We start from the raw sequence: 72,089 nt of genomic DNA on the forward strand, positions 1-72,089 counted from the left end.
TATATATATGTTATATATATATGTTATATATATATATGTTATATATATATATGTTATATATATATATATATATAAATATATAAAAACACAGATGTAGATTTTTAGAATATAGAGACACAAAGAAAGGGCACTCACAATTTGTTATTTTACGTTTCGACAGCACGGCTGTCGTCTTCAGAATCATATATATATATATATATATATATATATATATATATATATATATATATATATATATATAGTGCTATATATATATATATATATATAGCACTAGTGGACACAGACAAAAACACACAAAAAAGAGACTCACTATTTTTCGAATTTTCGGTGGTCGTGACCACCTTTATCAAGGAAGAGAGATACAGAACAATGTCTCTCTCTTCCTTGCTGAGAACTCTGTTCTGTCCCTCTCTTCCTTGATAAAGGTGGTCACGACCACCGAAAATTCGAAAAATAGTGAGTCTCTTTTTTGTGTGTTTCTGTATGTTTTTGTCTGTGTCCACTAGTGCTAAGTATTATACATTATTATTCACGTCCGTGAGACTTTCAAAAAGTGTTATATAAATATATATATATATATATATATATATATATATATATATATATATATATATATATTACATCAATTGCAATCATTCAGGTATTAAACTCACTGATCCGACGAAATGACACAAAGGAAAATGTTTTACATGTTATCACGGGGTAGGAAATTTCACTCCATGCAGACGTAAAACACGTTAATAAAGAATGAGACTGGTACAACAGAGAAGTTAGTGTCCTTAGGGAGAAAAAGAAACTTATTTCAAAAGTATTGACGAAATTTAGATGAAAACCTTCTTTTAGAATGTCGATGAAAGACTAAAAAGAAAACGAGCCGTGCAAAAAAATTAGCCAAAGGACCCGAAAATATTTAATTGAAACCCGAAAGCTGCAGATATCAAACCGAAGGTCGGATTCATAGCTCACTAAGTAGGAAGCCCAACGGTTTGTGAAGCCCATAGAAGGTAATGGAGCCAGTTCATTTCTGTCTACTACTTATGGATTCTCAAAAAGCTCTGGTATGCCCTAAAATAATCACACGGCTGGGATGATACTGCGGGTGCCCAGAGGCGTCCCCAGAAAATGAACCCAAGCCCTCCAGTCAGTAGTCCAACACTCTAACCACTGGACTACCACGTCCCACTAGCTTTAAAACAAACATTTAACTATCGCCATCAGCTCAATCCAAGCTGTGTGATTTTTCGGGTACCAGATGTTCCTATGAAACCATAACCGGCACAGGGAAAGGAAATTGACACCCCTACCCTGATTTGTGCATTTTCACACGCTGTCGGGCGTAGCACTGGGTGAACTCTAACATTACCTACATAACCGACCTTCAGGTTGATTACTGTGTTTATGGTTTATACATGCATGTATGGCTGTTGCCCTAACACCCCCCACCACACGCCCTTGCGAGGGCTCGCGTGTTACGGTGGTCATGTGGGTGTAGACATTGCTGTGTCGTTTGTAAATAAGCTTATTTTACGTTTATGAGGGAATAAAAGTGGTCGGATGACCACTCCTGGGGTTGCACCACTTCGACTGCATTAGTGCGAGCATTGTCCATGGCTGCTCTTAGTACGTGACCATTTATTAAGTCTTTAATCCAATCTAAAATATTTTAATCTATATAAAAGGGTTCTAGGTATCTGATCATGCTGCTTAGAGAATTTTCATCAGGAGCTTTATATTCAAATTCTAGAAAATGGCGTCATATGGGACATTATTTTCTCACGAAACCAAAATAGAATGAACACAGTATTTCTCATTACATATATTCACATTGAAGCGATATAATTTAATGCCACAGACGTGTACATGCGCAAAATATATGCCTTCACTTTTTACTGAAAATGACTTCATTTAGATATTGCTTGAATGTTCCCTTTAAGTCTTTCGACAAATCATCAATTGGAATTGTAAAACATTTTAATTCCAGTTCATCTGACAGAAATGCTTCGTCATTCAAACATTTATGGCTAAATTTATTATCTACTTGCATTTGTTTACCGAATAATTTTCGTCCAACTGTCAAAAATATTTAGCTAAGGTTTAAAAATAAAAACTGATGATATAAATACCCACTTTGCGTGACCTACTTAAAAGTTACTCGCGATCGATCGCTTTCATATCTGGCGTAGACGATTTTCTTCAAATCTCACTTCACCTCAAGAAAGCGTGCGAAGTAAAAGTCGTCGCAAAAGCGCGATATCCCTTATTTTATGTGCCAAAATGCCGACGGTAAAATGACCTCCATTTGCCTCTCTTAACCCTGAATACGTAAGGATGTGAAGGCCGTGTTGTGATTATTTCGCAATAACCTTGAAAGCTTTGGAAGGCAATTAATTGTAGTTTGGAAAATATAAAATATGCTAAATAGATTTTTAAAATATATATCTTGCCATCAGTCGCCTTAAGGGCTGATGTATATATTTTTGATTACGTATAGGAGTTTAGAAGAAACACATTTGGAAGCATAAAAACCAGGTTTAAAAGCCAGTCCGTGAAACTCAGAAAATCCTATCACTGTGTAGGATTCGCAAGATAATTTCTTACTGATAGTAAAACTATAAACTCAGTAATCGGCCCTGAGGTCGGTTTGATAGGTAATGTTAGAGTTCACCTAGTACTAAGCCCGTCGGCGTGTGAAATTCACACCACAGGGTAATAAGGAGGCCAGTTCCCTTCCCTGTGCTGGTTATGGTTTCCCAGGAAGAACTGGTACCCGAAAAATCACACACGCTCAACCCCTGGACTACCGCGACCCGATTACTGATAGTATTCAGTGCAAAATATTTATTTTTTAAATTATATATATATATATATATATATATATATATATATATATATATATATATATACCCTGCAAGCCACCGCTAGGGTGTGTGGTAGGGGGTGAACACACACCAGAATAATTTTACCCGAGCATGGACCTCCCGCGGTCGAACAATATTATTCTGATCCCCTATCTTGGAAAAAATTAAATCTTAATATATATCTGTTCTACACTTAATCTCTCTAATTTTATTAGCATGATCTCTCCCACCGAAGTACGGTGGGGGTAATCCTAGATTTTCAATATCACTGCTAAAGAGACGTTCTTCCAATTGATACAAGAGCTTCAGTCTGTATTTTAATCTTCGCTCCATTGAGTGATTTCCAGCCTAGCTGCTCTAATATTTTGAAACGCTACTAAGTTTATTATAACAATGTTTAACATATCCAGCTCCTCTACGCTGCACGCGATCCGATTCGGCAATTAATCCAACTTTGTGAGGATCCCATACACTCGCAGAATATTCTAAATGAGGCCTAACCAACGACAGATAACATTTCTCTTTGACCTTTTCATCACATTTAACAAATAATCTTCCAATAAATCCGAATTTTTCGTTAGCTTGCCCACATATTCCCCGTGCGCGTTTCACCCAGGAGAGGTCGAGAGTGAGTGTAACGCCTAGGTATTTCATTGAGTCTACACATTCCATTTCGGTGTTCCCAAATGCCGTAGCCGTTCGGGGTGGAATTGCTCTTTTTCCAAAAATTTATAAATACGCACTTTTTTAAGTTTAATACCAATTGCCAAGTGTTGCACCAGCGTTGTATAGCATTAAGGTCATCTGATAAAGCTGCTGTATCCTCAGGATCACGGAAATCACGGTAAATCATTGCATCGACGGCAAATAAACGTATCTTACTTATGACTACGGAGTCAATATCGTTAACGTAAATAAGGAATAAAAGAGGCCCGATGATACTTCCCAGGGGAACACCTAAAGTAAATTCTACTGCATTTGAGCTAACTTCATCTATCACCACTTTTTGTACCCGACCATTCATAAAGTCTTTAATCCAACCCCGAATATATTTATCAATGCCATATTCTTCTAGCTTTGCGAGTAGTTTACTCGCAAATTTCTCATCTTCACCCAATGCACCGGAAGCCGCCGCAAGGGCGTGTGGCTGGTGGTTCAAAGACGCTCCTTGAGTCGATCAGGAATCTACCATGACCGTTAGACTACTATTTGACTATACTGTATGGCTACAATTGACTTCTTCAACTCAATCTTACCACATTCTGAATAAGTAATAATTATAACCGAATAAGTTAGTTCAAGTGACTGAGGGGTTGGTTTTCATGTGGAAGGGTGGCCATGTGAGTTTGGAATCCCGGCTGCTCAACTAAACTCAATCATTAAATTAACCAAAAAAGCAGTAAAGATCGTCAAATTTAAACATGTTTAAGTACTGAACAAATTTTGTTATATAAAACTAAGTGGCCTATAAGGTATTGATTGGTTAATGATTGTCTTGTGACTATCCCAGATATTGTAGAGCATTCGGGAATTTTCAGGGACAGAAGTGATGAAAGGATTCTTTTGTATTGGATATTAACGCATGATTTTGATTTGATTGTTGATTAAATACGGTGTATCCTTGAGAAGTGTTCGTGGCTAGCGAGATGTGGTGAGATATCTGTAAGTTCAAAAAGAATATTGATTCAAGTGTAACATTAATTGACAAGTACAAGAGATGACTGCCACGCTGCTCTGGTCATCCGAAGAGGCTGGATGACAACCAACAAAGCGATATTTGAGGGGAGAGTAAATGGCTCGAGAAGAAGTGGTAGGCTAAGAAAGACATAAACGGGTGTGGCCGAAATGACATATTATATGTATCTAACCCTGCACACCTCCATGAGGTCGTGTTGTAGGGGATGTTAGGTCATCCCAACTCAAGTCAATGTATTTTTTATATCTCTGGAGTAGGGTAAGTAAGAAAGAATGTATGAATGTGACAGAGGTAAAGTAAATATGTAACGTTAGGATAATAATACGAAAGTTCTGATTAAAATTGAGTGATTTTTCGGCTTCAACCTAAAATCAGACTTTTTTTTAACTCTTGCCCAACCCCGTAACGGTACAGCTTGAGGGATACTTACGAACGACTCTCTCTAAAATCTCCGTCTGCTTCGGAAATTCGCTTGCGTCAAATGTTACCATAACATCCGAAACCGGTACTGTTAACTGTGTTCCGTTTATTATTAAACTCTTGCGAAGCACAAGTTTGAGTTGCGGGTAAAAATATCGTCCTGTTCCCTCCTTTTTTTTAAATATCACGCGGTTGTCGCTGAACAACCACTCGTGGGGTCGAAGCAAAAACAAATCTTTTCACATGTACCTGAAATTGATTGTGCTTGGGTTGATCCCACCCACCCGGGCCCGGTTGAGGCCCGAAGCGTTATTTCTGAAGCCTTCCCCTCCGCTCTGGGACAGTTAAGGAGAAATTGGGGCAGCGGACACTTGTTGCGCGTGCACCGCTTGAAACGGTGATGCGGACTTCCGCCAGAGTTACGGTACAGCGCCAAACGGGTGCGTCCTCCTCCACCCTCGCCACCTCCCCCCACCCCAATCCTTCGGGATGCCTCTCCCGAGCAATCCTCCCGCCCCCCCTCAACACTTCCCCATTCTTCCCGTAAGGGAGAGAAAAGAAAGGGTTTCCACCCTATCCCCCAACCCAATGGATACACTTCGGGCACCCTGACAGGTTCCCATTCAGCATCATCCTCTGCGAACCCTTTCATATTTGCGGAATGGAGTCCGGAATGAGGGGGGGGGTCTGGAAGGGGGGGCGTGGGGATTTGAGGAAGGAAGGTACGGTCAAGGGGCCGGGTGGGAGGATTGACGAGAATGAGGGTTTGAGTCCCCCATTCCCTTTTTGCCCCTACCCCCACCCCCTGCCTCCCGCACACACGTATTTGTTTACGCCCTTCAGAGAGAGAGGGAGTTGAGATGTGCTGGTGGCGATGGGCTGCTCTGCCGACGCAGCCTCCCCGGTCCCCCTCCCCCCGTGGCGTGGGTGGGACTAGTGCGGGAAGAGGCCCGCGGACGGCAGCTGCTCGCCGATATTCCAGTTTCCTCCATCGGCACTGCCTCCTCACGGGAGGGCGAGGCGAAAGCGACTCTCGAACCAAAGGGTGGGTTGGAGTGGGGGAGGGAGGGGTTGTCAGCTCGCGGGCAGGGGGTTTTGCCCGGGGAGGGGGGTAGGGAGGGGGGACCCGGTGCGGCTGCGGTGACATCGATGGAAATGCCAAAAACATCAAACTCCGCCCAGCCCAGTTCTCCCTTCCCACGTCGCCCCCCGGAGGGTTGACGGACGGTGAGCGGTCTTGCACGACCGCGGCACCGTTCAGGACAGAGTTCGCCCTTTCGGCGAGTGGTAGTTGCGCTCTCTTTAAGTTTTGCGCAAGTGGGAATCGGAAATTTCCCATTGCTCCATCAGTCCGTTCCCAGGACCCGTTTCCTAGGGATGAATTGGGACTTCGACATGCGACTTCAACTTGGGGCGTAATGTGATCATCCGTCGCTCGAGTGCTACACCTACATGATTCACCGCAAGCCGCTTAAAAGGCCTGTGGCGGGGGGTGTTAGGTCACCACCCGTTAAAGATAAAAAAAACCACATGCAATAGCAACGCATCGATACAAACCTACGCCCAGAGTAGCGTATACATTCATTCAAAAATCAACTTTCAACTTACAAGCTTTCACTCAGTAATCAACCCTAAGGTGGTTTATTAGGTGTTGGCAGAGTTAACCCAGTACTAAGCCCGACGGGGGGCCAGTTCCCTGTGCCAATTGTGGTTTCTGAGATCTGGTAACCGAGAAATCACATAGCCTGGATGGAGCTGCAAATGCCTAGAGAGGCTTGCCCGGGAATCAAATCCGGGCCCTCCGGTCAGTATTCTGACGCTCTATCACTGGACTACCGCGACCCACAATATACTAACATAGGGCTACTACATAATCCTACAAGCACTCTTAAGCGGAAAAGAATATTTTATTGAAGAAATCGTTCGTAATAGGGGAGGAAGGAAATTTTGTTTCAAGATAAATTATGTGTTATTAAAGTCTCTAAGTCTTGAGTTCAACAAAGACGCAAAAGGAATTACTATGACCCCACTCTATTCATGTAAGTTAGACCACAAAGATAAGATAAGAGGGTGATAGACTCCAGTACAGACGAATACAAATAATCGTTCCTTCCCCGGAAAATCAGGAATCATATTATTAATAAATAAAAGTCATAATAGAATTACCGAAGGCATTCGATTTACAACAGAGGACAAGGATAAACTCTGCGTAGACATTAGGTATATTCATAGGTGCATGGGTATGTCAGTTGCTAGTATATGTTTTGCATGCGTGTATTTTAAAAAGGTTTTAAAATGACTAAATACGAGTATATACGTCTCTGTGGGTGTGAATTTGCATGACTTTGTTAGTTTTGCATGTGGTTTTATTCTGTTTTACGGTTGGTGACCTAACAACCCCCCGCCACACGCCCTTCCGGCGGCTTGCGGGGTAATAGGTAGATGTAGATTCAGAGTACGCTTCAGAGAATCGTTGATAATGGGCAGGCTAGAGTGAACCTCAATTATTTCTTCGACAGATATTATATCAAGGGTGCGCGATAGTTGTGGTACAAAACAGACAGAGCCTTTATGGAAGCGATGTAGACGAATAGACACACAAAGATGAATAAATATTAACATTTGAGGGATTGCTTTTGCATGCTTTATCCACACTATTTCCAGGGTTATTAAGTACGCGTTAGGGTCAGTATTACATTAATTTTCATTAATTGATAATGACAACCTCTGTTTATGTTCAGAAAGTCAATCATGCCTGCATTGTCTTCCGACGTTTGATGATGAAAAAAGTAAAGTAAAAAGTAAGCGAGTTGTCCATGTGTTGGTCAAAATTCTAATAAAATTAATAGTATATTAATTTCTATGAGCCTTATCTAACCCATTATTTTACCGATGTAATATTTATTAATTGTGAAAAAATTTATGAGGCATTTTCCATTAATATAAAATCATTTGATGAAGCAATGCTTAAAAAAACCCGGCCCAAGCTATGTCACGTTATTTTCAGTTTGAAATCACTTTGCCTTTATTAAAATTACTTTGAATTTAACCATTTTTCAATTCCTGAAATATATCAGATTTTCTTATTTTTGTATTGAACAACTGAAGAGGTTTCTGAGGAACTCCTCAGTTGCTTTTTTTCCCAGATGAAGTGGTTTTGCGGCAGAAAATTTGGAATACGTGTGTCTTTTTTGTTTTTCTATATTTTTGTGCCTTCCCCACCTCTACTGTGTTCGTCCTTTATATGTGTTCCTATCCCTTTTCCTTATATGTATTTCCATGCGAATGAGTATTTGTTCGCCATTTGGCGGGATTTGATATATATATATATATATATATATATATATATATATATATATATATATATATATAGATGTATATACATATATATACATATATATAGCATATACATACACGTGGGTATTTATGTATATATATATATGTACATATATATATATATATATATATATATATATATATATTTATATTTATATATAAATACCCACATATATTTATATGCTCTAACTTTTTTTTCGACGTTTAAGCTGTAAATATTTTTGCAGCAAATGTGTTTCACAAAAAGATTTCCCCGCATATGGCAGGCGTGTCTCAAATGATCTCCGATTTAATTGTTTTTATCCATAATTAATTCTAGGCGTACTCATAAAATATACTCAAACTGACAGATCACTTTAATAAGTTTTATCGACGTTGGTGCACATAGCGCTTACACGGTGCGCTTTATTCGCCAGAATAGAAAATTGGCCACCCCAGACGAGCGAAATTATTCCGTGAACTAAGAGTTCCATGCAATTAGCTTTATGTACTCGGGAGATTTGCAAATGCCATTGAAATGCACTATAGCGTTTGGCATTTCATCACAGTTTCCAAATTATCCAGGCACTCTTGAAGGAAAAGTATTATATCCATATGAATACACATTTTAAATTTAGAGTTGCTGTTCAAACCCTCACGTTTCAACGATATTCATTTTTAGGTTCAACTTTTTGGAGAGAAAATGTTGCCTCTTTAGCCAGCATGCACGTAAACGCTTTATTTAAGAGACCATTAGCCTCATTTTTACTACAATGCTACTTTTCAACTCCTATTGCCATTCAAAAAAAGGAACCATACAATCAACGAATAACGAAAATCCGAGGAGGATGTTATTCTTTCCAATAACTTAAGGAGTATACTCGGATTCAACGGAGCAGTTCAATATTAATTCTGAAACTAAGGGAAATGGAAGATTAAAATAATATTTCTTCCCACGAAAATTTCGCGATCACCACAAAAATAGTTAGATGCTCTATAAAATGGAATATTATACCATATTCTCCTCATCTGTAATTGTTAAAAAAATTCACCATCTTAAACGGTAACTGCACAAGGAGGCCCCTGATACCCCTTGCCACACACCTCAATGACGCTTTGCAGAGTTCGATGTAAATATACATTTCAGATTCTTGGGAACAACTTGATTTAAAAAGCGTGAGCCCCCTACGGATTTCCTATTTGCCAACCGTTTCTCATCCTGGACCGATTTCTGTGACCCTTTTCTTCATTCTTCCCACTTCAACCTCGTCTCTTCTCGCAACCATCTCTCCTTTTGTCGCCATAACAGCGGTCCGCTATAACACTTCTTCTCACGCCTGGCCATTCTGCGTATCCCGTTGCTGTTGCACCACCCCTCTCCTCCCTCCTTCCCCTCCCAATCCTCCGTCTCAATCTTGGCAGAATACGCCCATTCTGGAGCGCTTCCCTCCCCACCGACCACCTCAGTGAGAGTCATCCATTTCTTTTCCTTTCATGCGATCCGCCACCTCTTCTCCACGCCAGTAACTCCTCGCATCTTCACCATATCCTCCCCTGCATTCGTCGGCCTTGCCCTTTTCCCTGCCCCCCCCCCCGGCCATCCCCTCCCCAGTACCTTAAACACCACACTCCAACGCACACCTTTCTTGCCTTCCCCACCCTCGTCCCTTGCGAATCGCCCCTTCCTTCCACCTCCGCCCTGTCCGTTCCTCTTAAAAGGCCCCGCCGATATACGCCTCTATTTGCCCCTCTCCCGCCCTTTTCGTCGTCGGCGGCGCATGGACCCGCTCCGTCTCGATTTACCTCTTCCTCCCGCCCTCCGCCAAGGATGCTGGAAGCGATCCCTCCCGACTGGACTGGAGGCAGAAATGCTTCCGCGAGCAACCACTCGACTGTGGTCGCTTTTATTTCGACACAATGGGCGGGCGAGGGATATGGTGGAGGGATATCATGAGCCATTTAACGGAATTAACGTTTGCGGGAGGAGATTAAGTCGAGGGGATGAATGGGGAGAGACCGGGTGAGATGGTGGGAGTCGGGCGGAGGGAGGAAAGCATGGAAGAGCACTTCATTTTCCTTTCGAATAATAGTCTTAAGACGCGAGCGGTTTTTTTTGCGACTCCTCTGCCATTTATCGTCTTAAAAGGGTGTTGTTCGTGAACGATTCGCTTCTTTTCCCGGCGGGGATAACGCCGGTGCAAGGGAGCTTAGCGAGAGCATCGGGGAACGGCGTCTCTATTAGGTTTAAGGGATGGGAATAACGCGGCTTTCTTTAGCGCATCGGCTCACCATATTTTTTTCCTTCTTGGTTCGAATACGTCCGACTGAACGTCGAGGTTTTCGCGGAGAGAATCAGGCAGAGTCGGCGATGGGATTTGGAAAGGCATGGCTTAGTTTAGACTTACGAAATGAACTGGGCACTTGAAATGCTATCGGATCCATAAATTCCATGCAGGATATTGCAAGCTTTTCAACAAACCATCTCGGAAATTTGCCATTAACCCAAGCTTTAAATCCAAATGCATGAGACTTCAATTTGCTGCAACCGACCTGTTGAAATTATCTTCAAGACTTACATGAAAAGTCATAGATATAGTATGCCACAATTTCAATGTACATGAGTGGAATATGCGAGTTTTTTTTGGTAGAAAATCTATGGTGAATTCTAGCAGGCTGGGCACGTGAAATACTTTACATACACATTTATATAAAACCCTGCAAGCCGCCGCGGGGCGTGTGGCGGGGGATGTTAGGTCACCACCCGTTAAATAGAATAAAACCACATGCAAAACCAAATCATGTGACCTCTAAAAAAATATTAGTTTGATCATACACTCGATAAAATTAAATCACACGAAAGAAAGTACTTACATGCAACGATATTCAATAACAGGATACGTATATTCAAATACTGCGGTAGAAATGCGAAAAATATGGGTTTATTAAATAAAAAGAATAACATGCAGGATAGCGAAAAATGTATATACTACCTATTCCAATTATACTCTACGCGATTACTGCATTCATTCGAGGATACTACGCGATTGCCACATGTTGCTACACACGAGGTGTTTCCAAAAAGTAAGGTGACTTTTCAAATTTTGCGGGCAACATACATTCACCTTTAGATTTTTTTGTTGTGTTGGTACACAGGCCAAATATTTTTTTTACAGTTTCAACGATATAGCACATTTAGTTTGTTATTGACAGATACTAATGTTAGACGTGTTTTGGTGTGCTCGGCGATTTTCTGTTATCAAAAAAATGGATCAAAGAATTTGCGTCAAATTTTGTGTAAAAAATGAAATAAAGTGCTTCAAATCCCTCTAAATGTTTACAGTGGCATATTGTGAGCAAAAAAAATGTTTAAAACAGGTAAAATTTCTTAAAAGATAGCCGAGAAGATGGCAATAACGAACCTCTCTCTGGACGCCCCAGTACGTCAACCACAGATGAAAACTTCGAAGTAGTGAAGAAAATAGTTTTTTTTAATCGTCAAATTACTATAATAGAATTTTCTAAGGATGTTTGAATATCGGTTGGCTCCTGCCATGCAATTTTTTCGAATTCCTTTGGGCATGAGACGTGTCAGTGAAGTTCGATCCGAAACTGCTTCATTTTGACCAGAAAAACCGTCGCATGAGCATCGCTCAGGAGTGGTTGAATGACGTCAATCATGATCTTGATTTACTTAAATTGATCATAACTAGTGATAAATCATGGGTATATGGTTATCACGTCGAAACCAAAGCCCAATTGGCCCAATAGAAGAACGCAGGAGAACCGAGACCAAAAAAGGCTCGCCAAGTTCGATCAAATGTCAAGGTTTTGCTCACTGTTTTCTTCCATTACCGGGGCGTAGTGCATCAGGAGTTCTTAACATAAGGTTGTACGGTCAATATTTACCTTAAAGTTATGCGCCATTGGCGAGATGCAATAATGAAAAAACGTCCGAAATTGTGGAAAAACAACTCATGGCTTTTGTATCACGATAATTCACCTGCTCCCTTCATCGTTGCTTGGGAGAGATTCTTTGGCCAAAAACAACGCCCCAATCATGCCTCGGCCAACATATTTTGCCCCCTGCGACTTTTTCCTGTTCCCAAAACTGAAGAGACCAATGAAAGGACGGAGATTTTCAACGATTGAGGAGATAAAGATTGCATCGTTGTTAGAGCTCAAGGCCATGCCAAAAAGTGCTCATCAGAATTGGTTCGAGGTTTGGGAAAAGCGTTGGCGCAAGTGTATTATGTCTGGCGGGGATTACTTCGAAGGGAAGAACTTGAATATAGGAGAATAAATATTTTTTCATAATAATATTACGTTTTGATCAAATCTTGTATTTGTGAACTTCTAAAACAACATACGATTCAAGCTCTGTTTGCCATACATTTTATATCCTAAATTTAAATTTCACTTGGGGAAACACAACGCCTTTTAAATAGCCTTAATCCAAATATTTATTATTATATATATCTCGATGCAATGAGGCAATTGTCTTGGTGGCAACGGTGAAGTCTGTTCAACGATCACTCTTACAATGCACATGCATACACACACAAGAAGCATAAGACGGATCCGATCTAGCACTGGCTCGAATACATAAGGCACTGGAAACTGATATAGCATAAAACATCTTTATTTAAAAACGATGGCGGGGACAAATGGGGGAGTAATTGCATGCCCATCTCCCTAACGTCCATATTGTGCAAGGTCGTGGAACTCATCATTGCTATTTTCATAATGGGACATCTCGATAGACAAGGATTATTAATGTAAATTCAGCACGGTTGCCGAGTGGTTGGATCCTACGAGAAACAATTTTCCCTTTTTTTCATGATATTTTGGTTTCCAGGGAAAGTAATGTTCACGTCGAGACGGCTTTTCTAGACTTAGAAAAATCTTTTCCAATAAATGTCACGTAGCGAGCTACTCAAAAAAATAGAAGACTATTGCATTGATTGAATATGAGAGGCTGGATTAAAGACTTTTTAAGGTAGATTAAGAGGTATGTTCAAAAACTTTTAAACTTTTTTATTGCAAAAAAAACTTCACTGGCAAATTACTGATCATGCTCCCCTTCGAAGTGATTTCCTCCCCAACGTGTACACTCATCCCAACGGTGTTTACACTTTTTGAAAGAGTCCTGGAACGCTTCTTCCGGAATGCTCCTAAACTCCGTCGATTTTTTTCTCTATCCCTGGAATGGTGGCAAATCTTTTTCCTTAGAGCGGAGTTTTTAGCTTGGGGAACAGGAAAACGTCACATATGGCCAGGTCTGGTGGGTTGGGTGGTTGAAGAAGCACAGCGGTCCTCTTTTTGGCTAAAAGCTCACGAGTTCTGAAAGACGAAAAAACCAGCGCTTCGTTTCGGGACGTTTTCGCATGATTATCTCTCTTAAGAGTTTCATAACTCCCAGGTAGTACTCCGTGTTGGCTGTCTGGCCCTTACATGTGTATGTGTGTGTCTATATATATGTATATACTTTTTTCTTTTCGATGTGCAAATCTGTGTTAATGAATTGATGTCTGTCTATATGTATTTATGTGTACATATTAATGTAACTATAAGTTTTATGGCTAAAATAATATGTATACGACGATGGGTTAAATGGAAGAAGGGACCATTTGGTCTCAATTTCGCCCAAATAAAGACCACTATCTACGAGGGTCATCCGGAAAGTAGTACCCGTTCGTGCCGCATGAAGTGCTGACGACGCGAGTAGCCGCTGGACGAGGTCAGATAGCTTCAGTGGCTTGTCTGCCTTCTCTGAGCCAAGTTGCGTGACGCTAGCATTGCCTGTGTTGTTTCTGTGATTGTTTACAATGTTTAAAAAAATTGAGAACGCCGCCAGTTGTGAAGTGAGGGCAGTGATTAAATTCCTCAATGCAAGAAACGTTCGCCCATGTGATATTCATCGCCAATTAAAGGAGGTGTATGGAGACAATGTAATGGACGAGTCGTCTGTTCGGCGGTGGTGTCGCAACTTCAACATGGGGAGGGGGAACACACACGACGATGAGCGTTCGGAGAGACCGTCTGTCATTACAGACCAACTGGTGAGCTCAGTTGACGAATTCGTGAGGAACGATCGGCGCGTCACAATTGATGACATCTGTGAGCATTTTCCCAATGTTTCTCGAACAATTGTTCATGAAATTTTTAAACACCATCTGCATTATGCAAAAATTTGTGCAAGATGGGTCCCTCGCGTATCTCAATGAGCTGGCGGCGAAGGACTATGCAGCAGGAATACAGAAACTTGTCACACGTTATGACAAATGCCTTAATTTGCTTGGAGATTATGTTGAGAAGTAGTTTAAAGTATCCTCTTTCAAATAAAATTTTTTATGTTTGTTAATATTTACTTTTGTGTCTTTATTTCACGAACGGGTACTACTTTCCGGATGACCCTCGTATCTATCTATCCATCTACATAAGCATTCGAGACCTTCGAGCAAACTTGTCACGCTTTTTTGCGGCGGAGGGGATGTTTTACCAATCCATTGTGAAGATTGCACTTTTGTATAGACGTCATATCCATAAGCCCATTAATGATCACCTGTTATAGTCCTAGAAAAGAAGGTTTCATCCTCTTCATCTCGATCAAACAGTTCCTGATAGACTTGAACTCGATGTTGTTTCTGGCCTGCTGCCATCAGGCAAGGAACGAATCTGGCGGCTACTCGATGCATCTTAAATTTTTCAGTCAGGATTTTATATCACGGTCCAATCGAGAAACTACACTCTTCTGCAAGTTCCCTGATAGTCAAGCGTTGATTTGCACGACGTTGATGGTCTTCCGGAACGCTCGTCATCTTCCACTGAATGCCGCCACTTTTTGGCCCGGATAAACCACCCATACATCTACACCTACTTAATACCCCGCAAGCCGCCACAAGGGAGTGTAGCAGGGCAAGTTAGGACACCACCCGTAATTAAGAAAAGAAAACCGCATGCAAAAGCCACAAATTTATACCAACCACAAAAAAAACATGGCATACATTCATGCAAGAACACTTACACCCCGCACACATGCAACCTCTCAAATTACGAACTAACATACACATGCACCTGCAAGTATACCTAATATTTTGTCAATGTTTAATTTTGTTCCGACTGGTAAATTCAATTTTTTTAATATTTCTGAAGTGACTTCTGTTTCTTACTATTGTGATTTCTGATTGTTCAGGGAAAGAATGAGTATTTGCATCTACTATATCTGTACTGAAATCTATCTCCCTTATTTTATCTTTGTGGTCTGATCTACCCAAGTAGTGTGGGGCCATTATAATTACTTTAGTGATGATTGTTAAATTCGTTTGTTCTGAACTTTTCTAAAAGTCTAAGCCTCGCTTGTTCTCTCCGCACTTCAAGTGGTTCCCAGCCTATATCCCCTAAGAGATCTGTCACACTTGTGTTTTCATCATAACAATTTTTAACGAATCTGGCAGATTTTCTCTGGACTTTATCTAATTCTTTTTGCCAAATTTTCACCCAAGGAATCCAAATACTTGCGGCATGTTCCAATTGAGGTCTAACTAGACCAAAATAACACCTCACTTTTAACTTTTTCATTATATATCACGGGGTACGTTTCATAAAATCCTCACCGTAAGCCTTAAGCCTTTGGTGATCAACCCAAAAGATTTCAGGTGGGATTTTTTCCGTGGACACAACGCCTTCAAGCGGATTAAAATAATGACCAACAGAATAAAAAAATTCGGGAACCTTTGAGCAGACCTCGTACAATTGGTAGTCATAGATGGTGTTGAAGGTGATATCAGAAACTCAAGATACAGAGCACCTGAATTTCCTTACAACGTAGAAGGAATTATTGCGTCCCCTAATATCATTTGCTGATTATACCAATGAGATTAAATAAGAGGGATGACTGACAAAATTATTCTTAATTCCCTCGAAGGATACGTATTCACAACCAGATGAAACCCAAGCACGCGAATATATTTACTTTAAGGCCAGCCTTTAATGTTTTCGTCAAACTCACCAAATGTTGCATAATGCATTTAGGCGTGCATTTTTATTAATTTATCACAATGCAATTTGGCAATAAGCCAGTACCCATTACACAAATCGAAGTACAGTATCAGTCCTACAGCAAACGCCTACAAACAAAGTGAACAATAAATAGTAAAGTAGATGGGATGGAGTTAAGCATTTCATAGCTGGTGAAATACTTGAGCATTGGACTCAAATGAAACCTTTCATCGGGAACACCTATCAGAAATCATCACATCCTTAAAGATGCTAGCTTTCATTAGACGGGATGTTGGAAAATACAATTAGAGAAATGTGTTTTGAAGTATTAGTATGGCCCCACTTGGAATACGAGGCAAGTGTTTGCGATCCATAGGAGAAAACTTTATGTTCGTTTAAATGAAAATACTTTGTAACTTCCACACAATTTTTATTCGTACTACCAGTTTCAACGATTCGTCGTCATCATCAGGTACCTGTAAGGTACCTGATGATGCAATCGGTAAAGAAACCGGTTGTACGAATAAAAATTGTGTGGAAGTTACAAAGTATTTTCATTCAAACGAACATGAACCTCCACAAAGTTGAGCCCGAGACCATAGAATTCATCGAGAAAACTTTATTTCAGGAATTGTAGGGTTTTGAAGAAGATCATTCAGATTGGTAGAAAATTGCTACAATAAGATATTAAACTTCTTGGTCATGTTGGAGAAATTAGGTTACATACGTACATAAATGGTACCCAACAAGCTACCGCTAGGATTTGTGGCAGGGGGTGATTACACACCAGATTAATTTTTACACGAATGTTTTTAACCCGTAACGCGAGCGGACGTTATTCTGATCTCTTATCATTCGGGGAAAAAAGGACACCAGTCTACAAGTATCTTGTATCTCTCTGTTCTACACGTATAATCTCTCTAATTTTATTTACATGAACTCGCCTGCCGTGTGACCTCCTTGGTTCACGAAGACAGCCGACAAGACTTTAAGAAAGGCGCACGGCACCTGAGTTTTCGTGCTAAACCGAGGAAATTATAATGGCACCAAATTGTACTGGTGAAGTTCAATTACACCTACTTAGTTCCCGCAAGCTGCCATAAGGATGCATGGAGGGGGTACAGTAGAGCACCAGCTATATTAATATATTTAACGAATTGACTGGGGCGAGTTTGAGATTTCGTAGTCCCTTATTCCACCTAACTCCTACATATTACATTGAAGACAATTACGAACACCTAATTCCTAGGTGGAGGAAAACACACCTAGATTGGAATCGAACCCGCTAGCTCTGTGTGGACAGAAGAGGACATTACCCCACCGCCACCATGACCGCATAAATGCTATGCATACGCTCATGTATTTGAAATCATGTAGCCGCTCATGTATTTGAAATCATTAGTGCTACATTTAAGCACCGAGATAAAATAAGAAAGATGGACACTGTCTCCCACAGATTCAAATTTAATTCCTTCCCTTACACGATACGCAATCAAAACAAAATCGAGCCCAGTTACTCTAGTCAATTTACTGGAATGCAAACATTCATTGAGTTACACAATTATTCTTCCTTCTCTGCCTTGAGAAAGGTGGCTTGGACCACCGAAAATTCGAAAACTAGTGAGTTTCTTTTCTCTTTTGGTGTTTTTAATTTTGTCCTTGTCCGCCAGTGCTAACTTCATGTGTGTGTGTGTGTATATATATATATATATATATATATAATTATATATATAATTATATATATATAATTATATATATAATTATATATATATAATTATATATATATATATATATAAGAAAAGAAACTCAATAAGTTTCGAATTTTCCGTGGCCACAGACACCTTTCTCAAGGAAGAGAGGGACAGAACTGAGGAAAATAGGGAAATACGAGGGCTGGAACGATGGATGGAAGGGAAAGGTGGGGAGAGATTTCCGAGGGAAGAGCTGGGAGGGGGATTGTTAGAAGGGTGGGGGAAATATGGAAGGTGATTGGGGTGGAGGGAGGATGAAAGCATGTGCGGGTCAGAATAATTAATGCATAATATTAATACCTGGGCAATTCCAGGAATCCAAGAGCCAGATGAAGGCTTGCTCTATTCTTTTGAGTTTCAGTGGAGGATCAGAGGGTGGGAGAGATCCTCAGACGGATACACTATAGCATTTATCAAAGGGAGTGTTGTGTTCGGAGGAGTGTTTGGGGATTGGGAGCATACCAATCAGGGAAGAATTCTTGCATGAGGTCCGGTGGTTATTGATTCTAATATTAAGGGGTGTTAGACACCGTCCAATATAAAAGGCAGGGCAAATGGGAGAGAGTTAAAAAGCGGATCGGAGAGGGATGGGATTATGGTTTTGAAAATAGGATATTATCCTCAATAGGTATTTCCCTCAGTTCTGTCCCTCTCTTCCTTGAAAAAGGTGTCTGTGACCACCAAAAATTCGAAACATAGTGAGCTTTTTTTGTGTGTTTCTGTGTTTTTGTCTGTCAACTAGTGCTAACTTTTTTTCATTATTATTCACGTCCGTGAGACTTTCAAAAAAGTGTCATAAACATATGCATATATATATATATATATATTTATATATATATATTTATTTATATAAAATATCTTCGAAATGGAACGCTCTTCGGCGACACACAAATATATAAAAAACACAGATGTAGATTTTTAGAATATAGAGACACAAAGAAAGGACACTCACAATTTGTTATTTTACGTTTCGACAGCACGGCTGTCGTCTTCAGAATCTGATTCTGAAGACGACAGCCGTGCTGTCGAAACGTAAAATAACAAATTGTGAGTGTCCTTTCTTTGTGTCTCTATATTCTAAAAATCTACATCTGTGTTTTTTATATATTTATTTATTATATATATATATATATATATATATTTATTTATTTATTTATTTATGTATTTATAAAACTTACGTGAAAGTCTCACGGATTACAAATGGGAGTATTTTTATGCAACACCAGTTCCACCGGAGCAGCGCACTTCCGTTTCCATTGTGGTGTCATTTGAGGCAGATTTCCACTTTGGGGAATAAGAAATACACGTAGCCTGCCGGTGTCAAGTCGGGACTGTAAGGGGGTTAGGGAATCGTCGGTATGCCGTTTTAGAAGATCTTTGCAAGCAGACACTCCACTCTGCTTTAGGTTGTCTGCCAAGACAAATGTAAATTACTAAATTGGATCCTTAGGATGAAATTTAGCAAAACGAGTTAGTTAAAGTCCGGATAAAATCCGCCAGATTCGCGAAAAATGGTTATGATAAGAACACAAGTGTGACAGGTCTCTAGGGGATTAAGGCTGGGAGCCACTTGAAGCACGAAGAGAGCAAGCGAGACTTTTAGAGAGGTTCAGAACAAACAAGTTTAACGATGACACTAAAGGAATTATAATGGTCTCGCACTACTTAGGTAGATCCGACCACACAAAGATAAAATAAGGGAGATAGATTCCAGTACTGATACAAACAAATACTCATTATTTCTGTAGACATTCGGGAATCCATAATAGTAAGAAACCAAAGTCACTATAAACATATTAAATACATTTAATTTACAAGTCAAGGCAAGATTAAACGTTGCGTAGACATCTGGCATATTCGTAGGAGTATGTGTGTATTAGTTGATGATATATTTATTTGAATGTGTGTAAGTGATAAAAGATTTTGCATGAATATTTATGAGTTTGTGAATGCATATTGGCATGAATTTGTGGGTTTTGCATGGATTTTATTCTAATTTACGGGTGGTGACCTAACATCCCCCAAGACACCCCCTTGCGGCGGCTTGCGGGGTACTGTCTAGATGTCACTGTATAGATATTTGATATAAATAATGTTTCAGCACCAGTCAGTTATTTTAATATATATTTCCAATATGCATAAATAAAAAAATATTAAGAATTTCTATAAATTGACACTTGAGATACTCTTATATTAGAGGTTTTTAACAAGCTTATAAATCATATCTTTCGAGTTAGATCCTGGTCGAGTAGAGTATGATTTTGGAGCAGGATTGGGTACAAATCTAGCGTTTGTCTTAACGGAATTCCGTTGGTCAAGAGTTACTCAGGCAGTCGTCAATCGTCAATGTTTGTTCCGTTATCTCTCCGGGACTGTTCTGGATAGCCCCATGTATTGCATTCGGGTTGTGTGTTTCGAGGCGCATCTTCCAACGGACCGACGTGGCGATACTTAATTTCGTAAGATTCTTTGCATTTAGAACTGGTCCACGAGTTTGGTTATACATGTTGAGCAAATACTGCCATATTTTAACCGGTTAGGTTGCCAAAGTAATGCCATCTCTTGGAGCGAAGAAGAGTGGAGTACTCATTGTTCCCTCGCGCGATGCAGTGTCATATTAGTCTCCACCCCTAACGTCGCAATTAGAAAATATAATCATAAACAAATTTAATTATTTTTGAAGCATTAACTGTGTACGAATGGTCTCATTTTATTTACGTAATAATAGGAAATGGCGTTTAAATCACCCTTGGGATATTTTACAGTTAGTTTTGCAATTTTTTCCTCGGTCGTCTGTCCTTCGAAAATTCCGATAAATCGAATATCTTATGCAAACGTTGTCGGAGAGACATCTTGTCCCAACACGCTCAATTGTTTCACTCCCGTTTACTTTGGGTCCTTGACCTCACCCACGCCCCCTCCCCAGTGGGTGAGAGTGCGGCCCCCCCGCCGCGATTTCCTCTGGCGTGGATTCTTCGTCCACGCGAACCCATGGGCCATGAGCATTTCGTTCACTGGGCGAGAGATAGCACTCTTTCCGAGAACTCAGCACTAAGCCTCGCTCGCCGGAGACCCTCTTCTCCCCACACCTCCCCAGATGCCCATCAATCCCACTTATGGCCCGTGGGCACTGTGGCCCAGTGTGGCCCGTGTGCTGGCCACTTCCGACTCACCCAACGACAATCCTCCACGTTTTTATACCTGCGAATGCCCGCGCAGAGGTGACGCGGAGTAAGGGCATGTGAGAGGGGTAAGTAATGAGTATAAGAGCCACGGAAAAATACTTACAGATATAATTTTATTCATCTTTTAAATTTTATTGATTGCTTCTTAATACAAGGGAAGGGCTTGATTGTGTGGTTATAAAATGATGAGAATCTGACACCTGCATATCTTTTAATATTTATTTTTTTTGTTACTCATGGAAATGAAGTTGTTTCCGCTAAATTAATACATATGAAATTTTCTTGAGAACAAATAATATTATTACACATAAGTATATGCATAATATGTTTATGAACTAATATTTGCTCGTGTATGGCTGGATCCCTACTGCTCCCCGCCACTCACCATTGCGGCAACTTGCACGGTTTTATTGTATACACGTATGTAGCTGTATATAGTTAAAAAAAACGGTACGTTCTAAATTATCATAATGTGTCTTTTAGAAAGGTTCAGAACGAACGAGTTCAACGATGACACTAAAGGAATTATTATGTCCCCCACACTACTAAAGTAGATCAGACCACAAATATAGGATAAGGGAGTTAGATTTCCGTACAGATAGATAAAAATACTCGCTCTTTCCCCCGAGCAATGAGGAATCATAACAGTAAGAAACCAAAGTTACTATAGAAATATTAATTAAATTTAATTTACAAGTCAGGGCAAGATTTTATGATCCGTAGTCATAATTCCTCGCAAGCCACCGTTAGGGATTGTGGTTGGGGGTGTTAGGTCACCAGCGCACAATCATTACATATACGTGTACATACATCTACACAGACATTAGTTAATACATGCAATCAAATAAGGTTAGTCACGAAGCTAGAAGCTACTTACATGCAGAAATATTCGATAATAGGGTCAAATAATGCGTAAAAAATGATTTAAAAATGGGTTTATTCAAGATGCATCCATGATAACGACAAAATATCTACACCACCAACACTAATTATCCTCTTCATGCCTGCGATCATATACATTTTTATCGCTAATCGTACAAAGAAAAAAATACATGTTAAATATATCTGTTCTACTATCTATTTCCCTGATTTTTCGCTCGTGACCTGATCTTCCATAGTAATTCGTGGCCTGTAATGGCTTCAACATCCTCGGATATTTAAACTGCCTCAAACTTACAATGAATTTGACCTTTATTTCAACCTACGGTCAATTAGTGGCTCCCATCCTAATTCTTTCATTGTTTCGTGACACATCTTACGTATGTTCATAAGAACGTTTTGCTAACCTAACAGCTCTGCGTTGCACTCGATCTAGTCCTAAAACTAAGTTTACCTCGTGAGGATTTCATACATCCGCAGCGTATTCAAGGTTGGGCCTAACTAACGTGAAATAAAAGAGCTCTTTTACCCTCTAATCACATTCCTTAAGTATTCCTCTGATGAATTATAACTTTTTATTTGAAACTCTTCAAATTTCACGAGGGAATTTTCTCCAGGTTACATCCTTAGTTATCGTTACATCCAAGTATTTGTCCGATTCCACGGTTATAAGTCTTAGATGAATTGATATTTGCATCCACGAATAATGGAGTGTTTCCAGGAATGAACGTTTGGAGGAATTCAGTGATACCCGTTCCTCTGATCCTACAGATACTCCGTCCTCCTCTCAAATATGTCTTATATTAATCTGCCGCCAGTTTAAATTCAAGCCAAGCATTTTGAAGTTGCATTATTTACATATTACTCTCTAGACATAAGGCACATTCGTAGGTGCATGTGTGTGTTAGTAGATAGTATATGCGTATGCATGTGTGTGAGTTGTAAAAGTTTCTGCATGAATACATATGATGTTGTGTGTGAAGATTGGCATGAATTTGCGGGTTTTGCATGCGGTTTAATTACGGGTGATGATCTAACACCCCCTGCCACACGCTCTCGCGGGGTACTATGTAGATGTATATTCTGTAATGCATAAATGGCACTATAATCCTGTAATAATAAATAAATAATGTAAGTTAATCATTAGATACCTCCATTAATAGTGGAATATGATCGATAATAATCAAATTCAGACATTTTTTTCAGCATGAGAGGGGCCGGGAGAGGGATTTCATTGGCGAATCGATTCGACCGTCACTACGAACTCGCATTTCGAAGCTTCAATTTTTCGAGCTAGATGTGAGAAAATGTTGAAAAAATTTCAATCTTTAAAGTTTCTGTCAATTTTAATTCAAGTTGTAAGCATTTAGTTCTAAGCAAAAGCCGTTAGTCCGTATTTTAGTTGGTGAAATGTATCACAATACAAGAAAAGAGTTTTTCAAGTTTGGCAGTTTTACACAACCTGCGAACTATGCTAGGTGTGGTTACAGCGGGGGTTACCAGAAATATGATCTCTTTTGTGTAAATTTCAAAGAATATCATGATTTCCTAAAAGGAACTTGAGTGAAAATCAGGTTCTTCTATAATAGCTGCTTGGTTTGTTTACCTTTTTTTCGTTGTGATTGAAAATTGATCGAAATAAAGAGTGATTAAATCTGCTGATGTAATATTTTCTCATGGCTAGTTTCACATGTTAAACTCATGGAAAGAATCAGGGAAGATGCAACGTCGAGCAAAACACTGTTTTATTTATTTATTTATTTTTTGTATTAGTCCGAAAACAGCACTTCGACCTTTACATCGGACTTTGAACATTGATTTAACAATTTGGCAATTACATACACCCATTTCGACAGTGCAAGACATCTATCCATGTGCAATATCTGAAGCTTTTGACCCAGCATCTGCGACTTCTATACCCCATTGTTAATATTTTTTGGACTAATCATCCAAGTTTAATTGAAGATGGGTATTTCGACGATGGAGTTTGGATATATTTTTTATAAATGGGCCCGGAAAAGTGCTCTTGTGAACCAAAACTTGACGTGCACCTGTGAAATAGGGCGATCAAAAACACTAACGATAATGGCGGAGTATTTGAACTCTGCATTGAATTCGCCAATGCATTTCCGGAAGTGGCCATTTGATGATGACAAAAGATATCAGAAATCCGCCTTGTGAAACGCGAAAATTCAAATAACGGATGCAGAGAATCGAAGTCAAATTACCAAATCCTGCGGTAATATTTATTGAAACAATATCTCGGCCCTTTGAAAAGAAGTCTAGCGGGCCCGGTGAGGTGTGGGAAAACGTCATCGTGTCTCGGCCACCCCATTGGCCGTCGCTCCGCTTACACTTCTGTGTCCGTGAGGGAGAGGGGCGAGCGGGGGTCTAAGTGGAGGAGTAGGGGGGGCTAGCAGTCGAGGGTGCTTTCTTCTTCCGGATTGACTGCCTACCGTGCAGAAGGGGGCGGAACCGAGTGGGCCCCCGAGGAGGTTTGGTGGGTGGGGGTGGGTAAGGTGGCGGGAATGGGGCAAGCGGCTGAGGGATGGGGAAGATTTCTGGCCGAAAAGGGTTGAAAACGTCGAAAAGGGAGGAGAAATGTTGGACGTGTGGGGGTGAGCGGAGGGGAGATGAGTGGGAGAGAGGAGATGGAGGGGAGGGTGGTTGTCTTCGGGAAGGGGATGATGTTTTTGGCCATCGGGGACGTCCACGGCCGGCACCGGCCGAATGTCAGTCTACGTTCGCTCTCGCGGCTGTGGTGACCTCTCTTCCTCTTTCCTCATCCGTCGCCCGACTCGACCCCTTGGACCTTCCTCTCGAGGACCCTGTAGCGCGCTCGTGTCCCTGCCGCCGCACCCCCGGCGGATTCTTGACAAGGCCGCTCGCCTAATCATCCAAAGTTACATCCATGCCTATGGCTACGTCTCCGCTGCCGTGGTTTGCGCATCCACGAGGACTATACCAGACGACCGCATCGGAGGGACTAACTGAGCACTCGGACAAGGTGATTACATCCCTCCCTTTTTTTTGATGACTTCGAGATGTTTCCAGAAATTCATTCGCAAAATCCTTGAGAGAACGGTGGTGGATTAATCAATTCGACTGAACATTTTGATGGAAAAATGTATTCATACGTTTTTTAATTCGATGGAATTTTGTGCTAGTTTGTGCCGGTGATCCTTTATTATAATAAATGTGGTACGGTATCCAAATGTGAACACGTAAAATCGTTCGATGAATTCTTGATAAAAATTATATCTAATATTTAGTTAAAAAGAGTTAAAAACAATTTTAATAGTGAGTTAAAAGAGTTCGTTTTTTCATTTTACTATAGTAAAACCAAGTTAAATATCCCGTATGTTTTCTGAAGAAAAAAGGATCGCTCCTAATGTGTTGGTTTATGATATATATTTTTTGTTTTTTTATCAATTTCGGTGAGGTATCTATTTCGAGTAAGTTGATCTGAGTTTTGCTCCTTTTTAATTCCATTTTCAAAGCATCCAATGCCGCGAATGGTGAGCGTCTCAGTCTGGCCTATCATTAGGTAGACCTGGCTGAAACGCTTTTTAGTACATAATATTTAATTGCTTTATTCCACCCTTGAACACTAACGAAATAACGTTGCATATATGCTAAAAATTCACTCACGCGCATCATTTAGTTTTGTTTTAGCTTAGTTTAGTTTTATTCTCAAAATGGTTAGAACGTTCTTAACCGCAAATTAAGGACCCTTTTAGGCTCCAGTATTCAGCGAGTGAATCAATTTTGATTCAATGACTCTAATTCATATGTTAAATCCCCAACTGACGCATGAAAATTCTCGAGTCCTGATTTTGTACCTCTTCTATTGATAGTTGAGGCCCATTTTGGTTTTAAAGATTAATTTTATTGATAAACCTTTTTAAATAATATTTAATGAATGGTTTGCGGTACTCAAAAGTGCAATAGAATAATAATAATGATATTAAATATTTTCAAATCTTTTCAAATCAAAAGTTTTTGTGTCGAATCTTCTAACTTTTGGTATACTTATGAATACTAATCATTCAGTTTGCGGGAGTGTTCTCGACTTATTGTCACAGATTTGTGTTATTTTTTTAATTCTGTTATTTTTTCATCTTTAAAAATATTGAAATATATTACGGGTCTAATTGAAATTTAAATAAGAAATGGAAACTTGTGATAATTACATCTACTTAATAGCCCGTTAGCCGCCGAAAGGGTGTGTGGTGGGGAGCCCAGAGTTTTTATGACGTCGTCAATTTATCTTAGGTGAATGTGATGGAAGAGAAGAGTTACAAAATCGGGGATAATTAAGTATATCAAATGTCTTTCTTCACTTTAAAATTCTTAGTTTCAGTTATTCGGTTCGTGTATGAAGGTACGCCGTTCCTAATTTTTTTGGCCAACCCGTCACACTTTCATGTCAGTTTTTGCTGAATATAGCTAGCCTTTGACATTTTTCCAAATCCTTATTTAGCACATTCACCGATGGATCCCAAATACTCGTCACCTATTCCGAGCAAGGCCTCACCAATGCCAACTAGTAAATTGCCTTTCCATATTAAATTTTCCCACCGTTACGGAAGTGTTCCTGCCTTCTTGTCGTAAGTTAGTATGAATTCATTAAACACTGCGGTCATTCATGGCATAAAAATGTTTTACCCAAATTTAAAATTTAAATCAGTCACCAGGCCATCCATTATATCTTGATTATTAAAGCCATTTCATTCAATTTTAAAAAGGATGATTCAAAAAGCAAAATTTAAAGCTTCCATCAAACACATCCAGTATCGAGAGATGTATAGCGCCTTGTAGGTGTACAAATTTGTTTTTATGAATATGCGAAAGTATATATTCATATTTATAAGTGCAAATATACCTAAATGCGAGGTTCATAAAACTCCCCGCCGCACGCATTTGCAGTGACTTGTGGGGCATTGTCTAATTCTAAGTTTGTTAGAACAAATAAGAAGAAAGAAATTAATATAATCACGAATCCATTGTCTCGCGAGATTTGTTCTTGCGCTATGAGATTTAACTTTTTTATTATTAGCTACAATGCATTGCGCATCAAATCAAATCACGTTCAGTCATTAGGAGATATTTGACGACTGAAACGATCACGCTGTGAAAATCTACCCTCCCCACCTTTGGCAGAAAAGAGCGACACAATTTTGGAACGTAATGTTCGTGGTAGTAATTCATGCCCTCCAGCCCGGCGTGATTGTCCTTCGGGGGCCAAAACCGTCGCCTCGGTGACATATATTTACAAATAGCCTCTCGACTGCGAAGGGGGTTCATACATAGATAGATAGCACTTCCTTGGGTGAGCGGGTAGACTCCAGTGACTGGGAAGAGTTTGCGAAATCCGCGGCTCGGATCCTCCGGTAACACCTGCCATTTCGCGGCGAAGTTCCGTTTGCCTCGCGGAGACGCCCGGTACGATCAACCCAACCATAGAGCTAACAAGTACGATTCTCACCAATTACCGAATCTTCCTTCTTACCTATTACAGATTCTTTATAAAGACCCAACGCGTGTCAGATAAACTTTTGTTATTGTAATATATGCACAATTTATACTTTGTTTGTGCAGATATGTAAAAGTTGTGATTGTACACGCATGGCTGGGTGACCTAAAAGCCCCGCGCAACACGCTCTTATGGCTGCTTGCTGGGAATCATGTAGATGCAGATATACTACATGTACACTACTACACAGGACGATTCGTTTATCCTTTGATGTGTTTTGATAAAATCTATATCCTGCACCATATCCAGATATTGTCAAGTTTTATTAAAATTAAAGAAAAACCGATAAATTACTTTGTTACAAAAAATATTTTTAGAGACCTAAAAAAATGTGGTGATTTACACCAATTCAACAGATTATATGAGGACTTTCGTACTCCTTCATCTCAAATACACTTTGCGTTATAAAAATTAAAGTAAAATGTATATACATATATCAATTAAGTGTGTTTGAAGATACGAGAGCGTTACTAATTACTGTCGTCAGAATTGACAGTTAGGACACTCCCTGGACTGGCGTAGGAATCCCTTGCATTAACATGGAGAACCTGCTAATCACAATTAAGCGCAGTTTTGTTACCTCGCTAATCGCTTCCTTGAAGAAAATTTTCCCCGATTCTCGGAAACGCTTAGAGGAAGTCCTCGCAAATGGGCATTCTTTTAACTTGGGAGGGTGGTGACGAGATTGTGTGTTCGATTTCCGGGAAGCAAAGAGTTGGGAACAGCTTATCTCACAGCGGGTTCCCTTGTAACCAACCCTCACGTTGGTCCTTTGACATCACCCTTCCCCTCATTAGCTCCCCCCGTCCTCTCCAAACCTCCCACACTAATCGCCTTCTCCTCGTCCGTAAGTTTTGGGCCGTGCGTTGCGCAACGCTTCCCTTGACCGATGGGCACCCATGCTGACGCAAATTCTCCCGTTTTCCCGTTAAAATTAACCTCTCCCTCTCTCTGTCTTACGAGTTATTGGAATGGCAAATGGTCGCTCTATATTCAGCAGGAAGAAAGGCAGTACCTATTATTACATAACACCACAAATTTTGTGACCATGCGGAAATCTTTGGGTGGGGAAACTACGTGACGCGAGCCATTTACTGACTAGTTTTAACCGGTAACTCTCGATTTTTGAGAACTTAATTTATTCAAAAGTCACGGAGACAAGGGTTTCATTCAAAGTAAAGATTGTTGACTCTCCAATGTTTATACTCCTTCAGAAAGTCAACCCCCGCTTCGATTTATGGCACCATGGCATCTGTATGAAATATGTGCATTTCGTTACAAAGCTGTTTAATTCTCAAGGAAACCAATATGACTTTCCAAACAGAATTTTGCTGAAGCGGTCGCCGAAGTTTTCACACGCATAAGTTGAAACTCAGCCTTCGGCATGGCCGGAAGAGGTGAGCATTGGCTAGAGAGCGATGAGTCACCAAGTAAACATGCTTGGAAGTCAATGAGCTCCCTTTCTTCATAAACATGGAGCTCCTTGTCCTTGCTCAGTGGTGTTTTTTCTCAAAGTTTTATTCCCAAACTGAAATGGTTCGCTTCCTTCTGAGCGTCAGCCCCTAAAATGTCACCATAGCAATTTTATTGCGCGGTGTTAATATCCCAGGATAGATATTATTTCCGAAGGTCGGAGATTGCAACGGCTGAAGTTCTTTCCTTCATGGTTAACTTAATGGTCCACACTAGTCCGGGGTTAATGAGGAACAATAAAATTACTAATTTATTGTAATTTATTCAACAAGTTTCAATCATAAATTTGAGAATCTCATTATATGACTTAATTCATCTGAAAATACGCTAATGTTACAAAGATTTTAGGTGACAATGAAAATATAAAAAACTACATTTATTTTTAGTTCAATTCTAAGGTATGTTCAAAGAAAATTCATCTTTATGTGAGTAATTCTTTCCCTTTATTTTCTCGAAAAGCTGTTTTAATCTTGTGTTTCAAAACCTCATACTGCAGTGCTCACCTAAAATTGTATGCTAAAATAAACATAAAACGAGGATAAAGCCCCAAAAATGTAGAATAAGGTTCACCATTGTGGTTTTAAAAATTGATCATTATATATTTCTGCAGGTTAAACCATGGTGTATGATTTAAAGTGCAGAAATAAAAATGGATAATTGCGAAAACCATAATGGTGAACCTTATTCTACATTTGCGAGACTTTACCCTCGTTTTAGGTCGATAGGGGTTAAGATACTCATTCCTTATTGGTGAGATTCTACGTGGTATGCTATTTTCGCGGAATGGGTCACAAGATTCATTATTTTCCCCTCGCCGACAGGTGTGCAAGATGTCGCGCCGACCCACCCTATACCGCGAATCGATAAAAGCGTATGCACCACCCACCGTGGGAATTTCACATCTGAATCGTATTGGACTGCAAAATAACGCCACTACACAATCCACACGACTCGTCGGAATGGAATGCCCCGAAGCGCAATTTCCTAACGAAGCCTTTTTTTTCCTCTTCCATTTCTCTCAGATGTTGGCGGCTGTCATGCCACACCCAGCGCCCGCAGTTCCGTCTCCGACGCTCTCCTGCCCGCCCTTCCGCTTCTTGAGAATGGACCGAAGGGACAGGGAGGAGGAGACCTTCGGTCGCCACTCTCCCATTCCCCGCCTGCCCACCCCCGAGGAGCAGAGGGAGGCCGCCAAGAGATCCGCCAGCCTCAGCCCTTTAGCCACCGCCGCCGACGAAGATTCGGTGCCGCTAGACTTCTCCTCGCGGTCCGCCCCTTCTGCCAGGAGGACTGCGGACGCGGCCTCCGAGGGGGGCGTCGTCGACCTCTGCACCCGGGGCAGCCTGACGGAAGACCACGCGGAGATTTCAACGGCAGCGGACGAGGAGGACCGCCATAACACCAGTAGGGGAAGCAGTAGTGACGGCAGCGGAATGTTCAACGCCTCTGCCGAGGGCAGCTACTCCTCCTACCACCAAATCCATCACCCACACCATAGCAGCCATCCACCTCAGCCCACATTGCAGCAGTACCCCCTTCACCCCGTGGCCCTGCACCCTCACCACCACCAGCACTTTATGGTGACCCCCCCAGCCGCGCCTCGCCAAGAAAGCTCCCCGCAGATGGTCGTGCCGGAAGGTTCCTCCGCTCCCTCCACCCCCGTCGCCCCCCACCCCGCGAACTTCCCGGGCATCCTCTCCCTGACTCCCCCGCCCCCCGTCCCACTCCACGCCCCTTTGGTGGGTGCCGCTGTACCGCACCCACTCTCCCCTCCACAGCCACAGCAGCCCACGTTCCCGGCCCTCCTCCCGGCACCACTCCACAAGACGCTGGCCGTCGCGGCGGCCTCCAGCAGCAAGGCCGAGCCGGGAATCAAGGTGACCCGGCCGTTCAAGGCCTACCCGAAGGACCCGCTTACGCTGACCGTCGGGGTCTCCACGACCGAGAGCCTTCTGGGGCAGGCCTCGAACGAGGCTTACGTCGAGTTCCGAAAGCAGATGCTCCGGCAGGTTGCGGCGACCAAGGCTCGGAGGCCGACCCCTCTGCAACAGTCACCTGGGCAACAGCAGAGTGGCGCGGAGGATCCGGCCTCGCATCCCTCCGGGGAAACCCTTGCCGAGAACCCGGAGTCGCAGCAGCAGATGGCGCAGAGCTCCGCCTCCAGTGGGGACGAGGAAGGCTCGTCTGTCGGAGGCAAGAAGAGGACGCGGACCAGCAGCGAGTCCAGCGGCGCACCCTACTCGGTGGTCAAGGACGCGGCCTATTGGGAGAGGAGGCGAAAGAACAACGAGGCGGCCAAGAGGTCGAGAGACGCGAGGAGGGCCAAGGAGGACGAGATCGCCATTAGGGCCGCGTTTCTGGAGCAGGAGAACCTCAAACTCAAGTACGAGGTGGCCGCCCTCCGGCACGAGACGTCCAATCTGAGGTGTCTCCTGTACAGTGCGGCCAACAGCAGCTGATCCTCGTTCTGTTGTCCTATGCCGTATTTGTTACTTCGCACGCCGTATTGCGATTCGGAAAAGACCACAAAAAGTAGAGGGCACGTAGCCCTCGCAGACATTCCACGGAGTGATATTTAATGATATTTAGGAAGTGGGCGCGAATATGAACTCTCCGGCGTCCACTTTTTGGTGACCCAATGAATTTATTTATGTCGTTGTAACTGATTCTAAGTATTTATATTTTTTAAATGCACCCGTTACGTTTTTATACATTTCTTTGTATATGTTTTTTTCCGAATAAGAAGAGTTCTGTTTTATGTAAATGTACATAATTTGAAAATATCTACCTCAAGGACCAGTATCATTTGTACAGTTGAGAAACTTAAATGTGTATTGTGTGTTGATGAATATATGCATATATATATAAATTATTATATTTTTATCATATGACTTGAGTTTTACTACCCTAAGTCCACAAAAAACAAGAAATGCCTTTTATTTTCATGCCGATACGATGATATCATCCCAATTTTACTAGTAAAGCTATGGCAATAGTGACCTTGAAATTGAAAAATAACCAACTTTTCTTTCGCTTATAGAAATTTTTATTTATGACCTAGGTTTCGTTATGGTTTAAAATCTTCAGATGTTATGTCAACACCTTAAGATGTTATACCATAACGAAACCTAGGTCGTAAATAAAATGTTCTAAGTGGAAATGCCAAGTTTTTTATTTTTCAATTTCAACATGAAGATTTTCCACCAAGTCACGACAGAAACAGTTTTATTTAATAGTGATATTATTATTTTCATTTACTCAATCTCTGCATATTCTAAGTATTGTAGAGGAGCAAATTAGATTTTTAAGAGTTTTAGATGTGTTTAATCAAATAAACATTTTCCATTGTAGAACGATACCAATTCAACTGCATCTCTTTCAGCGCACCCTCATCTAAAACATAAATTTTCCCTGTTTTGTTAAATGTTGTCTAGAGTATAGATTTAACTAGCCAACACTCGGAATGATGACTTCCTTAAATCGGGATGTTACGTACTCGTTCGTCCGTAGCCGCTGAAGCATAAAAAAACTAATACCACTGCGAATGAGTGGCATTATGCAAATTGAGAATTCGGGACAAAGAGGTTTTGGAAGTCGACCGTATCGCTGAATAATTACGTGATTAATTTCGTCATTTCTCCGGATGAATGATTTTTCCAGAAGAAAAATTTTAGAATATATAACGATGGATGATTTCAACCGAAAATTGTAAATTAAATTTATTTTTAATGTTATTGATTCATTCCGATAGCAAGTTTCCCATTCGACAGAAGGCATTTTTCCAGCAATGCGCAACTGAAAAAACGGAAATCCGTCCATCGCCTCATAAAAATCTCGGCAGGCGTTGCTTAGGCATCCCTCGAAGCGAAACTGCGATTCGCTATTGCATCACAACAGGGGTAAAGGTAGGCCTCCCGCCGCGACGAATCTGTCGCCGACTCATCACATTACTAACCCAAGCGGTAATTTTCATCATTATAGCAAGCATAGTGCTTTTTGGGCGTCCCTGTCGGTTTTTGACTGAATGCTTGTGAATTCATGCTGTACCCTAATGCTGAACTTTTAAGGTGACTTAATTGGCTTTCATTGCCGTAGGAGCTATGTATAACTGTAATTATACCCTCTGGTTATTTTCTGCATTAAAAATTTAGCGTGTGCAATAGTTGCGTAAAGTACCGAATGAAGAATTTAGGGAATGGAACATAATGGAGGCATAAAGTGGCGGTATTTACTGGCGCTGAACTGGTGGCAGTCTACACAAAAAATCTTATAACACTAATCCTGATGAGTTGTCCCCATCTCCTTAAGGCCTATCCTTGATCACAGGTGCCGTGGTATATCAGTGGCTAGAGCGTTTGGTTATGGGTAGGGGATTCCCAATTACGAACTCAGGTGATGCTTCTTCTAGGAGACACAGCCACAATCAAACTATATGATTCTCTGGATTCCAAAGATTAACACAAACCATCGGAGACTCTCCTCCCTATCAGGTATATGTCAATCCCATATGGCGTAGGGCTTAGAATAGAATAAGTAACACGGACTTAATTATTGAGATTACCTTAAAAGAATAAACGTATTTAATATTTGAAATTTTGTATTTGGAGATGTGAGTGAGCAGTATGTACTTCTCACTGAAGATAATGTTACTAGCGCTAAATATTTCTGTTGGAGACCACGATCAGAAACCATCGTTTATTTTCGACTTCATAATTGCTTAATAACGGGAATCCACATCTAAGTAATAGGCTACGAGCAAAGGTGCGTGACATTGGGTTTTAGGGTACCAAACATATATATATATATATATATATATATATATATATATATATATATATATATATATATATATGTATATGAAGTTAGCACTAGCGTACAAAAACAGAAACACACAAGATATTTGGCGTGTTTTTATGTTTTTGTTCGCTGGTGCAAACTTCATATACTCGTATATTATTATTTACATCCGTGAGATTTTCACATAAGATATATATATATATATATATATATATATATATATATATACTGTTCTTTTCCTGTATGATGTTGTATGAATTCTAACCACTGACCTTTCCTCTTGTGTATTGTCTATTTCTCCTTTGGTGGGTGAAACAGCCCCCTGACGCCATCTCTTGGCTAAAGAATCGGGGCGCTTGGCGACATATAAGACCCACGGATCTCAGGGTAAATTACATATCCTCGATAGCTCAAGTGGTTAAGACCATCCGCCCGGCAAGTGGAAAGATCCGGTGTTCGAGTCCCGGTTGAGGAAATATTTTTACTCTTGTGTATCCGTTCGATTCCGCCTTCCCTACCTCTATTGTGTTCGTCCTTTATACGTGTTCCTATCCCTTTTCCTTATATATGTTTCTGTATATATGAGTATTTATTCGCCGTTTGGCGGGATTTCGTGTTTGAATGTATATATATGTATATGTATATATATATATATATATATATAAATAAACAGGTAAACTTACTCATTTACACTTATTTGTACATGTGCAATGATGGGAATGCTCGAGTAAAGTTTTAAATTTGCTCTTTTAAGGAGTGGTAACTCAAGATTATTGATGGTGACATATTGGAAGGAAAGAAAAAGTACTTACTATACTCTGTCAGTAATGGTGCCTATCTCCCTAATTACACCCTGATAGTACAATGTGCTATTGTAATATCGGGCCACAACAATTTTCTTGTTGGGTAGTAGTTTTAAGGGGAGGCGACCGACAGCTAAGGTCATTTGCGCCATAGGGGATGGTTAGGAAAGGATGAAGGGTGGAGAGAAACCCGGCGTCGGCATTAGCCTGCTCTTTACGAAAGGCGCCAAGAATTTTCTTGTTGTAACACGCAATTGCGTGAAAATAAATTCGGGTGTCCTGTACTATTCTAAATATTTTAGCCTCCTTGCAGCCGGGCTGTTTTCATTTCTTCGTTATCCAATCTTGGTTTATCTCTGTACATAGTATTTTACTGCTTATGGAATGCATTTCTCTATCCCTTTACGCCTAATATTTAAGAATGTTTTCCATGTCTGCATTGTTATTTGAGGGGATGCACCCACACATTTTATCTTCAGTTTCATGATTAAAAATATACCACTAATTGAATTACTTCCTTTGTTTCCCTTCCTTTATTTAAAGTTTTAGTTTTGATGATGTATTTTCTCAATCTATTCCTCTCCTAACTCTTTTCTTTGGCAAATTAATCGCAACTTATTGGAATATTTATATCGTGGTTCCTTTTGCCTCCGTCACTCATCTCTGACTGTTTTTGAACTTAAATGACGAATTTCTTATGATATAAATCAATCTGTCCACTCCCACTCTAAGAGCATTGGACCCACTTAATACGCTTTCACTCAAAATAATTTGGTGACATGGAAAAAATTCATGCCGTGATGAAAAATCAAAGCTGGAATATTTTCTCTTCCCCGTCTCCTCCTTTAATCACGACGGGCCAATAAACATCAAAACAAGAGTATAGGAGTCTCCCCGCCTCCCAAAAAATACATCCGTGTTTTTCCCTGGAAAACCCCTCGTATTCCAATATTTCCGTGCAAATTAAAAATCGACATTTTTTTCTCTTTCCGTGAGAGAACGCGGGCGTAGTATTCCCATTACCTCCTCCCCGAGGCCTGACAAAACTTCCACCCCCACCCCTTTCCGCTTCCCCTAAAGCCGAAATCCCACCCTTCCGGCATGTCTCAGATAGAAGACGGCGTGGCGTTACCCGAATGGATTCACGAAGAGTTACAGTGTTATGAGTCGACTCACCCGTCCCGGGAAAAGTGAATTTGATGGCGGAGTTATTAGGGAGGGTTCGGTTGCGTGCCCTCGTCGCCTCTCGGCGATCGCCAAGAGAGGGCACCACCGGTCAAACGATTGGACGGGGCGTGAGAAGTCGGCATCTGATACACTCGCTTACCCTTTCAGTCCTCTCCCCCCTTCCCACGCACATTAACTCCCGAGCCGTCCATCAAAGGTGAAGGACTCTCTCCTCCCCGGCCTCACACATTAGCCTCCTCCCGAATATCACGTACTCGAGCACAGCACACACACACACAAAGGTTGACACGACTACCCACTCCATCGGTCATATGGATTACCTCTCACGTTCCCCATAGTCTCTCAAATGTTTTCGTGGTGACGGAGGTGACATCTCACCGGTCTGAATCCCTAATGACAATTTTTTTCTTCCTTTCACGAAGTCATTGTCGGTCGCCTGGAAAGCATATGGTCCACTTTAATTTTACCGTATTGAATCCAATTCATATCAGAGTCATCAATTCATAAATTACGGAGGTAAAATATTTTCCCAAAACGACAGATCCTCTTGTGAATGTCAATTTGTATGATATTTTGTGCATATGTCTCACCACAATACGATAATTAGTCTAAAATGATCGTATCCATGTTATACCATTTATGAGTGCTTAAATATTACCCGTGCGATATTTTCAAGGATGGCAAAGGCGCTCGTAACGAATCCGGTCAAAGAAAATAAATGCTAACTCATCAATACGATTCTTGAAAGGAGGGCAACAAAAAGATTTTTACTGAGCTTTTGACCATGCTACTAGTATTGCGCTTTGTTGAGCAAAATAAAATGCTTCATACGCAGTAAGACAGAAGGGGGAAGGCATGAAAAGGAAGTACTTCTTTTGAATTTATAAATTACTGCCTATTAAACTTACATACATATTTCTATCTCTAATATATATATATATATATATATATATATATATTATTCATACATATAGTATATATTACATATATTTATATCAGTCATTACTTCTATTTTTTCCGATGAAGACTGAGTTGAATTCCGTTGAAATGATCAAGAAATAACGTGTGAGTGATCTTTTTATGTGTTCTTATATTGTTTGTTGCTGTCAAAGCGTGTTACATATATATATATACGCCCACACACACACACACACACACACATATATATATATATATATAATTTAGCACTAGTGGACACATACAAAATCACAGAAACACAAAAAAGAGACTCACTAACTTTCGAATTTTCGGTGGTCGCAATATATATATATTGATTAAATCAATGAATTGAAACCATAATCGTCCTAATTAGTATAGGCAATAAAACAAGATCCGTCAAGCTCGAGATTGACGAAAAATTACGTTTTATGCATCTCATTCCATCCCATTGGACTTGCATGTAAGTGCCACATTTTCTCAGATAACGTACCACTTGTCGTGAACTTGAAAAATACCTCAACGTGACAGGGAGATTTAATTGATTCCTTCCTTTTAAAATTACTCCGACTGACCCCTCACTCCATTTCAGATGCAAGAAATGTATTTATACAGCAAATGGGGTTTCCTACTTAGAGTTCTGAGAGGACTTGAAAAAAAACCGAACCTTGGATATCATCGGGCATGGCGAGAGGAGGGGGGCGGGTCGAGGGGGTTAAGAGGGGAGCGGCGGTGGGTTAAAGCTAGCGGGTCAGCGAGGTGACGTCACCTAAGCGCGCGACCCCCCGTGCGATACGTATTGGCCCTCTATCGCTCTTCCCACCTCCGACGCAATCATACCCCCACTCCCCTTCAGACCTCCCTCCCCCACCCTAACCACACCAGACCCCCAATCGAGCGAGGACACGGACTGCATAACACAAACACGACGACTTCTTGCTGCTAAACCCCTTTAACCCCCCAAACCCTCTTCCCTCCCTCCCCCGCTCGCCCATAAAAACGGGGCTCGACTTCTTCCCGAGGCATAAGGTCGTGAGAAAGCTCTCAGCTGGCCGCCAACGTTATTTCTCTTCCCTCCGTTGTTTCCTGACAACCAAGTCAAAATTGTCAAGACCATCATGCCCTACGGTCATCACGGAAAGTCCGCTCTACCCACCGCGCCATTAATATTGCACAACTCCTCCGAGATCCATGGGCGATGGGGGTGAGATGGGTTTGAGGTGGTGGTTCCACCAATGCCGTGTGTCCGTCGCTAATCCCCATCGCACCGAAGTTGGGTGGGGTGACATTGGGGAGAATGTTTCGTATGGAACGAATAAGTATGTCCTGGTGCGCAAGGAATGGATTCACCTATTATAAAGGATATTTTAATAAAATATTCCGGTGAACAAACAGTATATATTGGCACACATACCAAAAATAACAGTATTCAACCCGAAGATGGGTTTGACAGGTGAGGGTACAATAGTTCACCATATGCTAATTATAAGCCTTACGGCGTGTGTAATCAATCCACTGATGTTGGTGGGAGAGGGGGGGGGCAGTTTATTTCCCCTTGCCGCCTGCGGTTTCCCATGTTGACTTGGTACCCAATAAAAATCACACCCGGTTAAGCTGGGCGTGACCAATGTGACCGGAAATTAAACCTTGGCCCTCCAGTCATGAACCAAACACTCTGGACGCTTCGTATTAACTACTAATAACTAATAGCGAACGCATAAAATTTCAGTTACGGATGATTCTTACTGCAATACAACAATATTAGCACAAATAGCAGCAAATAAAATCACTTAAAAACATTCCGAGTCCATAAAATATAGGATAATGCTAAATTTCACCCCCTAAAGCTATCTAAACCGTCAAATTACCAATTCAAAATCCAAAATTCGAAAACAGTGACGCAAGAACTGCGACATTAAAAATATCAATGTCCTCATGAAATTGGCGCTACCACTTCCTCAGATACTACCTTCGAATGGACAATTGTCTGAGTTAGATCATGAGATATGTGCATCTATTGCTATTTTCACGGGTTGCTCGGACACCACCACCCGTGAAAATATAAATGCTCGAAAAATTCATCAATCAGAACTTTTTGAACTTTGTACAGCACACCAAATTAATCTCTGCGAGCACTTCACTGAGCAAAAAGTAAAAAAAAAACATTCTATTATATCACTGAAGAACAGTCCAACTGGAAATAAATATGTATAGTACGTTACATATTGCCATGGACAGAAATTATAAAAGCACCTATCAACTACCATAAAAATGTGCGAATACAAAAATGATATCATGTAAAAATAAACTAACCAGTACATCACCTTATAAATAATAATACTTGCTCATTTTGTCCCAATTTCAGAGCATAGTTTGTAGACAACACAACACCAGATCAGGAGTTTGGAACATTCATTGTGAACCGATTCAGGCATATTTAGAAATTTGTAAAATAATTAGATAATATGGTAGAGACATTCAACCAGCAAATTTAGACATAGAGAGAGAATATGACCTGGATGGGAATAGCCCAGGTCCATGCATTCTTGATAGCGATATAGAAAGGGCTTTGGAGGGAATTGAAATCGAATAAGGCCGTGGGGGTAGACCACATTCCTATGGAACTTCGTAAGGGTTTAGGAAACCGTGGAAGGAAGTTCTTATGGACAAATTTGTAGCCTTTATGAGGAAGTAATTCACACGAAAGATTTGGCCCGATCACTGTTGGGTCCCATCCCAAAAAAAAACGGATAGGCATATGTGAGGACTAAAGAACATAAGTTTGATTTCGTACGCAGCTTAAGCGGCACTTAGGATCATCGGTTAGTGGATGGAGAGGAGGGTAAATGATTACTCAGGGGATGCTCAATTTGAATTTAAGAAGAGGAAGGGCACGGATATTTCCATAGCGACGATGAGGTCACTTAATTCAGAGGAACATACAATACAATCAGGATGTATTCGCCTGTTTCTTCGATTTAGAGAGGGCATTCGATGCAGTGAGTTGGGTAGTATTAATGAATATGTTGCAGAAAATATGAGTAGATTTGAGGGATAATGGACTTATCCGCAACCTGTACCTGTCTCAGACTACTCAACTGGGACTGGCGGACGGAGAATCGGGCTGGGCAGTGTTGGGAAGAACAATAGGACACGGGTATCCATTATCCCTAGTTCTTTTTAAGGTGCACTTGGAGGAAATGACTTCAGCTTGCCAGTCAGCCAAGGAGTAGCAAGCATTGCCGAGCGCCTTGAAAAGTCAATGCGATAGGTATTAGATGAGAATAAATGCAAGTAAAACATAAAAATATAATTGCGTTGGATAAAGGAGCTTTCAAAAAGAGGGAATGATTACAGGGACATTGAGTCAGGATGCTAAGGAAAAGCTCGTCCAAAATTTGATATGGAGCCCGGTTTTGTGCAGCTTGGAAACATGGTCGTTGAAACAAGATGATACGCATACGTTGGAGTCTTTTCAAAATATTAGTGTGGAGAAGAATCGAAAAGGTGAAGTGGACTGAAAGGTTAGGAAGTTACTAGGAATTAAGGAAATTAGGAAGTGCTAGGCATAGTGGGGGAGGAGAGGGGATTGTCGGGAGAAATCAAAGAGAGGCAGGAAAGATGGATGCAGGGCATTATGATGGGCGATGGACTGTTGAAGACTGATAGAAGGGATGACGTCAGGCAAACGAGGAAGGGTCGGGAATAAGAAAGGCATATTGAACGGAATGTGTGCGGCATTGTGGAGGGGCTTATTGTAGTGTCGGATGTCAGGCTGTGTTTTATTAGGAGAGGCAAAGAAATGAATACTCATATATCCTGTGCCCATCCAAAATCTACATTAGACGGTAGAATACCAAAACAATATGCTAATGGACATTTTTTTATAATTTCGCATTTATGTAACACGTTTCTACTTATAAGACAACCTAAAAATAGTTGCGACGCACAAAACAAGCTCTATAACCAACTACCACTACGTACAATATTTACTCAAAATTAAAATAAATGCTCCGCTCAACCAGTGCAGGTTATATTAAATCAAAAAGGGGTATAAAACGTAATAAGATTATCTATTCCTTAGTCCCTCAGATGGGCTACTCCTGGAAGGCTATGACCGGATAGCTTTCAGAATTACTAGTAATCAATGTACGCTCTTACAAAAAATTAATTAATTTTTTTTTCTAATTTGATACAGTGGTAGGAATCAATGAAGGATATTAATTCCGATAATACTTTTAAATAATTATAAATTTACTCCTGCTAAAGATGCAATATTATAAACCATTTCGTATGCGATCGTTTGGTTTACCCTTGGGTGTAGCGTGCATTATATTTTTGGAATATAATCCTTTGGTAATCCAAAGGATTTATAAAATTTATTACATAAAAAAGACCAGCATCCGGTAAAAGTGAATAGAATTACGACACCATAATATGATAAAAACTTTTTAAAAGCCCTTGGCGTAGAACATTCGACAACAGTTAGAGAAGAAACGAGAAACAGCAAGAAGACGATACAGAGGTCCCAAAACACCATCATCATCATTTATTACAGAACATCAAGGGTCAGAAGTTGGTAAATATGGCGGGTGATAATTTTTTTCTCTCAATCTCTATCAAAAATCAAACCTCATCAGAATAATCTCGCCACCAAGAAGACCCTTTGCACGTTAACTCCGCCAGAAACTATACCCTATGCTTTCACTAACTACCAAATCATAGTAATCATCCCGAAGTTTTGTTCAGTAGGTTAGGGTAGATCTCACCTAGTACAGAAACCTATTTTAAATGCGTAATAATTTTTTAAAATTAATAATTGGTGTTCCCCTAGTACGCATCGACATTAAATTGAAAAGAAACTGATTGTTTCGTCCTGTTAAAGAGACTGCTGCTTCTATGACTCCGTGACAAACCGGATTTTGGCGAAGGTTTTCGCGGCGGTACATTGATGCACCAAGGCTATCGGATTGCTCTATCGTTTATCCATTTTGCTTGACGACGGTTTCGCTGGCATCGCATTCAGCATCTTTAGATCCGCAGTCCTGTAATGAAAACAGTAATAAAGTCCACCTTCGGTCCTGAAGATGACGACTCGAAACGTCAGCGAAATCGTCGTCCAGTCAAATTGACCATCATTGGAGCAACCCGATAACCTTGGCAGAATGGGCAAATATTGGAACTAATCCTGAATTCCACATAACGCGAGCTGCCTAACGTGCAACTGTGAGGTGGCGCGCAATCGAACCCGGTGGTGAGGCATAGAATATGGATTTATGGATAGATATTTCTTCTATTTGCTGCCTCTGTTGATAGTGAGGAGTTGCAATTTTGCTGTCAGTATTTTGGAGTGGATGCAATGATGTCAAAATCACTTCAGCATCATGTTCCATGAGGCCCAGCAGTGACAAATATTATCCGTGAAGTATTACTAAGCATACAGGTATATCAAGCAAGAGGAAGGCCCACACTCCTTGTCAGCATCAACCCTCTACTGGCAAATGGATATGTTCTATCTAATTTCTTTCACACATACGCATTCACGGACGAATGTCCGCTGTGGTAAAATGTTAACATGATACCTTAGAGGACAAAATGAGTAGCACTGAATGACTCATCAATGTTTTGATGCATAACATGTCACAATTTAGCCCATTTCTGATTTTAGAGTAGATTTCTGATTTAAGAGTGCAAATTTCAATAATTTGAACTAAATTTATCATGAAGGAGTTTATGGCCATTGAGTGTCACCAGAGAGTTGCAGATGGTGGTTTGAAATATACATATAAGGAGTGAGTTTACAAATTGGACGAAAAAGCAAGTCTTTGGTAGCAAGGAGAGACGGACAGGGGAGCCTATAGGACTAAACGTTCACAAAAGCTCAATTTTTTATTGCTGTCATACATTGAAAATAGAAGAAGATTAGAAAAAGAAGATTAGATGCAGTTCCTAAGAAGAATTAAGAAAATTAATGAACCAAAGTGAAGAAACAAAAGTTGGGGAGAGAGCGAAGGTTATGCAAGAAATTTCCATTAAGAAGAAGGAAATTTAATTGGAGCCATTTTGATTAAAGCTAGTTACATGAAGACAATAATAAGAGTACATACAAAGACTAAAAAGGAAAGATGAAGAACATGAGTTCGACATGAGAAGTAGTGATGCATGACATCAGTGCAAGGGACTATGAAAGAAGGTAGAAATTACAGGGATTACCATAAAAGGTTATATAAGTTATATAGAGTTACTATAAAATAATTCTACACTTGACAAACCATTTTAATGATTGTTTTAACTAGCACATTTGCAACTATGTATGCATCTATTTTTGGACTCACAAATACTGCAATTAGAACCTCTATTTCTAGGTGTTTATTGCTTTAATGTAACAAGAGTAAATATAGCAGCAGGGTTTATATACTCCACATTTTCAGCATATTTTACTGCTATTCTGCAAATCTTTTGTCCTTCTTGAAAAACACCTTTATATACCTAATTATATGGTATGTCCATGTCTAATCAGAGTCCGCACTTAGTATATACCTTTCATTGTTTGTCTGTCAAATAAGATATGGATACATCCACTGAAACATGGCAGTTTTGAGGAATGTCTGGCTATCTCTTGCTCTTACTGTTAGCCCTAGTTAATTTGTTTTGATTGCAGTAGCTAAAGGGCCAATGATTCTAATTTAATACATAGGTGATCGCAGAAGCAGATCACATCTATCACCACTTGTACAATCACAGATCTATATTTGGCAAAAGTGTAAAAATATCTTTAAGGAGTGCTTGATGTATCATATAAGTGTACAATTAATTTTAAAACTATATTGCATAATCCATAAATAGATTTCCTTGATGCTATTCTTGAATTTCCAATTATGTAATGGAGTATTTCTCACAATGAAAAATTTTTAGCTGTCATTTCTTTTAAAAATTCTTGTCCTTCAATCTATATTACATGTAATACAGTCACAAGATTTATATCATATTGTATTTCAATAAAAGGTTGAATTAACGAAGAGCTAAATGCTTTAGAATCATCACAGACAACTAATATTATTTAGGATTTAAATTAAAATGAGTCTTTCATTGCATACATATATTTACTATCTACACACAGATATACATTTAAGTCAACACAATGTATAAAGTACTCTTCAATTAAATACGAAAAGTTAACCAATTGAGGTCAACTGAAATGCACATGAGAAATATTCAATAGGTAAAAACTACTTTCAAATGTTTAAACTTAAACAAAAAGTAAAAAAAATTAAAATAAGGAAATGACTAGAAAGAACTGTCTCAGCATTTCAAATCAGCCATTTATTAAACTTTGTTGGATTAAACATTCCAACTGATGAGCACATAAAAAATTAAAAAGAATTCATAAGTTATGGGCATATCAATATATATGAATAATATAATAGGGATTTATACTTGGAATGTTTTAAATCCGAGAAGAATGGGAGGACAATATAGAAACATGGATTTAGCCAAATGTTCTGAATCAATGTTAAAATTCGTATTTTCCGGTCAGAGGACGAGCTTTTCGTTGCTAGAATTTACTATACAAACAATTTTATACACTTTTTGGGATAATAAATTTATTCAGATTAAAAATCTTATGCATAATATGCACTAACTACTGCTTTTAAATGGCTGAGGGACAGCTGAGTACAGATAATACAATTAAAATTTCACCAGTAAGCAAATGAAAGGAAGGAAGAGAATATGACGTGACAGTTAAATCTACTGTTGAATTACAGTTATCACTATCACATCTATTACAAGACAAAAAAATAAATCAACTTGAGCAACTTGAAATACAGGTGATAAAATGTTTGTTAAGTTGTGATATAACATTTGCAAAAAATTACTGAATATATATACTTGGATTGGGTAAGATATAACAGACTGTTTCGACAAAATAAATTACAATTGAACGTCATTAGTCAATGTCAAAACACTACTGCAACTACTTCACAACATACTCCAAAGAAAATTATGACGATGTACAATTATGGTGCATATTTACAGCAACATCTAAACAAGAACAACACAAGAACCCAAGAAAACAAATAACATAAATACGAATACACTTCAATCTTTTAAGATCTTAACTGCATAAAAATCATTAACAAAATATGTCATATAAAAATAATTATATACTATAATGGACAGTTATTTTAGGCCATAAAAAATGACTTAATTTCAGTGAAATATTAAATTTTATCAATACTATGAAACAAATAAATTCAATAATTTCATAAAAATACACATTTCTAATTTTTAAAAGACTGCAAGCATTAAAAGATCATTCTATCATTAAACTTGGTCTGTGAAAAATGGATGAATGATGCTTAGAACCTTCCTTCTTGGCTCATGGCAAAAAGAAAGAAGAGGCAAAGATAGCATGATCAGAAGGCAGCTGAAGTCATGGCGGCACCCAGGGATTCTGGAAGGCGTAGTCGCTTCAAAGGGGGGTTGAGGATTTAATCACTCAATTCCCCTTAGAAGCTGGAGCCAATTGACAATGTCGGTTAAAGCGTAATAATACAAAATACTGTTCACGGACAAATATTTTAATTCAAAGTCGATTATTTATCACATCAGTATTCTATTATAAATCAAAATTATAGGCACTGACGTTTACGTGACTCCCCAATAAACAATTAGAAATAAATAATTGACACGATCTCACAGCATCTTGCTGAAGTTTTATTTAAAGTAAGTTTTATCACACACACAGCAAATAACTTTGCAACTACCTCTGCATGGCTCGCACTTCCTCCTTAACCTCTTCAAGCAACTGGGCACTTTTCTGAATAGATTCATGTTGAAAGCTGAGATGTGTCGCAATCATGTTCATTTTCCTTAAATTCTAAAAGAAAAAAAGAGACATTCAATCAGCTATCATTGTAAAACGTACCATATTGTTTTAATGTAAAAGAGTAAAAAACTACACCTACCTCCAACGAATTGTCTATTGTATTTTCCTGCAGAGCAAAGCTTTTCGCCGCATGCATTAAGGTCTGTGCACAAAAAATCATTAGTGCAGGTTATAAAGAAAGTTCCTTGAGGAAAATAAAATCGCAATATATTAAGAGAGCAAAAAATGGTTTGCTTACTTCATTCGATTTAGCTCCCCTCTGGATTTGTCGGGCTACAGATGCAACATAATTAACATTTACTTGAACTCGATCGGAGAGTCTTAACTTTGACTCGACAAATAAACTTCTCGCACTTGTGCTTGAAGCTGAAGCCATTGCCTCTAAGTAAATAAGGGAACTCTAAAATGATTGATAGGAAATGCAACAGTGGTGCCTGAATTGGAAAAATAGAAGGAACTCAAAATAAATACCAAGCAATGAAAAAGCTACGCAGTTTCGAGTAACATTATATGCATTGGTCTATATGATTTGCGGTCCAAATGCATAGCATTAAATGCACTTCAGTGGCGAAAATAAATTTTATGAAAAAGCAACAAATTGGTCATGACACTTGAAAACCTAAAATACCTATCACAATGCGCAATTAGAGGAAGTTGAACTTGTTTCGTAGGGGGTGCTTTCAAATGGTGCAGAATTCAAATGATTTCGTGCTACTCAATGTAAGTTCGTTAATGATATACCGCGTTGAAAAATTTTTGTTCCACATAATGAAGTGTTAATTCTTCAATACGTTAGTTCAAGCAAGATAAGTGATAATTTGCATTTTCTATGCAAGAGCTGCCAATTATTGTAATAGATCATACCTATTCCTTTTTACACATACCGTGTATGTGGCACGCAGAAGGAAATATATGTACGTTAGGATTGTGTGAGATATGATAGAGAGGCAGTGTGGATCCCTGGAACGATAGTTACAGAGTAATTTATGGCATGGGGAAGAAAGTTGACCTGGAGTAGCCTTAGTTCCTACCGAATAGTAAATTTGGGAAAACTGATGTGAAGTTATGTAAGGGGTGATTGAATTTTATTGTTAAGGATAAAAGTATATTCGACCTATCTTTTTGTATTGCCGGGCACATACTGATAAGTAATCGCTGGGAGGTAGAAATAGAATTTTGTATGATGAATTGGATGAAATAACTGGGAATATGCTGTATTAAAACGAAATAGAGATGATGATTGAAATGTGTCATGCTAGGGGAGAGATATGAGGGAGGTTTAGGAATGGTCATAGAGAGAATAAGAGTGATTTTCCAGGAGAATAATCTAAAAATAAGAAACACCTTGTTCGAAACCATCATAGCGTTAGGAACACAGGTAATAGGCTGGGGAAACAGATAGGTTCCAGTTAGATTACATCATGTTAGGCAGAATTAGGAATAGCGTCGAGTCACTATCCCCTGGGGGTGAATGAAAATTTGGGTCATACTGTAGGTTTCATAAAATGCCAAGTTCAAGAAAATTATGTGGGGTTGGAGAATATGAGTGCAGAAGATTAAGGCTTTAATTTGAGTAAAAAGGAAATAACATTACCAAGATAGACTAAATACCCTATTGAGAATAAAGGGATGTAACTGTTGACGAAAGGTGGGGTAACACCCTGCAAACAGGATAAAAATAGCAGCAATGTAAACAATGGGATTGGTACACATAATAAAAATTATGAAGCCATGAAGCACAGATTGATGATCAACTTAATGGATAAGTGAAAGAAATGAAAGAATATGAACTTGAAGATGGGAATAACAATATAGAGTTAAATGATAAACTTAGTTGAGAAATTAACAGGGCCAAAACAAATTGGTGTAAAGAGTATTGAGAGAATTTCCTGGTTTGAGTCCTGGCTCTTGCATTTATAAAATTTGACTATACTACGATAGAAGATATTTTATAATAGATGTCCCCAGAATCCTGCAGCTCTTAGATGAAAAGAGTAGGCGAAAGCACCAAGTTAGAAGAATGCGATAGGATATGGAGAAATTTGAGGACAGGGAAATGTAGCACCATACAAGTAAGTATGAAAATTTTCTGAATGTAGCAAAGGAAAAATTATACTGACCACATTAAATAAAAATTATTTGGCAAGAATTTGGCGCTGAACAGGTTAGACCAGCCAGCTAGGTAATGTGTAAGCGAATATAACAGATAAAAATCTTGAGCCCCAGAATAATAGCGGAATAGATAATACCCCCAAAGAATTACTCAGGAGATTAGGAAAATACGGAGGCAAGACATTTTTTGGACTTTTGGGGCTAAGCCAGAAGACTCACTTCAATCAATTTTGATTCCCATCTCCAAAACTAAGAATAAGGCAACATTAGGTGTAGGACTGTGGGAAAAGAATTTTAATTTCACAAGTAGCAGAGGTAGTTCTGAGAATTATCAACAGAATATTTAATATAGTGCAAACAACTACCTTGATCTAGATAAGTTTGGGTTTTGAAAGGCAAGGAGGAGCACAGCATCATTAAGATGCCTTTGTGTGTTTGACAGAATTGAGTGGTCTATGCTGGTGGAAGTATTATGAAGCAAAGGTGTTTGCTGAATGGATAGGTGGTTCATTCATTATTTCTACATGAATCAAATTTTACAGGTGAGTGTAGAAGAGGGAGAATGGCAATGGGCAAAGAAAATCAGAAGAATGAGAGAAGGTTGGCTGTTATTTCCAGTTCTTTTCAGCATATATGGTGAGGAAATTTTTATGGCATTTAAGGGAATTTAGAGTGGCATGGAAAGGGCTTGAGGTTGGAATGAAAGTGAACAGTGAGATGATTAATTAAATTAGCTGATGATTAATCAGTGATCAGGTAGTGAGTGGACTGTAGTTGTTGTTGAGTTTTTTACTGGAGCAATGGGAAAAAATTACTTACAAAAATATTGAAGCGCTTAAATTCTCAAGAAGCAGGATGCCTGCGTTAAACCATAAGTAGGAGGAAATAAACTGGAGCAGGTGAACAAGTTCACAGATTTGGGCAGTATTTTACAAATAAAAAAATAAATACATTTTGGAGAAGAATAGGCATGGTAATGAGGACATTAGGAGAATACGGTTGGCAAAAGGACCATCAGTAAGAATGGTGGAATTGATGATAGGAATATGAGGTACAAAAAAGATTAGTAAATTCTTTAATATGGAGAGTATACTGCATGGCACCAAGAACTGATCTTTGAGGCAAGAGAATGAGCATAGTTTTAAGTATTTGAAAATATTTTGTAGAATAATGGAGAAAGCAGCGGAATTAGTAAGAAATAATAATAATATTTATTGCCCACTGACCATACATATCATATAGGTATAGGAGTCACCAAATACAGAAAAATATATAATGATATATAATGCTAATGATAATGCTTTAAATATGGTGGGAGAGGATAATTATTTGCTTGGCAAAATCAGAAGACAGGACAGATGAAATATTGAGAGTTAGAGGGATGTTGACAAGCTTGATAGAATGGGGAATGTTATGAATGAAGAGAAATATTCATTTTTGGTTGGTATGAACATATGAAGACAGAAGGTACAAAGAAAGAGGGAAATAATGTAGAGGAAACACGAGGAAGGTAATGTGATTTGTGGAACAAATAGATTGTCATCAGGGATCAGCCAAAACCTACCTTTGGCTAGATTAATAGTATGAGGGGGCCTGTGACGGCAGCCCTGGGCACTTAAGACTTCTCTGTCCATTGTGCCAAACTGCATTTTTCCTGCCTGCTACATACAGACAGCGGATATCTTAAGTAACCCAACAGGAACTAGTATTTCAATATGTGTATACCCCAGCCCGAAACTTACCAGTAATAGGTAGAATATCATGATTATAAATTTAGTTAAGTAAACTGTGGCATACAAACGTGAACAATATTAATGCAGCCATATTATTAAGGTACCAGTTATTGAAGCAAGCATGTGCCATTCATACCTTCCATTCCCTTCCTTCTTCAAGGCATGTTGCATTGCAAGCTATCATGGATGCCGCATCCTGCTCATAGCAGGAGTGGGTTTATGTAAGAGGGAAAGGGTATGCCCTTTTCACCCCCCCCCCTCACCTTGGGTTATACTTACGTACCAGACATTACTTTTGAATACCCATTGTCCTCCGAGCATGAAATCACCTGTAACAGATTTATGTGATCCCCAAATTAGTGCAATTATTTTCAATTTTAATATGATTTTTAACCTTGCATGAGAATGCCTCCTCCCCCCCCTTTTAAAGCCCTTCTAGATTGGCTACTGGCTTACAATTCTGTGGAATGGTTGTAGCAATTTAAAACTGTTCCGTGTCCTGATAGTGTATCTTATTCACGGTACCCAAATAAAATAGGTATGACAATGTGAAATGTTGCTGAATATGTATTTTCCTTGTAGAATATTGTTCACAATAATCCTATTTATAGTACCAAGGGCACTCCATAAGGTAACCAACCGCAGTAATCAGCCTGAGGCTTTTGAAAGGCAAGCGTAGAGTTCACCCAATTGCAAGATTAAGAGAGTGAATTTCATGCATTAACAGGGCTTTAAGGTTGTCATTTCCATGGTTACCCAGAAATGATTACTGGAAATTAACCTGGGCCCTCTCGTTAGTAATCAACCCCATGCACTACAAGTAATCAAGCAATTTTAAACAAGTGTAACCTTGAGTTTTGGATAATTTTGGTAAAACTAGTCTGTTAATTGGATATCAATTCATATTTAATATCAAATCATCAGCATAGACCATTCTTTTAGCAATAAGCTTTGCTCAGGGAGAGGTGATATGCCTAAGTAATTGTTTTCTAGTCCTCAAATTGCTAAGTCCCTTTTGTATGTGCAACCTGTATCTGACTGTAGGTATTTTTCCATCATGCCTGAAGTTGAGCTTAGTTATACCAATTCAAAAAAGGACGATGCGCACAATGTAGGAAACTACAGACCAATAAGTTTGATGATCTGGTTTTCCTAAAAAAAATTTGAAAATGCTATGTTAGAACGTATTGTATCTTCCTAAAAAATCTTGCTTTTCTAAACCAACAACATGGTTTTAGTAAAGGTAATCAACAGCACAGCACAACATGAATTCATTACAAATTTACTTGCTATGGACAATAAGCATTAATCCCTGGGAAATGCCTTGATCTTACTAAGGCTTGTGGCCCTGTAAGTTGTGAGATTTTAATAAGGATATTTCAAAAAATAGTATTTTGGGCATCTGAAATAAATAGTTCAGATCTTATCTTCAGGAAAGACATCAATTAGTTTAAGTATCCCATCTTAATGAATCCACAAATCACAAAGCAAACTACCAATCAGTTGAAAAAGATGTTAAAACAGGTGATCCTCAGGACTCTATCTTGGGTCGTTTGCTATTTCCACTCTACATAAATGATATGCCAGATTGTATCTTTAATGCCAAATCCATTCTTTTTGAAGATGATACTACCATTCTAATAAATGTCAAAGTCCTGAGCTAGGCTCCTCAGTAAAATTCCTTTAAAATTTTTCTCAAAACAAATTATCACAATAAATGCACAAAAAAAAGCATGAAAACACTTAAGCAAACTCCACTCTCGGTTAAACTCAGTGGTAAAGACCTAAATTTTGCTGCCAGCGTTAATTTTTTGGGTGTTTAGATTGGATCAACCCTACAATGTTCCTTCTATTTTGATAACAATAAAATTCTAGATATATATTTTTAGTGCTAGTTTAAATATCCTAAAATTTGTTTATTATTCAAATTTTCAATCTCAATTACCATATGGCATTATATTCTGGGGTGGCTCAAATGATGGCCTAAAGTGCAGAAACACTGCAGAGTTTAAGAGCTATCTTAAATTTATTTTTCATATAATCTGAAAGGAGTGTATGCCACTGGCTGCTCTTTATGTTTACAAACTAATCTTAGTTGTCAAGAATAACATGCATATATACGAACAAACTCTAAATATCCATCATCATGATACATGTAGTGAACTTTACGTACACATTGAGGCAAGATGGTCTAATATGAGTGGTGAGGGACCATACCACCAAGAAGTCAAAGTTTTTAACATACTTCCCTCACATTTGAAACTAACTCCATCAAATCTACTTATAATAATAATTTCAAGCATAATCTTAAAGCATACTTACTCATGAAATGTTAGCACTCAATGAATGAAATGTATGCATTGTGCAAAGAAAAGTCTATAATTTGTTTATAAAATATACTAAGGTAATGTAAATTATCTTTTTTCCATGTGATGCGTACTAACAAAGTTTATGTGCATTTTTTGTTTCAGGACAACCATGCTTAACCAGCTTAGAGTGAATAAAACAATAGATAAATTGAAAAGCATGATTTACAATGCCAAATAATTTAATTATGCCATGGGATTCCATGAAATATCCTTCAATATGAAATATAACTTCCTAATGATCATTCATAGTTATGCAGTATAATTTTTGTAAAAATTCTGTAGTTCATAAAGAAAAGATTAATTCAGAATTTTTTTTAAATGTAGGGTTACATAAAATGCCTATCACAATCAATCTGACTAGGCCAAGAAGTCCATAAGTGAAACTTATTACAGCAGGGTGGTATTTGGTGTTACTCCTTAACTCAGTTGACAGATATAACATACATGTATGGCCCACCAAAATCTTGGATGTGGATATCCAAATAATTGCTTTGGTTGAACTGATGGGACTCCAACCCATTTGATATTACCACAGCCTTTACAGTTCCTTTCTCCAGTCTTTTTCAGTTACAGTTCCTTTCTCCACATTTTCTTAGACCATTCAAATCTAAGTAAATTACACTGCTTAAACTTTAGCTGGGAGCGGCCAAAGTTTTTCGAAATATGCAACCACCATGCAGCAACCCATAATCATGACTTGGCACTAATTCTGAATAGCAAAAGCACCAAAAAAGTTCCAATTGAAACCAAGTTTTGCATGACATTTAATTCTTTTTTAGAGTAGAGGATAGTTTGGGGAAGTCCATAAATATTTAGTAGCAACTCAAGGGGTGATACAGAAAATATTTTACATCTCATACCTTGAAGTAAAAAAAAGTTCAAATAATTCACACAGAGATCAAAGAAATCAGTATCTATTCCAACTACGCATACGCATTACATCGCTTACAGCTACACAACCAACAATTCGAATGAAAATATTCTAAGCAGTAACAAGGAACTGCATTATCGTTTTAAATTCTTTCGCAATATAAACCTTAAGTTACCAGTTTAAAAGAATTGCTTTAATAAAAGATACGTATCATTGTTTATAAAACACATTTTAATGCGTAATCATACAGTCAAACACTAATTACAAAAATAAGGTACTTAAAACTAAGCATATGCAGGGAACGGTTCTGCGCGGTTCTTCCGCATAATGAACTTTATTTTCCGGTCCATATCCTCATTGTAAATGGATTTACATTTTTCATAGTTGATTCGTCTTCGGAACTGAAATTTAAGAGCAAAGAAAACTCTTTGAAAATGTACAAGGTTTAGAAATTTGAAGCTGAAGATATTCATACTTATAGTTAAGTACTTACCTGGAATGGCTTCTCGTAATAACGAGTGCGGCGATACTGATCAAAGATTTCTTCTTTGCCTAATATTCTGAAAATAATTATCCTCCGTGGAACTTCTCAAAACAATAAATTGATCACACCAACTATGAGCCAGAATGCTAAAACTTACCTATTTAATATTCGACATGCTTCTTCTATGTTATTATTTCTGACAAACACGGTTCTAGAGATAAAACTTGCATGCATCAAAGTCATGATTACTGACTATTGAAGCACTCAATCTACTCAAATAATTAGCAATAACAATCGTGTAATAACGAATTCCCCATCCATATGACAATTTCTGTAGTCATCTGTCCAAAAAAAGATGAACCACGTAATGCGTCGTTTGTTATAGCATTTCAAAGGTTGGATTTGTTTGTTATTTGAGGCACAAATACGATCTGTTGCAAACGCAGTAAAAAATATAAACAAGGAGTATAAAAATGTATCGCTGGTATTCTATGGGATTCATTGAGACTTAGTGTTAATTTTTATGAACTATATGTGAACAGTGGTTCCAGGAAGATATAAACTTTTAAGTTTGCACAAGTTCAATGAAATAATTCGATTATTTGCTGCTGAGAAATAGCAGTTCTTAATCAAAATTCGAATTTGAAACATGAATCGAAAGCGAAAAGCCCTCAAAGATAATTCTCCATTGGGGCAAATGCGGTCCCTCGTTGAAGAGTTGACTCGTTCAGGTCAGAAAGAATTGAATGGGAAATTGATGTCCTCTTTGAGGAGTATATGCAAGTAAGTTGATGCAGAATGCTAAAAATATGTACGTATTTGAATATCAAGTTATATTTTTAAGCTTAATGTTTTACATTGCATACGTATCCTTATTCTATGTATTGACTTCTACTCATTACTAATGTGATCTCAATAACAGTGTTTTAGCACTTAATTGATCATTGTTGACATGTATGGACAATAAATGCATTTATATTTCCAAATTTTATTTTATGAATGACCCCAACTTTAGACAATCAGATGAATTTGTTAGGAGGAGCTATCAAATGATTATGCATCAATTGCAAAAGGATCATGCTGAAGTCAGATACAGCGCCTCTCAAATTATCGATGATTTTTTTAGGTAAATATCGCTGTACTTAATGTGCCCTACGCTAATATGTAGAATTTAATTTGAATCTTACAGTATGTTTTATGTACAGGCGGGCTCACACTTTCCGGGAGCTGTTGCTTGACGATATGCAGCAATATATGGAGCTTACTATAGGAATCAATGAAGAAAATCCACTACCTCTTCCCAGTGTTACTGCCAAAGCTATGAGAAAGAGGTCTCTACATTGTATACATGAATGGAATCAGAAATATGGCAATGCCTACAAAAAACTTAGTTTAGCATACAAATTTTTGAAGAATTGCCATAAGGTATTTAAAAAAAATGATATAATTTTATATCTTGGTTTACAATATACATGGCATTTTAAATATTGTTTTTATGTGTTAAGATCTCAATCTCAACATTTAGAAGGTTCAGCAGTTGATAGGTAAATAGCAAGAAATAAATAATTAAAGTTCGTGCATTTTTCGAAAGCATGGCAACAATTCGCACTTTGTTGCTTACACATTAGGAGAACTGTCTGATATTAATAGACATTTCAAAACGGTTAGTCTACGTAGCACGAGTTTTCTTCATTTTCTCTACCTTATCTAATTCCTTTGGGATCAGTTTACATATTGATTCATTTGTCCATATTCAGGGTTTTCTTTCTCATCCATACTTTTCCCACAGGCCCTCTTCCACGGTCATTTGGGCTATCGTATTTCCCCTCCTTATGGAGTACAACCTTTACACGATGGAAGAGCTTGTTTGTTTTGATGGCCCCTAGAGTTGTAGTGTAGGGAGAGATAATATTTGTGCCTGCTAGGGCCACCCATGCCAGATAGGTTGAAGGGTAGGAAGCAGACGTAAGTTAGTCTGCAGCATCTATTTCTCAGTGGGGCAGCTGCATAAGCAATTGACCTCAGTGGGGTGGCCATTGAGTGGAATGGTAGGACAGTGTTGAGGACAGCAAAATTAGAAAATATAAACAAGAGACGGAGAGAGGAAATATAGATATTTTAGGTCTGTGCAAGGTGAGATGGAAGGATAGCGGGGATTACTGAAGTGAGTGGAGCAAGTGACTGATAGAATATTATTAGTAGAAGTAAAAGCTGAACCCAAAAACTTGGTCATTGTTCTGGTATACATGGCACCAAGCAATCTATTTATTTTTTATTAATCGGCTTAATTAGGCAAGGTTGAGAATTATAGTCCCTTCTTCCACCTAACCCTTAAGCATTACATTGTAGACAATTACATGGAACAAAGCCCGAATGAAGGAATTTCCACCTAGGTGGGAATCGAACCTGCAACCTCTGGGTTGGCAGCCGAGGAGTTACCCTGCTGCCACCGGGGCCGGCAAAGCAATCATGGTGAGGAAGAACTAGATAGGGTATATGATCAGAGGATATAATCTTGGTGTTCCTGGAAGGAAATATCTGATAGTGACGGATGATTAGAATGCGATGGTAGTGATGTAGAGGACTATGGTTTAGGAATAAGGTATGACCATGGGGAGAAAGTAATGCATTTCTGCAGGCAACATGTTCACCATCACCAATACTTGATTTGGAGACCACAAAAGGCATAGGTACGCAAGGAAAATGCCAGGGATTCAGGAAGGTATCAGCAGGCTATGTTATGGTGTGACTCAGATTATGGAACTGCGTGATCAACTAGCATAGTTTCCCGGGAATGAATGAGGACTCTGATTACAATTTAGTTAATATTGAAGCGTATATATAGCTAAAAGAGCAGCATCCCGTTTAAAAAGAAGTAAGAAGGATTATGAAATGGAATGTAGAAGCACTAGTTGGTTCAAATAGGAAGGAATAGGAGTAGACTTGAGAGAAAATCATGAGTGAGGAAAGGGAGCTGTGTACAATCAATGAAAAATTTGAGCATATCAAAAAAGAATTGAAAACTGCGAAAGAAACTATCGGAAAGGGACAAGAAAACTATCCAAAACATACCTTAAACGGTAGAATGCCGGTAAATATGATTTCCCACAACTTGCAATTTTTCCCTTCTTTCTGAGATGTTCTTTTTGTGCCCCACTAACCAATCCATCTTAGCCTTCTTTCCTGTCCCTTTCAGCCAACAAGCCCTATTGTGACCATTCCTTGTCTGTTGTCATAAAATCCACCGTTGGTTGTGAAGGTGCAACTTATACATTAATACCTCTGCTGGTCTTCACTTCCTTAAAATATTAACTTTGGCACATCGGGTAATCAGTTGGGCTCATCCTCTCTTCACTCTAGTAGCAAATGAGGCATTCCTTCTTGTTCCAAAAGTATGTATTAACTATCACCCATTCAAAGGTCTTAGTACCCTCTATATTTTTTTTCACCGTTCATTTTATTGGCCAAATATCCACTCTACCATTTATAGTGATGGCTGTTGTAAGGCAGTGATTGATATTAGCTAAAATATTTGGCCAATAGCAGTCATTATAGACAACATCTCTTTAAAATATTGTGGTGTGAATTGGGAGTTTTAGGAAGTTAGCCAAGGATTGAGTTCTCAGAAAGACATGACAACATGGAAGGTAATAGTATACTCAAGTATACAATATCCTGCAAGGACGTGAGGTTTTAGGGCACCAGCGATCCATGCCCAAATATGAGTTCATGCATGCTAATGAATGCACAGTTGTTCATATAATCAAGCACACATACCTGATAGAGAAATGCTCTTAAATTGAGTCATTATTTAAATTTTTAATCTTCTCCCTTTCTAAATACCAAAGCTAAACAAAAATATAAACATTCATTCCAATTAAATGTTGGAATTTACTTTGCTCCTGCATCATTTGATTGAGAAACCAAGTGATGTTCCTTTTTTCAGTTTTTTCAAATGAAATCAAAGGAAGTTGTTTCTTTTACAATTTTTTTTGTACAAAAGGTATAACATACATTAAAAATTTTCTTCATTCAATGAGAAGGAAATACATGATACACCTTTGTTAAGTCCATCCAAATGTTTTTAATATCATGACCCAGATATCAGCACTCAGCATATTCAAGTGATAAAAACAAATTTTGGTTGTAATATGTAAATTTGAAAGAGTAAATTCAGCATGATATTCTCTTCCCAGTGTCTACAAACTTTAAATAAAAAAAAAATTCTAATGTATACAAAATAGTGAATGCAAATATGTATGTATACATTTTCTAACTATTCAAATGAAATGTGGGATAATTCCCTTTAGGTTTTGAATAAAAATCATGAAAGAAGGGGGAATGAGATTGAACTTTTATCAAGGATGGCTAGAATAACTTTTTATTTTAAGATTATTTTTCTGCAATAAATTTAAAGAATAAAATTATCTTTGTTCCTCTTCTGACCTCACAGACTATAATTTGAACTGAAAAAATTTTAGGTCGACTTTGGAGAACTCGCAATGCAAAATTCAATTGAACACCAAAGACAGTTGGAACTGGAGAGGAAGAAGCAGGAGTTTATCGAAGCGAAATCAAAAAAGATTCTGAGAGAAATTGAAGGTAGGGTGATGTTAAAGTTATTCTAATATTATCTATGACCATATTTATCAGCATAATAAATTTTAAAATGAGTCTGTAACTTTTGATAGAAAATGAAGCAGAAATCCAGCAAACAATTACCTCCATGGAAAATTGTCTGTCCCTCTTACTTCCTCACCCAAAAGATTTCTTTCTCAATGATGAAGATGGAAAGCCAACATTAAGTGTAGATGAAAAAGATAATAGAAGCATGCAAGAAACCAAAAAGAGGAATCCTGAGGGTATAAAAGGAGTGTCAAGTGAATCTGTTGCTGTCAGCCGTGTTGAGCCAAGAAAAAGTGAAAATCATGATATTGAAATGAGCGCAAGTGATCCCCAGTGTGATGAAGACTCAAATGAATCAGAACTGTCAGATGATCAAGTTTCTTCAAGTTCTGATTCTGAGGAAGAGCCAGAGGAAGATATTAATTTAAGAGAATATGGTGTATTGAACCCTCTCACCAGTATCACCATCGATTTAAAACCAAGTAAATGAAATACTCTTTAATAGATTCATACTAATATGTAAATTGCTTTGTCCAATCAATTGCATTCATTTCATGCGCTTACATATTGATAATTTCTCTGAATGGCCCTCATAAATTTGGTCATATTATGATCATAATTTTTTATTTGAGTTATTATTTATTTGCATTATAGAACCTGTGAACTTCGAAGTGACAGAAGAAAATTCTGCTGTAGCAGAAAATGCTCGGGATTTATTTGTTATTTTGAGTAACAGGCACTTGAATGATATTAAGAAATGGATTCAAATTCTTTCAAAATCAAGTAAATATACTGTTAAATAATCTGCATACTGCTAAGATGCCTGCTTATTAAATATTTTTCTCATTACTTAAAAAATCTGCTTTCCTGTTATAGGTCACTCTGAGAAATTGAAGAGTCTAATAAACCTCAAGAATTCCGTTGAGATTCTCATAAATAAGTATAATGAACTAAATTTAACGACAAAGAAGCTGGTATGTGGAGATTCAGGTTGGTTTTTTTTCTAAGTGTTTACTTGTTAAACTTCTTCTCATTAACTTAAGCATGACAAAAAATGATTCTTTAGTTCAAGCAAATACTATATGCTCTTGCACTGCACGTGAAAAGAAAGGGGCTTGGTGAGTGTCTTTCACCCACAGATGAAGTCTGGTTTCAAATCCAGGTTAATCTGTAAAATCACATTTTTATCCAAATGATATCATTTTTTTGGGTATCAGGTCTTACTTGAGAGGTGCAGGTATTTAAGGGAAAGGGACTGGACCCCCTGCCCTGATGTGTAAATTTCATATACTGTAGGGCTTAGTGCAAGATGAGCTCTATCCTCACCCGTGCATAAACTTAGTGCTGATTACTTTGGTTTACGTGAAATAAACTTTCCCTCACGTTGAAATAAGTATTTGATGGCAAAGCAACAATTTCAAAGGACAAAAATCATTTGCCTTGACCAGGATTTGAACCTGGATGCCTATATTTCCGGCCAAGTGCTTTAGCCAGTTAAGCTACTGAAGCCTTGAAACTTTTGAATTGACAGATGATTCTGTTAACAGATGACTGTTAAATGTTACTGTTGTGGCATCCTCAGTAGCTTCTTGTAGTAGTAGTTTTGAGGGGAGGCGACCGACAGCTAAGGTCATTTGCGCCATAGGGGAAGGACAGGAAAGGATGAAGGGTGGAGAGAAACCCGGCGTCGGCATTAGCCTGCTCTTTACGAAAGGCGCCAAGGGGTCCGCGGCTTAACGTCCCATCCGACGGACGGCGTACTCACTCAAAGTGCCCTCCACAAAGCACCTCAAGTAGGGATCGAGATACCTCTGAAAAATATTCAACACCGCCGGGATTTGAACCCGAGCCCTCTGGGCGGGAAGCCGGTACGATAGCCACCACACCAATCCAGATCCCCTTATACAATTCGTACTAACATCATTATTAAAATTGTTTTCAATGCAAATCGAAATATTGTTGGATATTTAATGATTCCTTCGTACTTCCATAAATGCACCGTAAAATGTTTTATTCAAATAGAAAATTGATCGAATTATATTAACTTTGGCATTTTGGAGTTATGATGATGTATCTCAAGGGTTTATAACAACATAAACTCCACCCTCACCCAACAAACCGACTAGGTCACATATCCACTTTATTCCACTCTACTGAGAAGCATAAGAAAAAAATCAGTTTAGCAGTTCAAATTGTGCTGCTAATAAAGTTAGAGAGAGTTCATCTGGAAACATACCACTCGCCTTTGGAATACTCGTCCTAGATCAACAATGTCACCCTGCTTCAACGGACGATGGTGTACGACGTTCTGCGGCAAAGACATTGACCGAGTTCCGTAATCGTTCTACGTAGTTTGTGAGGAAAGTCCCTGCATAACAGGCGACGAGTGTTTGGTGCACCATCAACGTTAGCGAGCATGTCCTATTAGTATGACAAGCGAGAAACAAGTTATCTCGATCCCCCTCAGTAGCTTCTTTAAATTAGTCAAGTATTCTGTGGTTAATCAAGGATGAAGGTTCCTAATTGAAACACCCTTTGAATGTAATGGCAGGGACTATGATGAAGGTAAGGATCTTTAAATTAAAGAATTGTTCCATATTACTTATTTAACCCCAATAATTAGTGTCTATCTAGGTAGAATCGTCAAGGAGGATAATTTTTTAAACATTTTTGCTGTGCCAATTCTATTTATAAAGGGAAAGAAAAAACAGCTGTGCTGATTCGACTTAATTTTTTTAATTTTATGACCTGGGTTTCAATACATAATATCACCATCAGGTACTTCTTTGAGCTTTACCTTCCATGTATACCTTTGGCCATGGGGCAATAGTAAGGGGGTGAAAGAAGGCATTTTGGAATTGGACCGAAGAGTGAAGGGGTGGAGTTTCCAAGGAAAAAGGTATTGCACATCACCTTTTTCCTCTGAAACCCCATCCCTTCATTCTCCTGTCCAATTTCCAAAATGCCTTCTTTCACTTGCCATGACCAAAGGCGTATGAGGGGGTACCCAAAAATAACTAATAATTTTTTTACAAAACAACCTTATCACCTTCAAAGTACTCTCCATTACACTTGATACATATGTCTAATCTGGGATTCCATTCCTGGAAACATTTTTCAAACTCATCTGGAAACATTTTTCAAACTCATCTGTTGTTATGCCCGACAGCTCCTGCGTCGTTTCTGTCTTTACCCCTTCCATGCCTTTAAAATGTTGTCCCTTATGTCCTTCTTCATTTGAGGAAACAAGAAGAAATTGCATGGAGCAAGGTCAGGTAAGTCTAGGGTGTGGGGCAAGGGATTCATGTTGTTTTTTGCTTGAAACTGGGACACTGAAATAGCTGCATGAGCTGGTGGGTTGTCATGGTGAAAAAAACAGTCCTCTGTCTCCCACAAATCAGGGCTTTTTCTTTGCACACTTTTACTCAAACTTTTTAAAACCTTCCAATAGAAAGCCTGATTAACAGTCTGACATGGTGGGACGAATTCAGAATGCAGTATCCTGCTTACATCGAAAAAACAAATGAGAATTGTCTTGAGGTTTGATTTCAATTGACGAGCTTTTATTGAGCGAGGCGATAATGAATAAAAAGAGAGGTTTCAGGCGTGATATGGTGGAATATCATCATTAATTAAGCTTTCCTCTGACTTAGTTGTTGTTGATGGAGGTCCTTAATGAGGTTTGTCATCAAATGAATTTTCACCTTCTTTGAAATGAGAAAACCATTGGTACCATTGAGTTTTTCTCATAGTGCAATCCTTGCAAGCAGTTGTTATCGTCATAATGGTTTCCATGGAGTTTTTTTCCAAGCAGGAAGCAAAATTTCACAGTGGTGGACTGTTCACTTAAATCTCTGATGACAAAAAATGAGGAGCAACTGAAACTGCTTTTACAAAATGAATTATTGTGACTGAACACTGCCTTCCCAGATGATATCAATGCCTGTGCAGAACTCTGAAAAATTTGCGCTTTGCTCACCTATTGGAAGAAATGCCTGCTACTTGAGCTCTGCCAATCGCAGCATTATTCTAGTTATTTTTGGGCACCCTCTTGTACCTGATGATGATAATATGTATTTTAAACCCTGGTCGGAAAATTCAAAAAGTGAGTTAGTATTTACTTTGCTGTTTTTTCTTTCCTTAATGGATAAGTTCCACAAAGTCAAGCCTGAAACTACGAAGTTTATTCTATTTATAGAGCCAATAATTACCCATCATGATCATCTTAGGAAGGCATTCCCTGCATATGCTATTAATTATTATTCGAGTAAAAAATGACAGTCTGAATCAGGGGTTCAATAATTTCCTGTTGGGGGTTCGACAAACTAGTCGAATATATGTTTGCAGGTGGGGTAGGTGGCTGGTAGAGAAATTTAGTAAGGTTTGGCAGGTATCAAATGAATGGGGTAGGAAATATATTTTTTTAAATATTTTAATAATATAAAAATGTTAATAAGTGTTAGCAGTAAGTTGTAAAATTTACTCCAAAAATTATGTATCGCGTCAAATTTGCTATATTTTTTATACGACTAGCTATACTCATTAGTAACCATGTACTTTGGATGTAAAATTTTAATGAAAGTTCAAATTTAAAAAAATGCTGTAGATTTACTCAACAAATTAAAAGAAAATGCTACATATCACATTACTGGAAGTACTAAACTATAAATGACCATGTATATCTGAGTACTTGGCGAAGAAAATGACTTTAAATAGTAAAGAAAGTCTTTCTATTTACAAAGTCAAAAATCAATGTAGGTTGTAAAGTAACTTTAATCTTCCAGTCATATGTGATGGATAAGAAAATTAATAGTGAATTCTCAAGATTCCATACATGGAATAAAAGTCAAAAGTTAGGAATTTATTTTTAAATGTGAAACAAACTGAGAGATGTTACTCACTCTCCCACCATAGAAGACCTCATATAGGTACTGACATCTTTACCATCTTCAGGACTGAAAACGATCTTTCAGGAGTTGGCAGGATTGACTGGCAGAAGGCTCAGCATCTTATGTATCACTGGAAGTATCCTTTTGAAAGATCTGGTAGTTCATGCCGTTGGGTCACAGCATCTTTGAGCCCTTTAATGGGACCATGCTATGAGTCACCGGTACACAAAACCTCACTGGCAAGATCTTCCTGGCTGGATTCATGCATGTTAAGGTTTCTCACTACCATAGAGCTCTCTATCCATTTTTATACAGGAACCTTACCTTAAGGGTCCTCTGATCACTACTTCCCTCTCGTAGAAATCAAGTTTGAATTTTCTGTATCAAAATTACATAAACTCGATCAAAGATAGCCTTCATTGTTTTCTTTTGGTAAGATATTATTTGAAGGTTTGGCACTATGGGGATTCACAGCATCAATTAAGCATGCCAGTATCATTCTTTGAAGAGAGAGAAAAATGAGTTCAGGGTCATATTTGTTTAATTTTTTTCCCCTTTAGCCTCCAAGGAATCAAAATTAGCAACACAAATGTTTTATTCAAATTTTCATATACAGCATGGTGACTTGTTTTTGATCAAGTTGCCTGATTATTCATTCTCTAGTCATTTTAGTCCATTCAAAGTATGTTTTTCCAAAATTTGAAAGTGGTTATGTTTCAAGGTCTCTAAATTCATTGATGTGACGTGTGATGAACAGTTGGCATACATATATCAAGTACACAAGGTGTCTTTATGTTTGCTGAAATATATTTTTTTGTAAAATGTCAACCGTAGCCCAACATCCTTCAATAAAACTCTCTAGGTTAGGATTTTTGGCATTTGGCTCTCAATTAATTTGAAGGCTCACTTGATGTAGCATCCTATAAAGATAAGATTTGTGATAGAAATAATAAGCTAAACACATTAGAAGTAACATTACCCTTCATGGTATATGGAGCTTGAATGAAGAATGGGCACCTATATGTCAATGGTAATTAAGCAGTTAAGAAAGAAAGAAAAATTAATGGCAATTAAGCAAGGCAACTTGCATTAATGAATGAAACTTCCCTTGGCTAAATTATATGAAAATTTGTGGTTAATCTTGCAATCTAAAACTTTTACAATTAGCTGTAGTTTTATTGTTTATATTATTTATAATAAGAATGCATTTTATCTGATACTCATAGTACCTTTGATTTTTTATGGGTAAATGTTGGTGATAAATATGGGGTATGTGTATTTAGTTGTGATGGTTATTCGCGTAACTATTAATTAGAATAGCAAATATTTATATACAATTGAAAAAATGCAATAGAAATCATTTAACATCTTCAAGTTTTGAGTTTTTGCTTTTCATTCTAGATGATAGTGATACATCAGACTTCGAAGAGGTCAAACCTAAGGATGATTTTGAGGAAAAGGCAATCGAGCCATTGCCATCAACTTCCCGGGAATCAGGAAATGATTTTGTAAAATCAAATAAGGCAGATTTGAAGCCTGACTGGCACATTATTTCCTCTGAAAATAATGAAGAGGTATTATTTCAATATATCTGTTGATATATAATAAGCATGTGATTTTTGGATGGCGAGACAGCAGCTGAAATCAGTTCATGAACATCTAAAACTGCTCTTGAGTAACATTGCACTTTAACTTACATTCTATTACCTTACATCTATGCCTTTGAGTTTTACCAGCTCAGAAGTATAAATATTAGTGAAGAATTTTTTCTGATTTTTGTAAGTCGAAGATGAAAAATTTATTAAAAGCCTTGATGTCTTTGAAACAAGTTATCTTACAGTAATAGATTGTGGCATAGGTGATACTGTTTCCTTCATTGTTTCAAAAAGTGAAAGATGCTCTAACTTCAGTAAGTATATCTTTGGAGTGTTTTCATCAACATACAATCAAAGTAAAGGGTTTAATTTTTTTCATGCAATAAGCAATTCACCATTATGATTAATGAATTGCCCTGTTATATGAAATCTGTATCTCATTTATAAGCTGATGACACCACTTTTGTGCAAAAATGTCAACATCTAGAAGATGCAAAGGTACAATGTTGGGCTACCCAAAGACAGGATAAGGAGTGGTTTGATATTAATCATTTACATTTAAATACTAAAAAAACTCAGCATATTGTATGCAGTCTTAAATAAAATATAACTGATATAGAAACCTCTAAAATACTAGGAATTTTTATAGATACAAAACTTGACTGGGAGACCAACATCAGTCATATCTAAAATAACCTGAGTAGAGGTGTTTATATGCTAAGAAAGCTCATCTGTCTCATTTCAAATGAGTTTTATGGAACACTTTAGCATGCCTTCTTTCAATGTCATTTGAATTATGGGGTCATTCCCCGCATGTTAAACAAATTTTGATGCTACGCGGTGGTATAATAGGAATAGAGCTATTCACTCTCTTCCAATTATACCACCGCGTGATTCCTGCAAACCGTTTTTTATTAGGTATGGAATCATGACTGTATTTAGTTTATATATCTTTATGGCTCTGATTCATGTGAAAGTTAATCTAGGAACTTACGAGTGAGATCTCAGATCCATAACTACACCACAAGAGGTAAATCGAATATAAATACTAATAATTGTATGTTGTCATCAACTTACAACACATTTCATTATGTGAACATATGACTGAATAACTATCTGCCTGCTGAGTTGAAATTGGCATGTATCCAGTGTTTCAAGAATAGGATTTATACCTGGTTACTTGCTCACCCACTTTACTTATTTGATGAATTCTTTTGTGCCAATCTTCATCACATTTAAGATCTAATGTTTATATATTAAGTAACATTTATATTGACAACATTTAATATGGTTGCACCATTTTTCAAAATGAATTAAGTATTATTATTTATGAAGTGTACAAATCAGAGGGATGAATTTACATTATCAGAATTGAAAATTGAACAAATTAATTTTTACTGTTTGTTTCTTAAATTTTGTGTGTGCCATGAAAAACTGACTTAATCACTCAATTTTATGGTGAAAACCTAATTATAGTCATTATAACATCAGCAAAGTTAGTCTTTGATCAATAGCACAAAGGAGATGGTTTTTTTATTTATGTCCTAGTGTGTTACATCCAAACTTCAGAAATGCTTATGCTTTTTATGTTGTAATTTTCAGGTCATTTCTTAATATTTTAGTAGTTCCATTCTTTGGCTCATTTAGATGTTTATGATTTTGTATTCACCAGGACCCAACTTCAGCCTTTTCAACTGTTTCGAAAATAGTGAAGGATAAAATGGTTAAGGAAAAGAAAAGTGGAGTTGGAGACAGTAATATCAGTAGCAATAAAGGATCAAACCCGGTTTGCAACAGAAGGCCTGTAGCTTCCACTTCTGGCAGTTCAAAGGATTCTAGAAAATCAAAACTCTTAGCAGTTGCTCCAAAAGTACCATTTGATCTTGACTTGTATCACTGGGAGAATGAACAAGTGCCTTCATCAGTGATGAGGACGTAAGTCACAAATTTATACCTTTAAGATATATTAACGTGAATTGCTTCTTACATGGTATCCTCCTCTCAAAATATGCCGTTCCATCAATAGCAAATAATTATGTGCATTTAAATATTTTTTGTGAGAACTTTCCCACCATATATGTTTGAAGACATTGTTCTAGAGCTGTAGGTAATTGCTATCCTTGAATCTTAATATGTTGCAGAATTTGATGAAATTCATTTCATTCTCTTTGGATGTACAACTCTTCTATGCCTTCATTTTCAGTCCACTTGGTATTACATATGTTAAATTCTTCGCCTGCATTCCATGACAAACTGAAGTCGATTGAACTTGTATTTGTGGCATATTATAGCCAAACTCCAAATGAATATGCTTTACATATCCGCACAATATTTACGTCTACACCACCACTGAAAATGTGATTTGTAGTATTTAACCTTCCAATTATTTAGGATGGTTTAAATTCCTTAATCATACTCTTGCTAGAGTTTGGTAAAATTTCCTCCCTGTAATTCTGGTTTTAATGAGAATCAAGAAGCAAAATGCATAGATGCAACTAGTTCTGAATTATGCATATTAATATAAAATTGTGCACTTACCTCTGTAGAAATATGAATATACATTTACCTGCCATTCCCAACTGGACAAATTAACACTGTACTTTTCCTTCCTCCTGTACACCATTCATTTGGGTTATTTTTTAAATTAGTTGTTTTCCCTGAAACTTTGTAGATGTATTGACTTACTATCTTAAATATTATTACTCTATAATACATGAAACGGTAAACATGGAACTCTGGTATCTCATTTTCTACAGTTTCTAAGTTTGAATTCCTGATGGAGCAATTCAATAAGTGGATTAAATGATACGGGTGATCTATTACAGTCCCTCACAACATTTTTTCTTGTCTTTCTTTATCATTTGAGCCATGGGAATTCTCAGTAAATGATACTGATTTTAGGTCGCACCCAGATGCTCATAATATCTGGTCAACGGCTGCATTAGATGGAGATGACCCTGAGATTCCTGTGGAGCTAAGTGGGACGACACGGGTGATCGAATTTTCAGGGAAGTTCACTCCAGTGAAGTGGTCATGCCGTGCTCCTCTTTCCTCAGGAAAACTTTGCCCTCGGAAAGATCGTGAAAAGGTAATTCATTTCTCTTATCAGACCCACCCAATTGTGTCGCATTATATTTTCATTTCAAAGGTAGTCTATAGTGTGTTCATTTTTAGAGACCCTTGAATAATGTTTCCAGTAATTGCTTTCTTACATCATAGTGTTTATTTAGAGAAACATTTCGTATTTCATTTCACTTAATTGAAAACATTTTTTATGTACCTACAGAAAAAGAAAATATATGAACTCTCCAAAGATAATGTAAAAATTGGTGGCGTTGGCAATTTGAAAAAAATCACTGCATGAGATTTGGTCGTTGCTATTCCCCTCCAAGAATTTCATCTTCATTTGTAAGCATCTGAATTCATCAATAATGCTACTAATTTAATCTACCTCCCCCCCCCCCCCCACCCGTGCCAACCATAATTCACTTTAGAAGATTGCTTGGTGATATAACTGGTAGAGTATTTAAGAGATAATTTGAAGACGAGATGATATAAACTACTCTGCATTAATTTGGTATAAATTACTTCACAGTGTCCATTTCATGGACCAATTGTCCCCAGAGATGAACAGGGAAATGTTTGTGAAGTAGATGGGAAACTACCAGAACTTCCCCCAGAAAAGCCAAAGGTTCCTGATTGGCAAGATCCAGAATTCCTCCGGGACATTCAGGTAAAATTTGTGGGTTTAGCACCAATTTATCCTAAGATTTAATACTGTTTATTGTGAAATGTCCATTGGTCTGTTTGTAAGCATCCATTTCAGTGATTTGAATCCAATATGGTTCCTTCTAAAAGTATAACATATTTCTTTGTATTTACATTTGCAAATAACCCTTTGTTACAAATTTTGTGAAAAAGAGGTGAATAATTCATAGGTTCCACATAAGAATTTATTTTATCAGAGTGCACGATACAGTTCTCTTGTTCAATTGAAACATTTTGCTCTTAAACTTAAGATGGTTAATATTAATTAGTTATTATTATATTAACACTTTTCTGGTGGATGCAGTTATCCTGTAACTTAAACTTGGCAAGGAGTTATTACAATATTTTTTTTGTGAACAGAAAATGAAGAACTTTGTATAATGGTACCATTGAAATATATCCCACAGGAAAATTTGAAAAGCCTCTCAATGAACATACTTATTAGGCAATGCTTTGTTTGTGATTTTAGAAAATGCTATTGTGTTACATGAAATATTGAAGCAATGTGGCCCATCATTATTAGTCAGTTGGAACTATCAAACCAGTTAAAAAATTAATGCTCAACTTCCATTAACCTTGTTCCCAAGTAAAACACATAATTGGTGCATTTGTTTACAATACTATTGGAAAGGAAATGATTCTGAACTTACCTTATTCTTTAGGAAATGGAATTTTGAGGGAAAAGTGATGGGAAAAGAGATTTTTTAAATAAAAATCCTGCCATTTTGAAGTGATATAATTATTATTGCCTCTCAAAAAGAAGTTATATATGTGGCTTTGTACAAATGACCATTGCATAGTCTTTTTATTGCTTTCATTTTAGGAAAGAATTGTATTTGCAATGTAAGTGTTTTACACTTGACCCATCCAATTAGTCATACACACTTTTTCATGATGAACATTCCTTACAGAGTCAAACAGGGATAGACCTTACTATTCCGGAGAAGGGGAAGAGGAAGAAGAAACAACCCAAATATCCCGATCTCGCAGATATTAAAGCCGCACAAAATACTGCATATAATCGTCTGGCTAAAAAGATTTTCAAAAAGTAAGACTTTTAAGTAATTCATAATTAAATAATCTTTCCAGAATATAAAATGATGGAAAATATTACCAAATTTAATCAGCATTACATTCATTAAAATTGTTGCTAATTATTTCAGATCTACAATGAAAAGAGTTGCATCCACTCTTGATGCAATTGACCATAAAAAGTTTCGAGATAAATTTGGAGATCAATTTAACTACTCCTAGTCCTCTAAAAGGATGTTTCTCTATGCTGCCAATAATGCAATGTCTTTTCAAATGAATTTGCGTCTCTGTGGAAACAAGGATGATTGAGGTAGGCCTTAAAAGTACCAACATGGATAATGACTTTTGAATGTATTCTGAACAAAATATGATTTATATTGCATGCACATGGAATGAGTAAAAATTACAATGTTATACAAACAAATAGAAGATGCATTTCATTTCAGTGTTGCCTAAAGTAATGCTCTGCTGATGAACGTGACAGTTTTAATCGCTACGGAGGAGAAGGCTCTGATCAAATGAAGCTGGGCTAGCTCTTTTGGTTGTCCCCAGCTCCTGGCAAAATCCTCATTAGATCTGAGGATGTTGAAGGGATACAGCATTCATTATAGAGCACTAACTTTCTCCGCCACCACGCTCCCTTTCCCGATCCCGCTCTCGAGCCCTTCGGCTCTCTGCAGATCTTGGCGGTTTATACTTCTCCCAATGTTTGTGATTCAAGCATGTGAAATCATCCAACAATGCTATCTCACGAAGGTACTTGGCTAGCCGAAGCAGCTCTGTATCACCAGATCTGTTGAGATGTGCCTGCCTAAATGGGCGGATTTTCAGGCCAGTTTGTGGGTTCATCAGAAAGTTTCTTCTAATATCATCAAACATTATTGTGTTTTTGTTGGAGTATTGACTAAACTTTCCCCAGATGACACCAAGTGGTTTCACCTACAAATTGGAAAAAGGTTTCATTAACTTTATGTATTTAAAATAAATGATGGTTGTGATGTGGCTTCCTACTTTAAAAAAATTACATATTTCAGATAATATGCTATTCCTGATATCCTTGATTCAAACTCAATTACAGAAATTTTTGTAAATCAATGATACATTTTCAAAAGAAGTTAAAAAATACCTCCATACATTACCAAAGGAAGGTAGGGTAAGATTATGTGGATAACTGAAAAACTTGAAAAAACAAACAGAAGCATGTATAAGCATGTCCTTCTAGATTTATTTACGGTTTATGGATTATTTCCATACCACAAAAAGTTGAAGTAATTTTAACATTTAAAAATTGCCTCTTCATGGTTAAGCTTATTCCTTGGTAATTGTCAGCCACAACAGTTGATGGCTGCATGAAAACTCCTTGATGAAGTCATGGTTGTAACATCGCCTTATGCCCATAAACACAGCAGCTTACTACTGCAATTTTCCAACCACAGTAATCAATGCAAAGGTTGGCTAAATATTGGAAAGCAGAACTCACCACACACTAAACCCTACAATTTGAGATAATCACATACCAGAGAATGGGGGAGGGGGCAATATTTTCCCTCTAATATTAGAAGTTTCCCAAGAAAATATGATTGCCAATCTAAAACCAATGAAACCAATCTAAAAACTATTGTCTCCACACTCGGAAACAAATCCAGTGCTGGCCCAGAAGAAATTCCTGGTTAAGTTGTTCATCACTGTTTTGAAGCCATAAAAGCATCCCTTTTATTTTTAATTAATGAGTCTTTGATACAAGGGATTTTCTCATCCCAATTAAAAGAATCAAAAGTAGTGCCCATTTATAAAAACCATTGCTGTGTCAATGATTTGAACAACTACAGACCAATAGCCATCCAAAATATATTTGCAAAAATATTCGAAAAATCCATGTGTATGCAAATAGCATCTTATCTGGAAAAAAACTTCCTATTTTCAAATTCTCAGTATGGATTTAGATCTGAAAGGTCTACCACAACTGCCATATGTCAGGCAATTGACAGCATACTTAATTCATAAGATGCTAAATGCAAAACTCTTGGAATGTTTTTTTGACTTGTCGAAAGCTTTTGATAATGTTAACCACAATATACTACTAATTAAACTCAATAGAATAGGAATTAGAGGAATTCCTCTAAACTGGATGAAGTCCTATATTCATAATTGTACTCAGAAAGTAGTTCTATATTATTAATCACAACTCAAAATGTCCATGAAATGGGATAGTGCCTGTTAAAATCCACTGCCACTAAAGGGATATGTATAAATCTAATGTTGTCATGGAAATAGGCTAGAGTTTAGAACTCAATTCTCTCAGCAGTAGAAGTCGAAGATAAGACCTAGGCACCTACAGAGAATCCTACATTCTGAAGAGTGTTAAGGTTTGCCACATTCAAGCAAGATTAGACTCTTAGACAACTCATTAATACTGCATTTCAGCTCAAATTTCACTATCTACCATGAGTGCCATCATCAAGGAGCATGCGGGTTTAAATGCAGGGTGTGTGCTAGATAGATAATCTTGACTAAATTTTATAGCTTGTCACAAATTATTTTCCATGATGAGAAATATGCCTTTTATCAATGTGGAACAAATGCTTAGACAATGTGGTTGAATATATTAGAATTTAATAAGTAACTTTGCAGATTTCACTAAATTTTATCCTGATATGACAATTGGTTTCTTTAAATTTGTGACATCTTCAGGAACATCTACATGTGGTACCTGAAGATGCCATGTATTTGATGAAACGTCGTACCGCAGTAAAATTTGGTGAATGTTAACAAGTTTTTCTATTTCCTCAATACGTGATTTCACAAGGTTGAGCCTGATGCTATTGAATATGTAACTAATCATTTTTGTTTTATGCTTTATTCACATGTAAAGTCTTACCTTGATT

At 38.2% G+C, this 72,089-nt stretch overlaps 5 protein-coding genes across 7 annotated transcripts in view; 2 read left to right on the forward strand and 3 right to left on the reverse strand.

Annotated features, from left to right (window-relative positions):
• Positions 1–30,214: 30,214 nt before the first annotated feature.
• gt (transcription factor giant) lies at positions 30,215–31,570 on the forward strand. The gene has a single exon (XM_071599043.1). The coding sequence runs from the start codon at positions 30,215–30,217 to the stop codon at positions 31,568–31,570; it is 1,356 nt and encodes a 451-aa protein (XP_071455144.1).
• A 12,381-nt stretch (positions 31,571–43,951) lies between these two features.
• Positions 43,952–46,343, reverse strand: BORCS7 (BLOC-1 related complex subunit 7). 3 transcript variants are annotated; one of them, XM_071599022.1, is made up of 5 exons: positions 46,197–46,343; positions 45,964–46,106; positions 45,805–45,867; positions 45,604–45,716; positions 43,952–45,352 (listed from the first exon to the last, which is right to left on the reverse strand). In XM_071599022.1, exons 2-5 carry the CDS (start codon positions 46,099–46,101, stop codon positions 45,346–45,348), a joined length of 321 nt encoding a protein of 106 aa, XP_071455123.1. In that variant the 5' UTR covers positions 46,102–46,106; positions 46,197–46,343; the 3' UTR covers positions 43,952–45,345. The 3 variants fall into 3 exon arrangements, with proteins under 3 accessions (XP_071455123.1, XP_071455122.1, XP_071455124.1); XM_071599021.1 differs by having other exon boundaries at positions 45,964–46,343; XM_071599023.1 differs by lacking the exon at positions 43,952–45,352 and having other exon boundaries at positions 45,362–45,716; positions 45,964–46,343.
• Positions 46,344–53,020: 6,677 nt separating this feature from the next.
• Positions 53,021–53,619, reverse strand: mRpS21 (mitochondrial ribosomal protein S21). The gene is made up of 3 exons (XM_071599024.1): positions 53,452–53,619; positions 53,304–53,370; positions 53,021–53,211 (listed from the first exon to the last, which is right to left on the reverse strand). Exons 1-3 carry the CDS (start codon positions 53,535–53,537, stop codon positions 53,095–53,097), a joined length of 270 nt encoding a protein of 89 aa, XP_071455125.1. The 5' UTR covers positions 53,538–53,619; the 3' UTR covers positions 53,021–53,094.
• Positions 53,620–53,748: 129 nt separating this feature from the next.
• Positions 53,749–69,445, forward strand: LOC139700442 (UV-stimulated scaffold protein A-like). Its single transcript, XM_071599044.1, has 13 exons — positions 53,749–54,077; positions 54,310–54,420; positions 54,500–54,719; positions 57,776–57,896; positions 57,986–58,402; positions 58,575–58,703; positions 58,797–58,910; positions 64,211–64,383; positions 66,077–66,339; positions 67,306–67,492; positions 68,000–68,137; positions 69,084–69,220; positions 69,336–69,445. Exons 1-13 carry the CDS (start codon positions 53,944–53,946, stop codon positions 69,424–69,426), a joined length of 2,235 nt encoding a protein of 744 aa, XP_071455145.1. The 5' UTR covers positions 53,749–53,943; the 3' UTR covers positions 69,427–69,445.
• The window catches only part of Ublcp1 (Ubiquitin-like domain-containing C-terminal domain phosphatase 1), a 7,743-nt gene continuing 3,989 nt past the window's right edge, over positions 68,336–72,089 (reverse strand). Inside the window, exon 6 of the mRNA XM_071599033.1 lies at positions 68,336–70,143. Within this exon, the coding sequence (XP_071455134.1) occupies positions 69,820–70,143 (324 nt within the window). The 3' untranslated portion in view covers positions 68,336–69,819. The remainder of the gene's footprint in view (positions 70,144–72,089) is intronic.

This window comes from Hetaerina americana, unplaced genomic scaffold, assembly GCF_022747635.1.
Source record: "Hetaerina americana unplaced genomic scaffold, ioHetAmer1.1.p SCAF_100, whole genome shotgun sequence".
NCBI classification, from domain to species: Eukaryota; Metazoa; Arthropoda; class Insecta; order Odonata; family Calopterygidae; genus Hetaerina; species Hetaerina americana.

Excerpts from the sequence above, each read along its gene's own strand:
- gt (XM_071599043.1), top strand. The coding sequence starts at position 30,215 with ATGGACCGAAGGGACAGGGAGGAGGAGACCTTCGGTCGCCACTCTCCC.
- BORCS7 (XM_071599022.1), bottom strand. The coding sequence starts at position 46,101 with ATGGCTTCAGCTTCAAGCACAAGTGCGAGAAGTTTATTTGTCGAGTCA. Across the intron at positions 45,868-45,963 it reads GGGGAGCTAAATCGAATGAA|ACCTTAATGCATGCGGCGAA; the intron begins GTAAGCAAACCA and ends TTTTGTGCACAG. Across the intron at positions 45,717-45,804 it reads CAATAGACAATTCGTTGGAG|AATTTAAGGAAAATGAACAT; the intron begins GTAGGTGTAGTT and ends TTTTTCTTTTAG.
- mRpS21 (XM_071599024.1), bottom strand. The coding sequence starts at position 53,537 with ATGACTTTGATGCATGCAAGTTTTATCTCTAGAACCGTGTTTGTCAGA. Across the intron at positions 53,371-53,451 it reads GCATGTCGAATATTAAATAG|AATATTAGGCAAAGAAGAAA; the intron begins GTAAGTTTTAGC and ends AATTATTTTCAG. Across the intron at positions 53,212-53,303 it reads ATTACGAGAAGCCATTCCAG|TTCCGAAGACGAATCAACTA; the intron begins GTAAGTACTTAA and ends CTTAAATTTCAG.
- LOC139700442 (XM_071599044.1), top strand. The coding sequence starts at position 53,944 with ATGAATCGAAAGCGAAAAGCCCTCAAAGATAATTCTCCATTGGGGCAA. Across the intron at positions 64,384-66,076 it reads CCTCTGAAAATAATGAAGAG|GACCCAACTTCAGCCTTTTC; the intron begins GTATTATTTCAA and ends TGTATTCACCAG. Across the intron at positions 66,340-67,305 it reads CCTTCATCAGTGATGAGGAC|GTCGCACCCAGATGCTCATA; the intron begins GTAAGTCACAAA and ends TACTGATTTTAG.